Genomic DNA, 72,089 nt, shown 5'->3' on the forward strand with positions numbered 1-72,089 from the left:
TTCTGTCTCTGTCCACCAGAGGGTCGTTGATGACGTTCCTTTCTTTGCAAGGCACCAATTCCTCCCGCACAGGCCAGTCCTTCTTCGTGTAATGCTGAGCACGGTCCCTACTATCCCACATGCACAGAAAACATGGGTACTTGTTGAAGCCAGACTGTTGTCCCACCAAAAAGTTCACCATCTTCAGGTCTACACAAATAAACCACTTATGCTGACCATAACCAATTTTGTCCTTTGACAAGCTGAGGTCGCGAACTAGATCATTCAACTCCTTTTGGGAAAATGGATGTGGAGCATCATCTTCAAGAACCACATCTTCTTCATGTCCTTCAGCACTGGAGGCATCTTCGTCACTAATGTCAGGAAGTTCTCCGAAGACAGGCACTGGAATTTCATCACAATGGGGCAGGACTCTTGAGGAGGAGGAGAAAGGGGAGAGAACTGGAAGGGGAATATATGCTCTGCGCAAATGGCTGTGAACTCATGCTTGTTTTGTGAATCTATCACACTTGCTCCTTCTGCCACCCCGGATGGCAGAATAAAGCTTTTCTCTGAAACTATTCCTTGAGTGTCTGTTGACTCCCATTTCCCCGTCCCGGGCGCAAAGCTCTTCTCACCCGAGGCTAAAAAGGCTACAAGCAGAGTCTGTAACCTGAAGTGTATGTTAACCCAAGGTACCACTGTATCATTGAATTTGTCCATGGCAAGTCTGCGTTTATCTGCAGGTTGTTCAGATGTGGTGAGTTTGTAGAAGTCTTCAATCCAATCATAGAAGGGAGACGCATTTTTATTTTTCCAGCTCACCAGTATCAGTCTTTTTGCTGTGGTAAGGGCACAGAGAGTCCGCTTGTATTGCCCCTTTGTCAGGTTCCATGTGCTGGGTGTATAATTCGAAAGGATATTTTGCTCGGTAAATGTACATTTGGCCTCAGCGATGGGAGTCCAGCAAGGAATCATTTAGCCAGTGCAATGGAGGAGGAAGAGGTTGAAAATGTGAGACTTACTGGCACCTGTAGCAGCAGCAGCAGCAGCAGCTGGAGCATGGCCTGCAGTGCCACCTGGTGGCCCACCTCGGAACGTCCATGCCCATCCCAATTTTAAAGCTTTAGGCATGTGTTTTACACACACACACACACACACACACACACACACACAAAAATAATAATTCACAAGCAGGAAATATTCCAAACAGCTCTTCCCCTGAAATATACTCGGAGTCAAGAGTGGATTTCATGCTCTATATTCAGCTCATAGCAGTGAGGAATGAAAGTTCCCCCACAATATCTGCTTTATATACATTATTTACACAATGGGCTGCACGTGATTGGCTAATTCTGGGATTCTCCTGTAGGCCAATCAGGTTGTGGATTCACTTCCACCTGGAGCTGGATTGGGTGGCTCCTGCGGACCAATCAGACTGCTGCATGTTGGATCCTATTGTTCTAGGACCAATCAGACTGTAGCATTTTGTTTTTGTTTTTTTTAAAGATATTTATTAAAGTTTCACAAGTAAAACACACTTCACCATACAAAAGAAAGAAAGAAAGAAAGAAAGAAAGAAAGAAAGAAAGAAAGAAAGAAACCCATTCAGACTCAAAAGAAAAACACAGTGAAAAAACCCATCAATAACAACAAGAAAAAGTTACCTAAACAAGCAATAAAAAGAAAGAAGAAAGAACCAATTTCTCATATGTTGTTCTCATAACCCTCTCTCCTGACTCCCTCACATCTCCCTTTTCTGCGTTCCTTTTTACAAAATCTTATTCAGCAATACCTCACCTTCTTTTAGATCTTACTTCAAGATATACGTTTCCTATATTATGTCTCCAATTATTTCCCGTTATTTCCTTTTTTAAAAAAAACAACAACAACTTGACATAATATTGTTCTGGCTTCACATTTGTTCTATCAACCATTTTTACATACACCTTACAACTATACCACTAATACCATGTTATCTTCCTCTCCCGCATCATTCTAACATTCATACAATTTACAATGCTTTTGCAAATATTCTTTAAATTTCTTCCATTCCTCTTCCACCAGCTCTTCTCCCAGGTCTCGGATTCTGCCAGTCATTTCTGCCAATTCCATATAGTCTATCAGTTGCATTTGCCATTCTTCCAAGGTGGGTAAATCTTGAGTCTTCCAGTGCTTTGCGATAAGTATTCTTGCTGCTGTTGTTGCATACATAAAAAAAGTTCTATCCTTCTTTAACACCATTTGGCCAACAATGCCCAAAAGAAAGGCCTCTGGTTTCTTAGGGAAGGTATATTTAAATACCTTTTTCAGTTCCTTATAGATCATTTCCCAGAAAGCCTTAACCCTGGGACATGTCCACCAAAGGTGAAAAAAAGTTCCCTCAGTTTCTTTACATTTCCAACACTTATTATCTGGCAAATGGTATATTTTTGCAAGCTTGACTGGGGTCATGTACCACCTATATATCATTTTCATAATATTTTCTTTCAAGGCATTACATGCCGTGAACCTTACTCCAGTGGTCCATAACTTTTCCCAGTCAGCAAACATAATATTATAACCAATGTCTTGAGCCCACTTTATCATAGCTGATTTAACCGTTTCATCTCGAGTGTTCCATTTTAACAGCAAGTTATACATTCTTGACAATACCTTGACTTTCGGTTCTAACAATTCAGTTTCTAATTTCGATTTATCCACCTGGAACCCTATTTTTTTGTCCTCATTAAAGACCTCCCTAATGTGACGATAATGTAACCAATCTCGCACTTTGTCTTTTAACCTCTCAAAACTCTGCATTCTCCAAGAGTCTCCATCATTCTCTAGTATCTCCCAATATTTTGGCCATTCGGCCTCCATATTAAGTCTTTTCTGAGCCTTAGCTTCCATTGGTGACAACCACCTTGGGGTCTTATTTTCCAATAAATCTTTATATCTTGTCCAGACATTAAACACTGCTTTCGTAGCATTTTGGATCCTATTCAACTCAGTACATAACATCCCCACAAACCACCCCCAAATTCCCCAGCATAGGAATAGTGTGAGTGGAGGCTGGGTGCACCACATTGGAGACCCCAGGCGGAGTAGTAGGGGAATCTCATCCTTTACTTCCACACAAGGGTGACAGGCCAAATCATCTGTCAGGATAGATATGGTGGCCACGATTTCGCTGAAAACCCGATGTCTTAGGATTCACAACAAAGCAACAGCAAACACCTGCTAAAGACCCCCTGAAATGTTTGGCAGTGAAAACCCCACATTTCATGACACCCCAAAAAATGAGCCTTTGGCGCCCTAACTGACGGGATCCCAATTTCTCCAAAAGTCAGACGTTGTCCAATTCACTCCAAAGTGGCGCCAAACACCCAGACAATGCCCACTGCAAGGTTTGGGTGTGAAAACACTATGTTTCACATCGCCCCACAAAATGAGCCCTCGACGCCGTAACCCACATGGTTGTCAGGGGCTGGACTGAGGAGGAATGGTGGGAGCCCCCCCCCCACTCTCGAGGACCTGCTCCACAACTCCAATTTATAAAGATTATAATCCAAGTTAACGAGATCTTCTTGCAATTAGAGGTCAAGAGATATGTAAAAGTCAGTGCTTTATATGATTCAGCCACATGGTGGAGCAATACACAAAGATTAAAGAAGCCATGATAGCCAGCTCTGAAAAGCTGGGATGGTTTTTGTCTTCAAAGGCATGGCAGTGTGGCTTGAAGTTAATGACGTGTAACACCTCACAGTCATCGTCATAAATAATAATAATAATAATAATAATAATAATAATAATAATAATAATAATAATAATTTATTATTTATACCCAGCCACTCTGGGCGGCTTCCAACAAAATATTAAAATAAAATAGTCTGTCAAACATTCAAAGCTTCCCAGAACAGGGCTGCCTTCAGATGTCTTCTAAATGTCAGGTAGCTGTTTATCTCTTTGACATCTGGTGGGAGGGGGTTCCACAGGGCAGGCACCACTACCCGGTAACTTGGCTTCTCGTAGGGAGGGAACCGCCAAAAGGCCCTCAGCGCTGGACCTCAGTGTCCAGGCAGAATGATGGGGGTGGAGGCGCTCCTTCAGGTATACTGGGCCTTTGAGGCCGTTTAGGGCTTTAAAGGTCAGCACCAACACTTCCTGACCTGCGCCTCCATGGACACCATGAACTGAAAGGTCCCGGGGGCGTTACCCTGAGCCTCAGCCACAAGGAATGTGCAGCAGCAGAAAATGGTAACGCTGTTCTAGATTGCATCTATGGAAGTCCAGGGTCCTGATGAAACAAAGTCCAAGTCCTACTCTCTCCTACCTTGGTCAGGCCACACCTGGAGTCCTGTGTCCAGTTCTGGGCACCATCATTTAAGAAGGATGTTGAAAAGCTGGAATGTGTGCAGAGGAGGGCAACCAAGACAACCAAGGGTCTGGAAACTAAGATTGAAGAGAAACACTGGAAGGAGCTGGGTAGGTTTGGCCTGGAAAAGAGGAAACTGAGAGGAGATCTGACAGCCATCTTCCAATATCTTAAGGGCTGTAACATGGAAGAGGGAACAAGCTTCTTTTCTCCTGCTCTAGACGGTAGGACCCGAACCCATGGATTCAAGTTATAAGAAAGTAGATTCCAACTAAACATTCATAAAAACTTTTTGACAGTAAGGGCTGTTTGGCATTGGAACAGATTCCCATGAGAGGTGGTGGACTCTCCTTCCTTGGAGGTTACTAAGCAGAGGTTGGGTGGCCGTCTGCCATGGATGCTTTTGCTGAGATTCCTGCATCCCAGGGGGTTGGACTAGATGACCCTTGGTGTCCCTTCCAGCTATAAGTTTCTATGATTCTATGAAATTGATCTGGATTAATGACAGCCATCCACCAGTTCCATATGCAAAACTGCTTCCCACCCCACCCCCTTACTGATTAATATATATAAAAAATACATTAAAGTAGACAAATAATAACTTACAAAAAGGATCAATAAACGTGTCACCTTTATTATATAAACTGTTATCATAATCACATGTCAAAATTTCTTTTGTGAATGAAATAAAATGGTTTCAATCAGTTTTTAATAACCAACAATCAAATGTAGTGCTTGGGGTACAGCTTAGATCAATTCCCCCGATGTTCAGTGTCCAGGGGTTCAGTGCCTGGCACCCAGAAACTCATGGCAAAGGGGAGTCTGGCACCAAGTAACTCATAACATTTCACTTCCTTGCAAGCTAAGGAAAGCTGTTGATTGGCCGAAGACACTGGGCAGAAACAGAAAGAAACAGGGGGATGAGGGGGTCTAAGGGTGAAGTCCTGCTCCTGTCCATCCTAATACTGGACAGATTATTACAGGATGTTGAGAAGGGTCATTTTTTACTATTAATTGAGAAACAGCAGCCATAGTCTAGGCCAGGAGTGTTTTTCCTTGATGACACCGCCATGTTGAAAAGTGTTTGTTTGCAAGGTGTTTCCTGTCCTGTCCAGAAATGCACCGTGCTGGATGAAGCCAGCTCTAGATCCTTCCTAAATAAATAAAATAAAAACCCACTGGAAGATATATTTGAAAAATTAATGTTAAGGGGAACAATTCACATTGTTAAGCAAGGTAGCTAAAGCAACAGGGTCAGGGCCTCCATTGTGACACGTCCCCCTGCTGAGTGACTTGGCTGAGGACTTTGGGAAGAGCAACTATTTGAGGATAGTTCAGGAGAAAGGAGGTGGTTTGTGAGAAGTAATGATGTTTTCCGGCAAAATAAAGATTTCTTCTTCTTGAGTGTAAGTAGGATGTCTAATTCTTTCTGCATTCTGCTTCTTTTGCTCTCCCTCAAGATTTAGAAACATAGGGCAGTAAGGCAGATCTGGAAAAAACCTAAGTAAAGGTACAGGTACCCCTGACCGTTAGGTCCAGTCGCGGACGACTCTAGGGTTGCGCGCTCATCTCGCTCTATAGGCTGAGGGAGCCGGCGTACAGCTTCCGGGTCATGTGGCCAGGATGATGAAGCCGCTTCTGGCAAAAGCAGAGCAGTGCACGGAAAGGCTGTTTACCTTCCCGACAGAACGGCACCTACCGTATTTTTGGCTCTATAGGACGCACCGGACCATAAGACGCACCGGATCATAGGAGGGGGAGAACAGGGGAAAAAAAATTTCTCTCCCTCTCTACTCAGTGTCTCTTCAGCGAAGCGGCAGGAGAAACGGAGCCCCTTCCATTCACCTCCCGCTTCGCTGAAGGGGCGCTGCGCAGAGAGGGAAAACTGTGCAGCGCCTCTCCAGCGAAGCGTAGCCTGGAGAGCAAGAGGGATCGGTGTGCACCAACCCCTCTCGCTCTCCAGGCTTCAGGCGGCTATCCGCAAGGCTTCTGAGTGCAGCGGGAACTCCTGCTGCGCTTGGAAGGCTTGCGGATAGCTGCCTGAAGCCCCCAGAGCGCAGCCTTTGAAGCCTCCACAGAGCAGCGGGGTGAAGGCACCCCGCTGCCCTGCGGAGGCTTTGTGCAGCCATCCCCAAGCTAGAACAGTGAGACGGAGCGCCGCGCAGTGCTCCGCCTCACTGTTCTGGCTTCGGGGATGGCCTTTGAAGCCTCCGCAGGGCGGCAGGGTGCCTTCACCCCGCTACCCTGTGGAGGCTTTGTGCAGCTAACCCCAAGCTAGAACAGCGAGACGGAGCGCTGCGCAGCGCTCCTTCTCCCTGCTCTGGCTTTGGGCTTAGCTGCGCAGCCTGCATTCACTCCATAGGACGCACACACATTTCCCCTTAATTGATTTTTTAAAAAATAAAATAATTTTTATTAGCAAACCAATCAAATCGAATTTTAAATTTTGGTTGGGGGTACCCATGCTTCGAGCTCAGAAAGGGATCCAATCATCTCTTATTTCTGCTGCTTTGATCATTTCCCCTTAATTTTGGGAGGGGGAAATGCGTCCTATAGAGTGAAAAATACAGTATTTATCTACTTCCACTTTCGAACTGCTAGGTGACTTCAGGCGGCTATCCGCAAGCCTTCGAAGTACAGCGGGAACTCCTGCTGCGCTCCGAAAGCTTGCAGATAGCTGCCTGAAGCCAACGGAGTGCAGCCTTTGAAGTCTCTGCAGAGCAGCGGGGTGAAGGCACCCCGCTGTCCTGCGGAGGCTTTGCGCAGCCATCCCCAAGCTAGAACAGTGAGACGGAGCGCTGCGCAGCGCTCCGCCTCACTGTTCTGGCTTTGGGGATGGCCTTTGAAGCCTTCGCAGGGCGGCAGGGTGCCTTCACCCTGCTGCCCTGCGGAGGCTTTGTGCAGCTAACCCCAAGCTAGAACAGCGAGATGGAGCATGCGCAGCGCTCCTTCTCCCTGTTCTGGCTTTGGGCTTAGCTGCGCAGCCTGCATTCACTCCATAGGGCGCACACAAATTTTCCCTTAATTTTTGTTTTTTTTATAAAATATTTTTTATTAGCAAACCAATCAAATCACATTAGTTCCAAATTACAAAACCGAATTTTAAATTTTGGTTGGGGGTACCCATGCTTCGAGCTCAGAAAGGGATCCAATCATCTCTTATTTCTGCTGCTTTGATCATTTCCCCTTAATTTTTGAAGGGGGGAAATTGTGTCATATAGAGCGAAAAATACGGTATTTATCTACTTCCACTTTGTGCTTTCGAACTGCTAGGTTGGCAGGTGCTGGGACCGAGCAGCGGGAGCTCACCCCGTCGTGGGGATTCGAACTGCCGACCTTCTGATCAGCAAGCCCTAGGCTCTGTGGCCACCCGTGTCCCTACGGAAAAAGCCTATCGCAGACCAAATCCCCCTCCCAAACCTGGTATGTAAGGGCTTCCGGTTTTTCCGCCCTCCATTGTGGATGTGGTTCGCGGGTTCTCCGTGCCTAGCAGCTGTTAGAGGGTACTTTGGGGGGCAACGCGGAGGCTACACGACCCCCAAAAAGGCTCTGGGCATGGCCCAGGGCTGACATTGTCCGGCAGCGTCAAAAAAGGAACCCTTCGAAGCCCACGTCCTAACCAGGAGGTGAGTCGACAGAGAGTACCTAGACGCAAGGACACGAGCAATCCTCAGCAGCAAGCCTCAAAGTCCCAAACGGTAAGAACGGCAGCTAACAAGGAGAGCTTGAGGAGAAGAGGGTCTGTGAGACTTATTTATACAAACTGAACTGCTCAGAAACAAACCCGAAAGGCTAGCACATAAAGAGTAAAGAACGGGAGATTTTATCTTAAACATATTGGAAATCTTTCTCATTATACGTAACCATAAGCAAAGATTTCTCTAACAAGTACCAGTAAGAAAAGGAAGACAGATTCAAATTTCACTCTGCAGCAGCAGTAGTAGCCCATTAAAAGAAGCGGAATTCAAGGACTTAACTTGTTTTTTACTTTGAAGTGGCGTGCGCCCAGCGAAAGAGACTGAGTTAAAAGACTTGGATTGTCAGCGCTGTTTGTGGTAAAAGAGTGGAAGTTACTGGAAAACAAAGGTAAAAGAGAAGGCAACACTTTTAATATTGAACTTATATTAAACACTAACCTATAAAGATGGCAAAGATGGCGTAGCGTGGTCTAGGAGAAGGAGGAGGTGGTTTGTGAGAAAGGAAATACGTTTTCTGGTGTAATGAAGAGACTTTCTTCATCTAAAGTATAAGTAGGATTCCTAATTCCTTCTGCATTCTGTTTCTTTTACTATCCCTCAAGATTCAGAAACGTAGGGAACCATGTCATGGTGAAATTAGTTTATAAAGATTGGCTGCGTGAGCTGCTGGTCTCCTGCTGTCACGTGCCAAAGATCCATCCCCTGGTCTGTGAGGAGGAGGAGGAAGAGATATTGGAAGAGAAATGGGAGGATGAAGTGATGGTTATGAAGATCAGAAGGAATCTTTAGTGAAGGTGAAAATAATTTATGTAAGACCAAGCAACCAGGGGATGGATGCCACTGATACCAATTTAGATGGGGAGTGTTGATCTTTGTTCATCAGGAACAGGGAGGCCAGAGAAAATCCCGCTCGCTGGGGAGCGGGGAGGCAGCTCCCTCATTCAAGAAGAATTCAGGGATGGGATGAGGACTTTGGGATGAGAAACTATTTGAGGATAGTTCAGACGAGAGGAGGGAGATTTTGAGGAAGCAAACATGTTTTTTAGCTCAACGAATTGACTTTCTTCATCTAAAGCGTAAGTAGAATGCCTAAATCACTGTGCTACATGAAAAGGAAGAGGTATCGAACTTTTTAAAATAAACTAAACAAAACTGCTTAACCCACTAAAATATATATTTTTAAAAATGAATATTAAAGGGAGCCATGTCCCTTGTAAAGCCAGGTAGCTAACGTGACGGTGTTCTGGACTCCATTGTGACACGTTCTCCGGCTGACTGACTTGGCTGACAACTTTGGGAAGAGCAACTATTTGAGGATAGTTCAAAGAAAATAGGTTGTTGGTGTGAATTGTGTTTTCTGAAAAATGGAAATTTATTCATCTCGTGTATACGTAGGATCTCTTATTCTCCCTGCATTTTGCTTCATTTGCTATCCCTCAAGATTCAGATATATAAGGAACCATATCATGGTTAGATTAATTTTTAAAGATTGACCTCAGGACCCTCTTAGATCCTTTGAGGGAAATGGCTTGCCTTCTCCCTTGCGGGCATCACCACAAGAAAGGGATCTCCCAGTTCTGGAGGGTCTCTTGACAAGATGCCCTCCTCTCTGGTTTCAGCTGCTTGCTGCAATCGCCATGAGAGGTTTCTGAAAGTAGGTTTATCTGCCAGATAAAGAGTATCAAGGAAGCATCTAGAACCCATTTCCTGACTATTTTCCCTCTTCTTCCCTAGATTCTGCAGTCTGAGAAGGCTGGGTGAGCTGCTGGTCTCCTGCTGTCGTGCCACAAAAATCCATCCCCTGGTCTGTGAGGAGGAGGACACAGTGAGTGTAATGAAGGATGGAAAGGAAAGAAGGGTAAAGGTGAGAACGATCTACGTAAGGCCAAGGGACCAGAGGATGGATACCACAGATGCTACTACCAATGGTGAGTGTTGATCTTTGTTCAGGAGGAACAGGGAGGCCAGAGAGAATCTGGATCACTGAGGGTGGGGGGAGGCAGCTCCCTCATTCAAGAAGAGTTCAGGGATGGGATGAGGAAGGGAGGAAGGGAGAATAACGCAAGCCACCTGGAGATCCTTGCAGGAAAGATGGGTCATCAATGTAATAATTAATGAAAAAATTAAGAATCTTTTCTCTTCATTTCTCTTCAGGCAGTGATAGCAGTGAGGCCAGCAGCTCCAGTACAGCTCTACCCCGCTCCAAGACCCAGTTCTCCCTTCGCCCCAAACCCAAGTATCTAAATAAATAAATAATAGGGATGCGGGTGGCGCTGTGGGTTAAACCACAGAGCCTAGGACTTGCCTATCAGAAGGTCGGCGGTTCGAATCCCCACGACGGAGTGAACTCCCGTTGCTCGGTCCCTGCTCCTGCCAACCTAGCAGTTTGAAAGCACGTCAAAGGGCAAGTAGATAAATAGGTACCGCTACGGCGGGAAGGTAAAGGGCGTTTCCGTGCGCTGCTCTGGTTCAGAAGCAGCTTAGTCATGCTGGCCACATGACCCGGAAGCTGTTCATGACCGGTCCGCCAATAAAGCGAGATGAGCGCTGCAACCCCAGAGTCGGCCACGACTGGACCTAATGGTCAGGAGTCCCTTTACCTTGATATATTTCAAAAACACTGAGTCTCCAGTGTGGTCTCTTGTCACAAGGAAACAGACTTTATAAAGAGGCAACCTTTCAAACTTCTTATAAATGGAAACTGGGGAAAGCCCCCTCCAAAAGAATAGACTGTGCCCAGTGACTAGCTGATCCACATGCCTGTTCAGTTGACGCTCTAGATGCCTACTCAGTTGTTCTCCAAGGCTGTTGAAAGAGAGAATGGCCAGTGTGGCAGGCTGTGCGAGCTGCTGGCCTCCTGCTGTCGTGCCCCTAAAATCCACCCCCTGGTCTCCGAGGAGGAGGAGGAAGAGATATTGGAAGAGAAACGGAATGAGGAAGTAAATATAATTAAAGAAAGGTAGAATAGCGTAAGCCACCTGGAGATCCTTGAAGGAAAGATGGGTTGTCAACAGAATAATCAATGGAAAGATTAAAAATATTTTCTCTTCTTCTCTCTTCCGGGCAGCGACAGCAGTGAGGCCAGCAACTCCAGCACAGATCTCCCTCCCCACCAAGACCCAGTCCCCCCCTTCCCCACAAACCCAAATAGAAAAATAAAATAAAAATCATCATCATCATTATTATTCTAATCAAGTTCCTTTACAAACATGCTATTCTGTGATCATCCTTTTATCCTAGGCGGTGCTTTTTCCTACGTTTGTGAGCATGAGTGGAAATCCTGAGTCTCGCTGCAGGAGTCGACAGTTTGGCTCCTTCCCTTGTTGTTGCTCCTAGATGGAAGTGCGCATGTGCGAAGACAAGACAGAGCCTTCCAAACTGGATCAATAAACGTGTCACCCGTTGTCTGAAAACCACTGTCCTAATCACATGCCAGATTGTCTTTTGTGAATGAAATAAAATTCTTTCAAATAGTTTTCTAATGTTGGCATTTGTCTGTCTTGAGAAGCAATGGAGTGCGCCTCCGGGGGTGAGGTCAATAGTCAAGCAACGGTGTCAGCAGTCCCAAAGTGACCTCTCCAGGGAGCAAGACTGGGCAGTGTGTCTGGAGGTCCTGGGCTTCCCAGATGACAAGACTCCCTCTCTTGGCTTTGCAGATGTGTCTCCAAGGAAAGCAGAGTTAGGCACCAGTTGGGCTGCAGGAGTTGTCAGAAGGGGTTGTAAACGGCGCCATCCAACCGCCTGAGGGACTCCACTCCAGATTTTTGTAGGCTTTACTCCTTAGCCTTTTCAGCTCCCAAAGATATCCCACAAGGCAAATTAGGATCAGAGTTTTCCTTCTCTTCGATGGGCTATCTTTATAGGTGGATGAGCCCCATCTGCCCCTCACTTCCCTCCACAGCATTGCAGAAACCACCTTCTTGACCACTGGGCCCACGCTTGGTCTTGTCCGCTCAATCTGCTGGAGCCTGTCTTTGCACACAGGGGAAGTTCCTGAGCATTTGAGACTCCTTGGCTGCTCTCACCTGGTTTAGGTGGCCAGTCAAACCGTTCCCAGGATGTGGCCTCTGTCACATGCTGACCATTTCTAGGAGCAAGAGAACAAACTTTTTATTAAAGAACGGAAATGGTTTAATGAATAGTTACAAACTGTAAACAGATAAGAACATTGGCAGGATTATTGGAATAACCTGCAGTTGAATAAGATTATATATTTAAAGCAGATGCATAAATGAAGAAATTGAGGTAATTTGGATATGCATAAGATATGAAGAATCAATTTAAGGAACTGCAGAAAGAGGGGGAAGGAAGTCAAGTTTTGAAATGTTAAAATGACTGCAAAATTATTGAAATGTATAAACTTGAAAATCATAATTTTTTAAAAAAATATATTTCGCCAAAAATCAGACGTCGTCCGTCTCATTCCCAACTGGAGCCAAAGCACACAGGCCTGGCCAGGACAGCTTTCCAGTTATAGCTTTTGCGGTGATGAGGCATGTGAGCCTCAACTGTCCTGCATCTACTCCAGCTGAGGAATCACACACCTCCTCCCCAAGCTAGCGAGCCCCACCTGGGCTGTGGGTCCTTGCCTTCCGTCCCTCCCAACTGACAGTTGTTAGTTCTGGAATCCTGAGCTTGAGGGGGGGTACATCCCATTTCGCCCCGTGGGACACTCACCACCCCTTAGCCACCTGCCTTTGGCGCTGCAGCAGTGATGGCTTTGGTCCCTGAAAGAGCATGCAAGATCTCTCCCAAATCTCAATACATATTTTGCTCTCCTAGACATCTTGCAAGACTTCAATGAGATCTCACAAGATCTTGCAGAAAATCTCCAATCTGTTTACCTGCAAGCACACACCTTTATTTTTATTTTCTTATTTAGTACAAATTTCTCAATCTAACAGATTTGCACATAGGATTCTGTATCACATGAAACAGCACATTTGTTTTGTTCTATTGTTACATTATTTGTGGCCTTCTAACACTTTGGGAGAAGCCTTCTCTCCCTTTCCCCTTTAAAAATGAGGATCTATGCTTTACACTCAGCAGGAAGGTCCATTTAAAAGGAAACATGTAGTTGTTTTGCTGCTGCTTTTTTGTATTCTCAGGTGTCCAAGTTAGCCTCCTGGCCCTGCTCCTCCAATATACCACAGCAACATCCCCCACTAGGAATCCCTACTTGGGCTTTCATTGGCCATCAGCAATATCCGGTGGAGCCAGGTGGAGAGCAATGCCCCATCTTGCCCATCTTTGGGGTTTCAAGAGGTATAGCCTCTGTGCATGTACAGAATTCATGATTCCGCAAATCTATTAGACCACTGAAAGAGTTATTTCCTCTGATTAAATTACCAAAGGAAGAAAGCAGGATTGGCTTTTCTCCGCAGGGACACAAGGAAGGGGAAGGTGTATGTTTAAGAAATGAAATTTCCCAAGGGCTGAAACTCTGTTCAGCCAGTTAAAAAACCCAAATTCTCTCCGTACAGTGCTTCACATCTGGCGGGCAGGGCTTGTGTGCTTTGCTCATGATCCCTTGGATGTCCTGAGGCTGTTAGAGCAGCAGCCGTAAGTCTTGGGGCTCTGGGAGGGAGACATTGTCCTCAGAAGGCAAAGAGTAACTGAGGTTCCCTTTTCTCTCCCTTGGAGGCCCTGAACCAGGAGCTGGCCAGTTCAGGGCCTCCATGGGAGAGAAATGGGGGGCCAGCACTTGTGCTCAAATGAGCTTTCATACGCGGTCATCCTGTCCCACACTTACATTCCAAAATATCTGCATGCTCACCTATCCAAGAGGTGGTTGGTCTTGGGCTGGGGGGTCCCAGAAGGCAGAATAAGTTGAGAAGCAAAGCCCAAGAAGTTTGAGGCATCCTCTTCGCATCCACCCAAACCCAATCTAAACAGCTTTGCTCCAGAACCAGCCCCTCCCTTGTGTTCTGTTCAGTTCAGATTGTCAGTTAAGAGGGACCACTTGTATTTTCTTGATTCTTGCCTGAGGTCATAATGGGCATGCACACTGGTATCTGTTTACCTGTAAGCACACACCTTTAGTTTATCTTTTTAAAAATAAAAATAAAATACTAGTTTCTCAGTCTACCAGCTTTGCACAAAACAGCAGCCGTTTTGTGATCCATGGCAGTGAAAACCCCACCCAAAATGAGGCTTCAGTGCCCTAACCCACAGGGTCACGATTTCTCCAAAGGTCCAATGTCATCTGATTCACTCCAAAGCAGCACCAAAAACCCAGAGAATGCCCCCTACAACATTGGGGGGGGGGGGCTTTGAAAACACTACATTTCCCATTGTTAGAGTGGCATACGAAGGATGAACAAGTTAAATCTTTTTTTTTTTTAATAAATCATTTTTATTCAATTTTTCCAATACAAAATTATACAAATCATACATCTTTTTTTATAATATCCACTCCCTTTTTGGACTTCCCTCATCCTGCCTGATGCTCCTTCCACTTTAAGTTTCATACACATTTCTAAGGTCTTACTTCAATTATTCTTAAAACCAAAGCCTTGCTTTACTCCAATTCTAACATTTCTTTTTACAGAGCTTCATTTAAGATTACAAGCGTTATTTGATTGTCACTTAATTTATGCATATATTCTTTAAATTTTTCCCAATCTTCTATAAATCTTTGGTCTTGCCGGTCTCGGATCCTTTCCGTCAATCTATCAAGTTCTGCATAGTCCATCATCTTCATTCTCCATTCGTGTAGTGTAGGCAGCTCCTCTTGCTTCCATTTCTGAGCCGGATGAACAAGTTAAATCAGTGATGATAGATTGGGCAAGACATGTAGGACATAGCATAATGTTTGAGGATTGGGAAAGATTGTGGAAGAAAGGGGTCAAGTTCACTGCATGTACTGTACTAAAGGAGAACATAATGAAAATGGTGTATAGATGGTATCCGACCCCAGTTAAATTAGCAAAGATTTATCATAACTGTGATAACCATTGCTGGAAATGTAAAGAAAACGAAGGTACTTTCTATCATATGTGGTGGACCTGCCCCAAGGTGAAAGACTTCTGGGAAAAGATTTATAATGAATTGAAAAAAATGTTGAAATATACATTTATAAAGAAACCAGAGGCCTTTCTTCTTGGAATAACAGGTGTGGAATTGCCCCCAAAAGATGTTAAATTATACACTGGGCAACAATTTTTTACCTTTTGAATGTTGTCTAGATTTCTACAATTGATTTAGGGTCTTTTTGCACTGGTGAATCAGGAAATGGCATCCGTTTCTCTCCATCAGGTCAGGTTGTTGTGCTATGTTGATTTGTAAAAAATCAGATCTTGTGACAAAATCGATTACATTTTGTGGCATTATCAGCTGATTTTTGTCAACACATATCATCCTAAATATGTTTTTAAGAGAAAATAATGTTTTTCCAAGAACATATATTGATAACCTGATAGAAACATCGATTACTGTAAACTGAATGCTGGGCATTGATAAAGGTAAGTACACATAAATTGCACGTTGCTTCACCATTTTTCAAACTTCAGGGCTTGAACTTCCATTTCTTGGAACTCCTGGAATGCTCAGCGGCAGGGAGGTCTCTCTTCAGAGTCCAACAGTAGTCAGCCATCATGACTGCGTCCCAGCGACCCTGATACCTGGTCTCCATCTCTTTCATGTCCTGATGGAATCTCTCCCCCTGCTCGTCACTCATTGAACCCAGGTTCTCAGGAAACCGGTCCATATGTGAAAATAGGCAGTGCATCTTGACGCTCATGTTGCAGCCCAGGTTTCTGAAAGCAGTCAGCATGTTGTTGACAAGTTCTGCATAGTTTCTGACCTTATTGTTGCTTAGAAAGTTCTTCACTACCAGAACAAATGCCTTCCACGCTTCCAGTTCCATTTCCTTCATTGAGTTTCTGACCTCTGGATCTCTGATGAGCTGACGGATCCGAGGACCGTCAAAGATGCCAGCTTTCAACTTCTCCATGGTCAATCCTGGCACAAGTGAAGCAGTCACCATCCTTGTCCAGAGCCTTTGGTGAACTGCTTGATTAAGCCGAGCTTGATGTGCAGCAGTGGGAAGAGTATTCTGTCTCTGTCCACCAGAGGGTCGTTGATGACGTTCCTTTCTTTGCAAGGCACCAATTCCTCCCGCACAGGCCAGTCCTTCTTCGTGTAATGCTGAGCACGGTCCCTACTATCCCACATGCACAGAAAACATGGGTACTTGTTGAAGCCAGACTGTTGTCCCACCAAAAAGTTCACCATCTTCAGGTCTACACAAATAAACCACTTATGCTGACCATAACCAATTTTGTCCTTTGACAAGCTGAGGTCGCGAACTAGATCATTCAACTCCTTTTGGGAAAATGGATGAGGAGCATCATCTTCAAGAACCACTTCTTCTTCATGTCCTTCAGCACTGGAGGCATCTTCGTCACTAATGTCAGGAAGTTCTCCGAAGACAGGCACTGGAACTTCATCACAATGGGGCAGGACTCTTGAGGAGGAGGAGAAAGGGGAGGGAACTGGAAGGGGAATATATGCTCTGCGCAAATGGCCGTGAACTCATGCTTATTTTGTGAATCTATCACACTTGCTCCTTCTACCACCCCGGATGGCAGAATAAAGCTGTTCTCTGAAACTATTCCTTGAGTGTCTGTTGACTCCCATTTCCCCGTCCCGGGCGCAAAGCTCTTCTCACCCGGGGCTAAAAAGGCTACAAGCAGAGTCTGTAACCTGAAGCGTATGTTAACCCGAGGTACCACTGTATCATTGAATTTGTCCATGGCAAGTCTGCGTTTATCTGCAGGTTGTTCATATGTGGTAAGTTTGTAGAAGTCTTCAATCCAATCATAGAAGGGAGACGCATTTTTATTTTTCCAGCTCACCAGTATCAGTCTTTTTACTGTGGTAAGGGCACAGAGAGTCCGCTTGTATTGCCCCTTTGTCAGGTTCCATGTGCTGGGTGTATAATTCGAAAGGATATTTTGCTCGGTAAAGGTACATTTGGCCTCAGCGATGGGAGTCCAGCAAGGAATCATTTAGCCAGTGCAATGGAGGAGGAAGAGGTTGAAAATGCGAGACTTACTGGCACCTGTAGCAGCAGCAGCAGCAGCTGGAGCATGGCCTGCAGTGCCACCTGGTGGCCCACCTCGGAACTTCCATGCCCATCCCAGATTTAAACCTTTAGGCATGTGTTTTACACACACACACACACACACACACACAGACACAAAGACACAAATAATAATTCACAAGCAGGAAATATTCCAAACAGCTCTTCCCCTGAAATATACTCGGAGTCGAGAGTGGATTTCATGCTCTATATTCAGCTCATAGTAGCGAGGAATGAAAGTTTCCCCACAATATCTGCTTTATATACATTATTTACACAATGGGCTGCACGTGATTGGCTAATTCTGGGATTCTCCTGTAGCCCAATCAGGTTGTGGATTCACTTCCACCTGGAGCTGGATTGGGTGGCTCCTGCGGACCAATCAGACTGCTGCATGTTGGATCCTATTGTTCTAGGACCAATCAGACTGTAGCATTTTGGATCCTATTCAACTCAGTACATAACATCCCCACAAACCACCCCCAAATTCCCCAGCATAGGAATAGTGTGAGTGGAGGCTGGGTGCACCACATTGGAGACCCCAGGCGGAGTAGTAGGGGAATCTCATCCTTTACTTCCACACAAGGGTGACAGGCAAAATCATCTGTCAGGGTAAAAATTATAGCCACGATTTCGCTGAAAACCCGATGTCTTAGGATTCACAACAAAGCAACGGCAAACACCTGCTAAAGACCCCCTGAAATGTTTGGCAGTGAAAACCCCACATTTCATGGCAACCCCAAAAATGAGCCTTTGGCGCCCCAACTCACGGGATCCCAATTTCTCCAAAAGTCAGACGTTGTCCAATTCACTCCAAAGCGGCGCCAAACACCCAGACAATGCCCCCTGCAAGTTTTGGGGGTGAAAACACTACGTTTCACATCGCCCCACAAAATGAGCCCTCGACGCCGTAACCCACATGGTTGTCAGGGGCTGGACTGAGGAGGAATGGTGGGAGCCCCCCCCCCACTCTCGAGGACCTGCTCCACAACTCCAATTTATAAAGATTATAATCCAAGTTAACGAGATCTTCTTGCGATTAGAGGTCAAGAGATATGTAAAAGTCAGTGCTTTATATGATTCAGCCACATGGTGGAGCAATACACAAAGATTAAAGAAGCCATGATAGCCAGCTCTCAGTCATCATCACAGTCATCATCATGATATAATAATAATAATAATAATAATAATAATAATAATAATAATAATAATAATAATAATAATAATAATAATAATTTATTATTTATACCCAGCCACTCTGGGCGGCTTCCAACAAAATATTAAAAGAAAATAGTCTGTCAAACATTCAAAGCTTCCCAGAACAGGGCTGCCTTCAGATGTCTTCTGAAGAAGAAGAAAAAGATTTTTTTGAAAAAAAAACCTAAGCCCCGGGGTCACAATTTCATAAAAAATCTGACTTTCGGCAATTCACTCAAAAATGGTGCCAAACGGTTGCAAATGCTCCCGTGAAAGGTTTCGCGGTCGAAACAGAAGGATTTTAATCTCAGGAAAAGAAATCAGCCCTCGACAACTTAACCGGCAGAAAAAGATTTTTTTGAAAAAATCCTAAACCCCGGGGTCGCAATTTCATAAAAAATCTGACTTTCGGCAATTCACTCAAAAATGGTGCCAAACGGTTGCAAATGCTCCCCTGAGAGGTTTGGAAATCGAAACAGAAGGATTTTAATCACAGGAAAAGAAATCAGCCCCCGACAACTTAAGAGGCAGAAATAGATAGTCACAATTTCATAAAAAATCTGGCTTTCGGCAATTCACTCAAAAATGGTGCGAAACGGTTGCAAATGCTCCCCTGAGAGGTTTGGCGGTCGAAACAGAAGGATTTTAATCACAGGAAAAGAAATCAGCCCTCGACAACTTAACCGGCAGAAAAAGATTTCTTTGAAAAAATCCTAAGACCCGGGGTCACAATTTCATCAAAAATCTGACTTTCGGCAATTCACTCAAAAATGGTGCCAAACGGTTCCAAATGCTCCCCTGAAAGGTGTGGCGGTCGAAACAGATGGCTTTTTATCACAGGAAAAGAAATCAGCCCTCGACAACTTCAGAGACAGAAAAAGATTTTTTAAAAAAAATCCGTAAGCCCCGGGGTCACAATTTCATAAAAAATCTGACTTTCAGCAATTCACTCAAAAATGGTGCCAAACGGTTACAAATGCTCCCCTGAAAGTTTTGGGGGTCGAAACAGATGGCTTTTTATCACAGGAAAAGAAATCAGCCCTCGACAACTTAAGAGGCAGAAAAAGATTTTTTAAAAAAAATCCGTAAGCCCCGGGGTCACAATTTCATAAAAAATCTGACTTTCGGCAATTCACTCAAAAATGGTGCGAAACGGTTGCAAATGCTCCCCTGAGAGGTTTGGCGGTCGAAACAGAAGGATTTTAATCACAGGAAAAGAAATCAGCCCTCGACAACTGAACCGGAAGAAAAAGATTTTTTTGAAAAAATCCTAAGCCCCGGGGTCACAATTTCATAAAAAATCTGACTTTCGGCAATTCACTCAAAAATGGTGCTTAACGGTTGCAAATGCTCCCGTGAAAGGTTTCACGGTTGAAACAGAAGGATTTTAATCACAGGAAAAGAAATCAGCCCTCGACAACTGAACCGGCAGAAAAAGATTTTTTTAAAAAAATCCTAAGCCCCGGGGTCACAATTTCATCAAAAATCTGACTTTCGGCAATTCACTCAAAAATGGTGCCAAACGGTTGCAAATGCTCCCCTGAGAGGTTTGGCGGTCGAAACAGAAGGATTTTAATCACAGGAAAAGAAATCAGCCCTCGACAACTGAACCGGCCGAAAAATATTTTTTTGAAAAAATCCTAAGCCTAGGTCACAATTTCATAAAAAAATCTTTTTTTTTTTTAAATCATATTTATTGAAAATTTTCAGAAAACAGAAAGTAAAGATAAGACAAAAACAGAATGCATTTAAAACCTTATTTTCATTATCCACTTTCTGGGACTCCCCCCCTCCCCCATCCCTGCCATATTCCCCTTTCATATCGTTAGCTCATCAAGTTCTCCCTCCTAATTTAAACTTAATTTATTTAGCCCAATATTCGAATTTAAGCTTATACAGTCCTCATCATTACCCTTGATAAAAAACAAAAAATCTGTCCCCAAGGTCCCCCCCAATTTCCTTCCACGAATTCCCTTTTTTTTTAATAAAAACACCCAGCAAAATATAAAGAAAAACAATATAAAGATATAAAAAGATAAAAAGTATATAGAAAAAAGAATTCAAAAGTAGTTGCAAGCCTTTGGATTCTAGTTCTCCCCCCCCCCTTCCCCGGTTTGACTTCCCCCTGTCCACCAATCTATATTGTCTGCCTGGAATTCTTAAATCCATAATCAGATTTTTCCCCCAGTCCCTTGCCAGTCTTTTTTTTTTTAAGTTTAAAGTTATTTTTATAGTATTTAACTTCAAATCTCCAATCTTTAGTCTTTAAGGCTCCCCCCATTGTTCTTTCCATGTTGTAGTCCAGTTTCATCTTTTTCCGCTGCTAAAGCGTTCTAATTCAGAAATTTAGTAGCTCTACAGGGGATTTTGTTATTCAGGAACAAAAACTTGCGTTCAGTCCTTTCCTTTCTTCAATAGAGTATTCTATTGTCTCCTTTAATGTAAACACCCCTGTAGACATAATACTATTTCAGTTTTGCAGCTTTCCCAGAAGATAACCAGTCCTGTAAAATTCCGAAGGTATTTTTCCACTTACGACCATCTTTGTAATGTCCCGAAACTCCTCTAGGGGGATTGTTTTAACTTTGTATCCTCTAGTCCAAAAGTCTGGTTGTTGTTCAGTATTTTCGCCATTTTGTATCTGAATCTTAGCAATTTGTAACAAATTTAACCAGCAAAGTCCTCAAAACAGAGTCCTCTTTAAATTTTTCTGGCTTTGACAGCTACTTTGACAGCTGTCAAAGTCTCCGTCTCTTTTCACCAGGCTCTCTCTCCAATCGCCCCGGTTCCCAGGGGGGGGGGGTTCGCTTTCCTTCTCCCTCCACTCTTCTCCTCCAGCACAGTTTCTTGTAGTTTCCCATCGTGAAATTCTTGGTTTTTATCAAAAATACAGTTCTTTCGTGACCTTGGTTGCCCGGTCCTTGTTTTAGAATGTTTATAGTAGGGAGGGGGATTGACTTCCTTTTTGGATCCCCACCCCCCGCTCGTACCAAATCCGAAAAAAATTCCTTTTTTTCTCCTTTTAAACCCGGTTTTCCAAATTACTTACGGGTTGCTGTTAAAAGTCCGAATTCTCAATGGAAGAAGTCAGCGCTCTCCGCCGGATGGCATGCGGCTTCGCTCGGCAGGGCTAGCAGAGGACTCAAATCACCGCGCCTCTCCCCGGCACCCGATCCGTAGCCTTTAAAAAGGCTCCTTCACGAGTCGGGAGGGCGCTGGCGGTGCCAGCCGAGTCTCCATGTCCACGGCCTCCGTGGCCGTGGGTTTTAAGGGTCCCCGCGTTGCCGGCGCGGTAAGACCCAGCCCCTGCCGAGCAGGCTCCCTCCGGAGCTCGGAGGGAGTCCGCCATTCGGCGATGGCGCCAACCCGGAAGTCTCAATTTCATAAAAAAATCTGACTTTCGGCAATTCACTCAAAAATGGTGCCAAACGGTGGCAAATGCTCGCCTGAAAGGTTTGGCGGTCGAAACAGAAGGCTTTTTATCACAGGAAAAGAAATCAGCCCTCGACAACTGAACCGGCAGAAAAAGAATTTTTTGAAAAAATCCTAACCCCCGGGGTCACAATTTCATAAAAAATCTGACTTTCGGCAATTCACTCAAAAATGGTGCCAAACTTTTGCAAATGCTCCCCTGAGTGGTTTGGCGGTCGAAACAAAAGGCTTTTTATCACAGGAAAAGAAATGAGCCCTCGACAACTTAAGAAGAAGAAAAAGATTTTTTTGAAAAAAACCGTAAGCCCCGGGGTCACAATTTCATAAAAAATCTGACTTTCGGCAATTCACTCAAAAATGGTGCCAAACGGTTGCAAATGCTCCCGTGAAAGGTTTTGCGGTCGAAACAGAAGGATTTTAATCACAGGAAAAGAAATCAGCCCTCGACAACTTAAGAGGCAGAAATAGATAGTCACAATTTCATAAAAAATCTGACTTTCGGCAATTCACTCAGAAATGGTGCCAAACGGTTGCAAATGCTCCCGTGAAAGGTTTTGCGGTTGAAACAGAAGGATTTTAATCACAGGAAAAGAAATCAGCCCTCGACAACTTAACCGGCAGAAAAAGATTTTTTTTGAAAAAATCCTAAGCCCCGGGGTCACAATTTCATAAAAAATCTGACTTTCGGCAATTCACTCAAAAACGGTGCCAAACGGTTGCAAATGCTCGCCTGAGAGGTTTGGCAATTGAAACAGAAGGATTTTAATCACAGGAAAAGAAATCAGCCCTCGACAACTGAACCGGCAGAAAAAGATTTTTTTGAAAAAATCCTAACCCCCGGGGTCACAATTTCATAAAAAATCTGACTTTCGGCAATTCACACAAAAATGGTGCCAAACTTTTGGAAATGCTCCCCTGAGTGGTTTGGCGGTCGAAACAAAAGCCTTTTTATCACAGGAAAAGAAATGCGCCCTCGACAACTTAAGAAGAAGAAAAAGATTTTTTTGAAAAAAACCCTAAGCCCCGGGGTCACAATTTCATAAAAAATCTGACTTTCGGCAATTCACTCAAAAATGGTTCCAAACGGTTGCAAATGCTCCCCTGAGAGTTTTGGCAATCGAAACAGAAGGATTTTAATCACAGGAAAAGAAATCAGCCCCCGACAACTTAAGAGGCAGAAATAGATATTCACAATTTCATAAAAAACCTGGCTTTCGGCAATTCACTCAAAAATGGTGCGAAACGGTTGCAAATGCTCCCCTGAGAGGTTTGGCGGTCGAAACAGAAGGATTTTAATCACAGGAAAAGAAATCAGCCCTCGACAACTGAACCGGCAGAAAAATATTTTTTTGAAAAAATCCTAAAACCCGGGGTCACAATTTCATCAAAAACCGACTTTCGGCAATTCACTCAAAAATGGTGCCAAACGGTTCCAAATGCTCCCCTGAAAGGTGTGGCGGTCGAAACAGATGGCTTTTTATCACAGGAAAAGAAATCAGCCCTCGACAACTTCAGAGGCAGAAAAAGATTTTTTTAAAAAAATCCGTAAACCCCGGGGTCACAATTTCATAAAAAATCTGACTTTCGGCAATTCACTCAAAAATGGTGCCAAACGGTTGCAAATGCTCCCGTGAAAGGTTTTGCGGTCGAAACAGAAGGATTTTAATCACAGGAAAAGAAATCAGCCCTCGACAACTTAACCGGCAGAAATAGATTTTTTTGAAAAAATCCTAAGCCCCGGGGTCACAATTTCATCAAAACTCTGACTTTCGGCAATTCACTCAAAAACGGTGCCAAACGGTTGCAAATGCTCCCATGAAAGGTTTTGCGGTCGAAACAGAAGGATTTTAATCACAGGAAAAGAAATGAGCCCTCGACAACTTAAGAAGAAGAAAAAGATTTTTTTGAAAAAAAACCCTAAGCCCCGGGGTCACAATTTCATAAAAAATCTGACTTTCGGCAATTCACTCAAAAATGGTGCCAAACGGTTGCAAATGCTCCCGTGAAAGGTTTCGCGGTCGAAACAGAAGGATTTTAATCTCAGGAAAAGAAATCAGCCCTCGACAACTGAACCGGCAGAAAAAGATTTTTTTGAAAAAATCCTAAGCCCCGGGGTCACAATTTCATCAAAACTCTGACTTTCGGCAATTCACTCAAAAACGGTGCCAAACGGTTGCAAATGCTCCCATGAAAGGTTTCGCGGTCGAAAGAGAAGGATTTTAATCACAGGAAAAGAAATCAGCCCTCGACAACTTAACCGGCAGAAAAAGATTTTTTTGAAAAAATCCTAAGCCCCGGGGTCACAATTTCATAAAAAATCTGACTTTCGGCAATTCACTCAAAAACGGTGCCAAACGGTTGCAAATGCTCGCCTGAGAGGTTTGGCAATTGAAACAGAAGGATTTTAATCACAGGAAAAGAAATCAGCCCTCGACAACTGAACCGGCAGAAAAAGATTTTTTTGAAAAAATCCTAACCCCCGGGGTCACAATTTCATAAAAAATCTGACTTTCGGCAATTCACACAAAAATGGTGCCAAACTTTTGGAAATGCTCCCCTGAGTCGTTTGGCGGTCGAAACAAAAGCCTTTTTATCACAGGAAAAGAAATGAGCCCTCGACAACTTAAGAAGAAGAAAAAGATTTTTTTGAAAAAAACCCTAAGCCCCGGGGTCACAATTTCATAAAAAATCTGACTTTCGGCAATTCACTCAAAAATGGTTCCAAACGGTTGCAAATGCTCCCCTGAGAGGTTTGGCAATCGAAACAGAAGGATTTTAATCACAGGAAAAGAAATCAGGCCCCGACAACTTAAGAGGCAGAAATAGATAGTCACAATTTCATAAAAAATCTGGCTTTTGGCAATTCACTCAAAAATGGTGCGAAACGGTTGCAAATGCTCCCCTGAGAGGTTTGGCGGTCGAAACAGAAGGATTTTAATCACAGGAAAAGAAATCAGCCCTCGACAACTGAACCGGCAGAAAAATATTTTTTTGAAAAAATCCTAAAACCCGGGGTCACAATTTCATCAAAAACCGACTTTCGGCAATTCACTCAAAAATGGTGCCAAACGGTTCCAAATGCTCCCCTGAAAGGTGTGGCGGTCGAAACAGATTGCTTTTTATCACAGGAAAAGAAATCAGCCCTCGACAACTTCAGAGGCAGAAAAAGATCTTTTTAAAAAAATCCGTAAGCCCCGGGGTCACAATTTCATAAAAAATCTGACTTTCGGCAATTCACTCAAAAATGGTGCCAAACGGTTGCAAATGCTCCCGTGAAAGGTTTTGCGGTCGAAACAGAAGGATTTTAATCACAGGAAAAGAAATCAGCCCTCGACAACTTAACCGGCAGAAATAGATTTTTTTGAAAAAATCCTAAGCCCCGGGGTCACAATTTCATAAGAAATCTGACTTTTGGCAATTCACTCAAAAATGGTGCCAAATGGTTGCAAATGCTCCCCTGAGAGGTTTGGCGGTCTTAACAGAAGGATTTTAATCACAGGAAAAGAAATCAGCCCTCGACAACTGAACCGGCAGAAAAAGATTTTTTTGAAAAAACCCTAAGCCCCGGGGTCACAATTTCATAAAAAATCTGACTTTCGGCAATTCACTCAAAAATGGTTCCAACCGGTTGCAAATGCTACCCTGAGAGGTTTGGCAATCGAAACAGAAGGATTTTAATCACAGGAAGAGAAATCAGGCCCCGACAACTTAAGAGGCAGAAATAGATAGTCACAATTTCATAAAAAATCTGGCTATTGGCAATTCACTCAAAAATGGTGCGAAACGGTTGCAAATGCTCCCCTGAGAGGTTTGGCGGTCGAAACAGAAGGATTTTAATCACAGGAAAAGAAATCAGCCCTCGACAACTGAACCGGCAGAAAAATATTTTTTTGAAAAAATCCTAAAACCCGGGGTCACAATTTCATCCAAAATCTGACTTTCGGCAATTCACTCAAAAATGGTGCCAAACGGTTCCAAATGCTCCCCTGAAAGGTGTGGCGGTCGAAACAGATGGCTTTTTATCACAGGAAAAGAAATCAGCGCTCGACAACTTCAGAGGCAGAAAAAGATTTTTTTAAAAAAATCCGTAAGCCCCGGGGTCACAATTTCATAAAAAATCTGACTTTCGGCAATTCACTCAAAAATGGTGCCAAACGGTTGCAAATGCTCCCGTGAAAGGTTTTGCGGTCGAAACAGAAGGATTTTAATCACAGGAAAAGAAATCAGCCCTCGACAACTTAACCGGCAGAAATAGATTTTTTTGAAAAAATCCTAAGCCCCGGGGTCACAATTTCATAAAAAATCTGACTTTTGGCAATTCACTCAAAAATGGTGCCAAATGGTTGCAAATGCTCCCCTGAGAGGTTTGGCAGTCTTATCAGAAGGATTTTAATCACAGGAAAAGAAATCAGCCCTCGACAACTGAACCGGCAGAAAAAGATTTTTTTGAAAAAATCCTAAGCCCCGGGGTCACAATTTCATAAAAAATCTGACTTTCAGCAATTCACTCAAAAATGGTGCCAAACGGTTGCAAATGCTCCCGTGAAAGGTTTCGCGGTCGAAACAGAAGGATTTTAATCACAGGGAAAGAAATCAGCCCCCGACAACTTAAGAGGCAGAAATAGATAGTCACAATTTCATAAAAAATCTGGCTTTCGGCAATTCACTCAAAAATGGTGCCAAACGGTGGCAAATGCTCGCCTGAAAGGTTTGGCGGTCGAAACAGAAGGCTTTTTATCACAGGAAAAGAAATCAGCCCTCCACAACTGAACCGGCAGAAAAAGAATTTTTTGAAAAAATCCTAACCCCGGGGTCACAATTTCATAAAAAATCTGACTTTCGGCAATTCACTCAAAAATGGTGCCAAACTTTTGCAAATGCTCCCCTGAGTGGTTTGGCGGTTGAAACAAAAGGTTTTTTATCACAGGAAAAGAAATGAGCCCTCGACAACTTAAGAAGAAGAAAAAGATTTTTTTGAAAAAAAAACCCTAAGCCCCGGGGTCACAATTTCATAAGAAATCTGACTTTCAGCAATTCACTCAAAAATGGTGCCAAACGGTTGCAAATGCTCCCGTGAAAGGTTTCGCGGTTGAAACAGAAGGATTTTAATCACAGGAAAAGAAATCAGCCCTCGACAACTGAACCGGCAGAAAAAGATTTTTTTGAAAAAATCCTAACCCCCGGGGTCACAATTTCATAAAAAATCTGACTTTCGGCAATTCACACAAAAATGGTGCCAAACTTTTGGAAATGCTCCCCTGAGTGGTTTGGCGGTCGAAACAAAAGCCTTTTTATCACAGGAAAAGAAATGAGTCCTCGACAACTTAAGACGAAGAAAAAGATTTTTTTGAAAAAACCCCTAAGCCCCGGGGTCACAATTTCATAAAAAATCTGACTTTCGGCAATTCACTCAAAAATGGTGCCAAACGGTTGCAAATGCTCCCGTGAAAGGTTTCGCGGTTGAAACAGAAGGATTTTAATCACAGGAAAAGAAATCAGCCCTCGACAACTTAACCGGCAGAAATAGATTTTTTTGAAAAAATCCTAAGCCCCGGGGTCACAATTTCATAAAAAATCTGACTTTTGGCAATTCACTCAAAAATGGTGCCAAATGGTTGCAAATGCTCCCCTGAGAGGTTTGGCGGTCTTAACAGAAGGATTTTAATCAAAGGAAAAGAAATCAGCCCTCAACAACTAAACCGGCAGAAAAAGATTTTTTTGAAAAAATCCTAAGCCCCGGGGTCACAATTTCATAAAAAATCTGACTTTCAGCAATTCACTCAAAAATGGTGCCAAACGGTTGCAAATGCTCCCGTGAAAGGTTTCGCGGTCGAAACAGAAGGATTTTAATCACAGGGAAAGAAATCAGCCCCCGACAACTTAAGAGGCAGAAATAGATAGTCACAATTTCATTAAAAATCTGGCTTTCGGCAATTCACTCAAAAATGGTGCCAAACGGTTGCAAATGCTGCCGTGAAAGGTTTCGCGGTCGAAACAGAAGGATTTTAATCACAGGGAAAGAAATCAGCCCCCGACAACTTAAGAGGCAGAAATAGATAGTCACAATTTCATAAAAAATCTGGCTTTCGGCAATTCACTCAAAAATGGTGCCAAACTTTTGCAAATGCTCCCCTGAGTGGTTTGGCGGTCGAAACAAAAGGTTTTTTATCACAGGAAAAGAAATGAGCCCTCGACAACTTAAGAAGAAGAAAAAGATTTTTTTGAAAAAAAACCCCTAAGCCCCGGGGTCACAATTTCATAAGAAATCTGACTTTTGGCAATTCACTCAAAAATGGTGCCAAATGGTTGCAAATGCTCCCCTGAGAGGTTTGGCGGTCTTAACAGAAGGGTTTTAATCACAGGACAAGAAATCAGCCCTCGACTACTGAACCGGCAGAAAAAGATTTTTTTGAAAAAATCCTAAGCCCCGGGGTCACAATTTCATAAAAAATCTGACTTTCAGCAATTCACTCAAAAATGGTGCCAAACAGTTGCAAATGCTCCCGTGAAAGGTTTCGCGGTCGAAACAGATGGATTTTAATCACAGGGAAAGAAATCAGCCCCCGACAACTTAAGAGGCAGAAATAGATAGTCACAATTTCGTTAAAAATCTGGCTTTCGGCAATTCACTCAAAAATGGTGCGAAACGGGGGGACTTCCGGTCGGTGCCAGCGCTTAATGGCGGTCCTACCTCCGAGCTCCGGAGAAGGACTGCTCCGCAAATTCGGGTCTTACCCGCTACGGCGAGCGGGGGACCCCTAAAATCTCAGGCGCGGAAGCCTGAGAGCAAGGAGACTCGGTGGGCACCTTTGCGCCCCCCGGTACTGTGAAAGAGCCTTTTTAAAGGCTCCGGAGCGGCATCGGGAGTGAGCGCGGTGCTGAGAGTCGCTACCCAGCCTGCGGAGTGAAGCCGCGTCGCCATTAGCGGAGAGCGCCGATTCCTTCCTGAAAAGAAAATCTGGACTGGATTCCCGTGAGTAAGAAGGGAAAAAATTAGGAACCTTTAAAAATTGAAAATTTGGCTGAAAACGGGAGGGCAAAAAATAAGGAAGTCTGCCCCCCCCGGACTGCAGGAATTTAAAGCAACGAAAGACCTCGCTGCAGTTATTAGAGACTTAGTTGCGAACTGTCAAACCTGAGCTGTCAAAAGTATCTCTCCCCTCCAGATTGGCAGGAGAAGGGGAAAAAAAGACAGTCTTGCGAAGATACTTTTAATTTAAAGGGAAACAAAGTTTTTCACTGCTCTGATCCCCGGGACGACCTGCCAGGACTTAACACCGGGAAAACTGTTCTTTAAAACAACTTTGAAGTGGATATAGACTATACCTTAAATGGTGGAAAAATTTTAAGACATTTAAGATTTAAATGGGACTTTGTTACTGATATTGGACTAACCAAATTTAAATTGGAGAAAAAGTTTTACAACTTTAATGGCGGACTTGAGAATTTCTACATCCGGCTTTCTGTCTCTTTGTTGTTTCTAACGTGGAAACTTTTAACTGCTCCCTCTTGAGGGCTAAGAGGGAAAAATTGTAAAGTAACTGACTAATACTGGGATTTTCCATTGCAAGTTTTTCCTGTGAGAACGGCCTTGGGATATGAGTGGCACGGCAGAGGAGATAAGAACCAGATCTAAAGCTAAACTAACACAAAAGAAAAGAGGCTCAATCTCTGGCAACACAGTGCCTGTATCAGACACTGGGACAGCAGCATCAATGGAACCTATGACACAGGCACTGCTTAAAATAAATCAATCCCTTGAGGCCTTAACAAAGCAATCAGCAGAAAATTCAAAGAAATTGACAGAACTTACAGCAAGATTGGATTTGAATACCACATCAGTGGCAACAAATACAGAATCTATAAATAGACTGATTCAGGAATCTTCAGAAACAAGGAAAATTGCAGAGAGTGCAAAATCTGTCGCAGGTGAGACACAGGAAAGACTTGTGCCGATTGAGAAAAAGGTGAATGAGCATGAAGCGGCCCTCTCCTTACTGGAATTACAACGGAAAGAACGAAATCTGAAATTTAGACAGGTTCCAGAGAAAGAAGAGGACAATCTGGCGGAATTTCTCACAGAGGCAATTCTGGAAAATTGGCAAGAAGATCTGGAGGAAGATGAAGTGGGGATAACAACTGCTTTCAGACTTGGTAGAAAGCAAAGCAAGAAGTCAAGGGATTGTCTGATCACCTTTAGAACCAAAGAGGAAAGAGACAAGATACTGAACCTTCATTATCAAAAAGCTTTGGTGATTGGAAACATTCAAGTCCAAATCTTTAAGGACATCCCTAAATACATCTTGGAAGTGAGGACCTTTTATAGAGATCTTGCCAATTTGCTGAGGAAGAACTTCATACCTTTCAGGTGGGAATTCCCACAGGGGTTGTCCTTCAACTACAAAGGGAAGAAAGTAAGAATAAGAACAGTACAGGAGAAAGAGTACTTCTTGGAGAGAAACCTAGAGGACCTACAGAAAGGTACGGTGGATCCGGCAAGAGAAGGGCAAGGATTAACACCAGAAGGAGGAGGGCTAACAGACATTGCAAATCTATCATTTGGACTACCACAACTGCCAACTGAAGAGGAAGAAAAACTTGGAGCAGTCGGAGGATCAAACATCTAACAAACAAAATGTCTCTGCAACTTCTAAGCTGGAATTGCAACGGTTTGAACCATCCCAGAAAAAAACGACAGGTTTTCCACATTTTGAAAAGGGAACAACTGGATCTGATATGTCTACAGGAAACTCACATAACTAGAGCACACAGGAAATTGTTGGTGAACAAAAGACTGGGACAAGAATTTATATCTTCCGATAAAGTAAAAAAGAGAGGAGTAGTGATTTATGCAAAGGAAAAATTGGACCCAAAGTTAAAATTTAAGGATGAAGAAGGAAGATATCTGGCAATTGAAGTACAGATCCAGGGGGAAAAATATTTGATAATTGGAGTATATGCACCAAATGATGGGAAGGCAGAATTTTTTAAGAAGTTGCATGAGACCTTACTAGATTATCTCGACTGCAAAATAATAATGATGGGGGACATGAATGGAGTGGTTTCTACAAACATGGACAAGGCACAAAGACAGACAATATCTAAAGAAGGAAGATTACCAAAGACTTTCTTCGAGATGACGGAAAATATGGACTTGATTGATATTTGGAGAACAAAGAATCCTCTCGAGAGAGAGGGAACTTTTTTCTCGGAATCTAAAATGACATGGACGAGAATCGACCAAATCTGGGTATCTAGTGTGATGGCTACAAAGATTAAAAAAGTAGAAATCTGCCCAAAAACCTGCTCCGACCATAATGCCGTAAAGATGGAAATGAAAATGACAACAACTGGATCCTTTAGATGGAGAATGAATGACTCCCTATTTAGAGATGAACAATTCTGTATAAAGGCCCTAAAGACATTGAAAGATTACTTCGAGATAAATTTGAGAACAGATGTGGAAAAAAGAACAATTTGGGACGCAAGTAAAGCCGTGATGAGAGGCTTCCTGATACAACAGAATTCAATCAAGAGGAAAAAGCAAAATGAAAGGAAAGAAAGAATTTTAGAAAAAATGAAGGAAGGAGAAAAGAAACTGAGGTCAAAACCAAAGTCTCAAGAAATTTTGAGAGAAATAAAATATTATCAGACGCAATATATGGAACTGACAAATCAAGAGATAGAATGGAAAATTAAACAAATGAGACAAAGGACTTTTGAGTCTGCAGATAAGTGTGGGAAGCTCCTTGCATGGCAATTGAAAAAGAGACAAAAATTGAACACAGTTACTTGTTTGGAGATAGAGGGAAAGAATGTTCATAAGCCAAATGAGATAAGTAACTGTTTCCAAAGTTTTTTTAGGAAATTATACACACAAGGGCCAGTAAATGAACAAGAAATAGAAGAATTTCTTAAAAATTATGGACTACCGAAAATTCCAGAACAGGGCAAGTTGATTTTGAATGAGAAAATAACAGAACAGGAAATAGAGGAGGCCATACAAAAGGCACAACTGGGAAAGTCTCCAGGACCAGACGGACTGACGGCTAGATATTATAAAGCTTTGAGAGAAGGTCTAGTGCAACCACTAAAAGAAGTTTGCAATGAAATATTGGAGGGGAAAAAGGCACCTGAAACGTGGAAAGAGGCTTTTATCTCACTTATACCAAAGACCGAGACTGAAAAGAACCAGGTTAAGAACTACCGCCCGATATCATTATTAAATGTGGATTACAAAATTTTTGCAGACATTTTAGCAAAAAGACTGAAGAAAGTATTGACAGGTGAGATTCATAAGGATCAATCTGGCTTTCTCCCGGGTAGACACATGTCTGACAATGTGAGGAACATAATAGACATTGTGGAACTGTTGGAAATGAACATTAACAGAAAAGCGGTTTTGATTTTTGTGGACGCGGAGAAAGCCTTTGACAATATTTGTTGGAGTTTTATGAAAAAGAATCTCCAAGGGATGGGGGTAGGCCAAGGTTTTGAAAATGGTATAGGTGCAATTTATTCTGAGCAGAAGGCAAAGCTAATTGTGAACAATGTGGTAACGGAAGAGATAGCCATAGAGAAAGGAACACGACAGGGATGTCCTATTTCCCCCCTACTTTTTATACTAGTTCTGGAGGTTTTGTTAAATATGATTAGAAAGGACCAGTTGGTTAAAGGAATTCAGGTCGGAGTGAAAGAGTATAAATTAAGGGCATTTGCAGATGACCTAGTTTTGACTTTGCAACAGCCAATCACTAGTACAAAAAGAGTTTTAGAACTGATCGAGATATTTGGTCAAGTTGCAGGATTTAAGCTGAACAAACAAAAAACTAAAGTATTGGAAAAAAACCTAACAAATGAAGAAAAAGAGACATTTCAGAATGAAACAGGTTTGGAGATAGCCAAAAAAGTGAAGTACCTGGGGGTGAATTTGACATCGAAAAATGTGAATCTTTTTAAAGACAATTATGATAAATGTTGGACAGAAGTTAAGAAAGATTTAGACATATGGTTAAGGCTGAAACTTTCCTTGTTAGGCAGAATTGCTGTTATCAAAATGAATGTATTGCCTAGAATGTTATTTTTGTTTCAGACATTACAAATAATAGACAAGATGGACTGTTTCAAGAGGTGGCAGAAAGACATATCGAAATTTGTTTGGCAGGGCAAAAAGCCAAGAATAAAATTTAAGACATTAACAGATGCGAAAGATAGAGGGGGTTTTGCCCTGCCGGACTTAAGACTCTACTATGAATCAGCAGCGTTTTGCTGGTTGAAAGATTGGCTGCTCCTCGAGAATACAGACATTTTGGACCTTGAAGGATTTGACAACAGATTTGGTTGGCATGCATATATATGGTATGACAAGGTAAAATTGCATAAAGGTTTTAAGAACCATATGGTGAGGAAAGCTCTGTATAATGTTTGGATTAAGTATAAAGACCTGTTTGAAAGTAAAACCCCCAGGTGGTTGTCACCAATGGAAGCAAAAGAGGTGAAAAAATTGAATATGGGTTCTAATTGGCCTAAATATTGTGAAATTATAGAACAAGATGGTGAAAATGTAAAATTGCAGAGTTTTGAGAAACTGAAATTTAAGGTGAGAGATTGGTTACATTATCGACAGATAAATGAAGTATTTAAACAGGACAGAAAGAAAGGCTTCCAGGTGGAGAAGTCAAAATTAGAAACAGAACTGTTAGAACCCAATACTAAAAATTTGTCAAGAATGTACAACTTGCTGTTGAAATGGAATACTCAAGATGAAATGGTGAAATCTAATATGATTAAATGGGCACAGGACATTGGGCATGACATTGAATTTGCAGACTGGGAGCAGTTATGGACCACCGGTGTTAAATTTACGGCATGCAATGCCTTAAAAGAAAACATTATGAAAATGATCTACAGGTGGTACATGACTCCTGCTAAGTTAGCAAAGATCTATCATTTGCCCAATAACAAGTGTTGGAAGTGCAATGAAACGGAGGGAACCTTCTATCACCTTTGGTGGACCTGCCCGAAGATTAAGGCTTTCTGGGAAATGATCTATAATGAAATAAAAAAAGTTCTGAAGAGAACGTTTGTTAAAAAACCAGAGGCCTTTCTCTTGGGTATGGTGGGCCAAATGGTGCCAAAGAAGGATAGGACATTTTTTATGTACGCCACCACAGCAGCAAGAATTCTTTTAGCAAAGTATTGGAAGACGCAAGATTTACCCACGTTGGAAGAATGGCAGACGAAGGTGATCAACTATATGGGACTGGCAGAGATGACTGGCAGAATTCGAGACCGGGGGAAAGAGGCGGTGGATGAAGATTGGAACAAATTTAAAGTTTATCTTAAAAACTGTTGTAATTTGGAAAATTAGGGGCTCAGAGTTATAAGAGATAAAGAACTACAGTTGAATTAATAACTAACTGAAGTTAAATACATGAAATATATTTAAGTTATGATCAGAGGGTTGCTGAAAAATCTTGAAACAAGAATGCAGAAAAGGGGTGGTATGGGGAAGTCATGTTTTTGTTTGTTTATGTCTATGTTTTTGTTTTGTTTATTCTTTATTTATGGAAAACTAATAAAAATTTATTATAAAAAAAATAAAAAAAAAACAAAAATGGTGCGAAACGATTGCAAATGCTCCCCTGAGAGGTTTGGCGGTCGAAACAGAAGGATTTTAATCACAGGAAAAGAAATCAGCCCTCGAAAACTGAACCAGCCGAAAAATATTTTTTTGAAAAAATCCTAAGCCACGGGGTCACAATTTCATAAAAAAAATGGTGCCAAACGGTTCCAAATGCTCCCCTGAAAGGTGTGGCGGTCGAAACAGATGGCTTTTTATCACAGGAAAAGAAATCAGCGCTCGACAACTTCAGAGGCAGAAAAAGATTTTTTTAAAAAAATCCGTAAGCCCCGGGGTCACAATTTCATAAAAAATCTGACTTTCGGCAATTCACTCAAAAATGGTGCCAAACGGTTGCAAATGCTCCCGTGAAAGGTTTTGCGGTCGAAACAGAAGGATTTTAATCACAGGAAAAGAAATCAGCCCTCGACAACTTAACCGGCAGAAATAGATTTTTTTGAAAAAATCCTAAGCCCCGGGGTCACAATTTCATAAAAAATCTGACTTTTGGCAATTCACTCAAAAATGGTGCCAAATGGTTGCAAATGCTCCCCTGAGAGGTTTGGCAGTCTTATCAGAAGGATTTTAATCACAGGAAAAGAAATCAGCCCTCGACAACTGAACCGGCAGAAAAAGATTTTTTTGAAAAAATCCTAAGCCCCGGGGTCACAATTTCATAAAAAATCTGACTTTCAGCAATTCACTCAAAAATGGTGCCAAACGGTTGCAAATGCTCCCGTGAAAGGTTTCGCGGTCGAAACAGAAGGATTTTAATCACAGGGAAAGAAATCAGCCCCCGACAACTTAAGAGGCAGAAATAGATAGTCACAATTTCATAAAAAATCTGGCTTTCGGCAATTCACTCAAAAATGGTGCCAAACTTTTGCAAATGCTCCCATGAGTGGTTTGGCGGTCGAAACAGAAGGATTTTAATCACAGGAAAAGAAATCAGCCCTCGACAACTGAACCGGCAGAAAAAGATTTTTTTGAAAAAACCCTAAGCCCCGGGGTCACAATTTCATAAAAAATCTGACTTTCGGCAATTCACTCAAAAATGGTTCCAACCGGTTGCAAATGCTCCCCTGAGAGGTTTGGCAATCGAAACAGAAGGATTTTAATCACAGGAAGAGAAATCAGGCCCCGACAACTTAAGAGGCAGAAATAGATAGTCACAATTTCATAAAAAATCTGGCTATTGGCAATTCACTCAAAAATGGTGCGAAACGGTTGCAAATGCTCCCCTGAGAGGTTTGGCGGTCGAAACAGAAGGATTTTAATCACAGGAAAAGAAATCAGCCCTCGACAACTGAACCGGCAGAAAAATATTTTTTTGAAAAAATCCTAAAACCCGGGGTCACAATTTCATCCAAAATCTGACTTTCGGCAATTCACTCAAAAATGGTGCCAAACGGTTCCAAATGCTCCCCTGAAAGGTGTGGCGGTCGAAACAGATGGCTTTTTATCACAGGAAAAGAAATCAGCGCTCGACAACTTCAGAGGCAGAAAAAGATTTTTTTAAAAAAATCCGTAAGCCCCGGGGTCACAATTTCATAAAAAATCTGACTTTCGGCAATTCACTCAAAAATGGTGCCAAACGGTTGCAAATGCTCCCGTGAAAGGTTTTGCGGTCGAAACAGAAGGATTTTAATCACAGGAAAAGAAATCAGCCCTCGACAACTTAACCGGCAGAAATAGATTTTTTTGAAAAAATCCTAAGCCCCGGGGTCACAATTTCATAAAAAATCTGACTTTTGGCAATTCACTCAAAAATGGTGCCAAATGGTTGCAAATGCTCCCCTGAGAGGTTTGGCAGTCTTATCAGAAGGATTTTAATCACAGGAAAAGAAATCAGCCCTCGACAACTGAACCGGCAGAAAAAGATTTTTTTGAAAAAATCCTAAGCCCCGGGGTCACAATTTCATAAAAAATCTGACTTTCAGCAATTCACTCAAAAATGGTGCCAAACGGTTGCAAATGCTCCCGTGAAAGGTTTCGCGGTCGAAACAGAAGGATTTTAATCACAGGGAAAGAAATCAGCCCCCGACAACTTAAGAGGCAGAAATAGATAGTCACAATTTCATAAAAAATCTGGCTTTCGGCAATTCACTCAAAAATGGTGCCAAACTTTTGCAAATGCTCCCATGAGTGGTTTGGCGGTCGAAACAGAAGGATTTTAATCACAGGAAAAGAAATCAGCCCTCGAAAACTGAACCGGCCGAAAAATATTTTTTTGAAAAAATCCTAACCCACGGGGTCACAATTTCAAAAAAAAATCTGACTTTCGGCAATTCACTCAAAAATGGTGCCAAACGGTGGCAAATGCTCGCCTGAAAGGTTTGGCGGTCGAAACAGAAGGCTTTTTATCACAGGAAAAGAAATCAGCCCTCCACAACTGAACCGGCAGAAAAAGAATTTTTTGAAAAAATCCTAACCCCGGGGTCACAATTTCATAAAAAATCTGACTTTCGGCAATTCACTCAAAAATGGTGCCAAACTTTTGCAAATGCTCCCCTGAGTGGTTTGGCGGTTGAAACAAAAGGTTTTTTATCACAGGAAAAGAAATGAGCCCTCGACAACTTAAGAAGAAGAAAAAGATTTTTTTGAAAAAAAAACCCTAAGCCCCGGGGTCACAATTTCATAAGAAATCTGACTTTCGGCAATTCACTCAAAAATGGTGCCAAACGGTTGCAAATGCTCCCGTGAAAGGTTTCGCGGTTGAAACAGAAGGATTTTAATCACAGGAAAAGAAATCAGCCCTCGACAACTGAACCGGCAGAAAAAGATTTTTTTGAAAAAATCCTAACCCCCGGGGTCACAATTTCATAAAAAATCTGACTTTCGGCAATTCACACAAAAATGGTGCCAAACTTTTGGAAATGCTCCCCTGAGTGGTTTGGCGGTCGAAACAAAAGCCTTTTTATCACAGGAAAAGAAATGAGTCCTCGACAACTTAAGAAGAAGAAAAAGATTTTTTTGAAAAAACCCCTAAGCCCCGGGGTCACAATTTCATAAAAAATCTGACTTTCGGCAATTCACTCAAAAATGGTGCCAAACGGTTGCAAATGCTCCCGTGAAAGGTTTCGCGGTTGAAACAGAAGGATTTTAATCACAGGAAAAGAAATCAGCCCTCGACAACTTAACCGGCAGAAATAGATTTTTTTGAAAAAATCCTAAGCCCCGGGGTCACAATTTCATAAAAAATCTGACTTTTGGCAATTCACTCAAAAATGGTGCCAAATGGTTGCAAATGCTCCCCTGAGAGGTTTGGCGGTCTTAACAGAAGGATTTTAATCAAAGGAAAAGAAATCAGCCCTCAACAACTAAACCGGCAGAAAAAGATTTTTTTGAAAAAATCCTAAGCCCCGGGGTCACAATTTCATAAAAAATCTGACTTTCAGCAATTCACTCAAAAATGGTGCCAAACGGTTGCAAATGCTCCCGTGAAAGGTTTCGCGGTCGAAACAGAAGGATTTTAATCACAGGGAAAGAAATCAGCCCCCGACAACTTAAGAGGCAGAAATAGATAGTCACAATTTCATTAAAAATCTGGCTTTCGGCAATTCACTCAAAAATGGTGCCAAACGGTTGCAAATGCTGCCGTGAAAGGTTTCGCGGTCGAAACAGAAGGATTTTAATCACAGGGAAAGAAATCAGCCCCCGACAACTTAAGAGGCAGAAATAGATAGTCACAATTTCATAAAAAATCTGGCTTTCGGCAATTCACTCAAAAATGGTGCCAAACTTTTGCAAATGCTCCCCTGAGTGGTTTGGCGGTCGAAACAAAAGGTTTTTTATCACAGGAAAAGAAATGAGCCCTCGACAACTTAAGAAGAAGAAAAAGATTTTTTTGAAAAAAAACCCCTAAGCCCCGGGGTCACAATTTCATAAGAAATCTGACTTTTGGCAATTCACTCAAAAATGGTGCCAAATGGTTGCAAATGCTCCCCTGAGAGGTTTGGCGGTCTTAACAGAAGGGTTTTAATCACAGGACAAGAAATCAGCCCTCGACTACTGAACCGGCAGAAAAAGATTTTTTTGAAAAAATCCTAAGCCCCGGGGTCACAATTTCATAAAAAATCTGACTTTCAGCAATTCACTCAAAAATGGTGCCAAACAGTTGCAAATGCTCCCGTGAAAGGTTTCGCGGTCGAAACAGATGGATTTTAATCACAGGGAAAGAAATCAGCCCCCGACAACTTAAGAGGCAGAAATAGATAGTCACAATTTCGTTAAAAATCTGGCTTTCGGCAATTCACTCAAAAATGGTGCGAAACGATTGCAAATGCTCCCCTGAGAGGTTTGGCGGTCGAAACAGAAGGATTTTAATCACAGGAAAAGAAATCAGCCCTCGAAAACTGAACCAGCCGAAAAATATTTTTTTGAAAAAATCCTAAGCCACGGGGTCACAATTTCATAAAAAAATCTGACTTTCGGCAATTTACTCAAAAATGGTGCCAAACGGTGGCAAATGCTCGCCTGAAAGGTTTGGCGGTCGAAACAGAAGGCTTTTTATCACAGGAAAAGAAATCAGCCCTCGACAACTGAACCGGCAGAAAAAGAATTTTTTGAAAAAATCCTAACCCCCGGGGTCACAATTTCATAAAAAATCTGACTTTCGGCAATTCACTCAAAAATGGTGCCAAACTTTTGCAAATGCTCCCCTGAGTGGTTTGGCGGTCCAAACAAAAGGTTTTTTATCACAGGAAAAGAAATGAGCCATCGACAACTTAAGAAGAAGAAAAAGATTTTTTTGAAAAAAAAACCCTAAGCCCCGGGGTCACAATTTCATAAGAAATCTGACTTTCGGCAATTCACTCAAAAACGGTGCCAAACAGTTGCAAATGCTCCCCTGAGAGGTTTGGAAATCGAAACAGAAGGATTTTAATCACAGGAAAAGAAATCAGCCCCCGACAACTTAAGAGGCAGAAATAGATAGTCACAATTTCATTAAAAATCTGGCTTTCGGCAATTCACTCAAAAATGGTGCGAAACGGTTGCAAATGCTCCCCTGAGAGGTTTGGCGGTCGAAACAGAAGGATTTTAATCACAGGAAAAGAAATCAGCCCTCGACAACTGAACCGGCAGAAAAAGATTTTTTTGAAAAAATCCTAAGCCCCGGGGTCACAATTTCATCAAAAATCTGACTTTCGGCAATTCACTCAAAAATCGTGCGAAACGATTCCAAATGCTCCGCTGAAAGTTTTGGCGGTCGAAACAGATGGCTTTTTATCACAGGAAAAGAAATCAGCCCTCGACATCTTAAGAGGCACAAAAAGATTTTTTTAAAAAAATGCGTAAGCCCCGGGGTCACAATTTCATAAAAAATCTGGCTTTTGGCAATTCACTCAAAAATGGTGCGAAACGGTTGCAAATGCTCCCCTGAGAGGTTTGGCGGTCGAAACAGAAGGATTTTAATCACAGGAAAAGAAATCAGCCCTCGACAACTGAACTGGCAGAAAAAGATTTTTTTGAAAAAATCCTAAGCCCCGGGGTCACAATTTCATCAAAAACCTGACTTTCGGCAATTCACTCAAAAATCGTGCGAAACGGTTCCAAATGCTCCGCTGAAAGTTTTGGCGGTCGAAACAGATGGCTTTTTATCACAGGAAAAGAAATCAGCCCTCGACAACTTAAGAGGCACAAAAAGATTTTTTTAAAAAAATGCGTAAGCCCCGGGGTCACAATTTCATAAAAAATCTGACTTTCGGCAATTCACTCAAAAATGGTGCCAAACGGTTGCAAATGCTCCCGTGAAAGGTTTCGCGGTCGAAACAGAAGGATTTTAATCTCAGGAAAAGAAATCAGCCCCCGACAAATTAAGAGGCAGAAATAGATAGTCACAATTTCATAAAAAATCTGGCTTTTGGCAATTCACGCAAAAATGGTGTGAAACGGTTGCAAATGCTCCCCTGAGAGGTTTGGCGGTCGAAACAGAAGGATTTTAATCACAGGAAAAGAAATCAGCCCTCGACAACTGAACCGGCAGAAAAATATTTTTTTGAAAAAATCCTAAGACCCGGGGTCACAATTTCATCAAAAATCTGACTTTCGGCAATTCACTCAAAAAAGGTGCCATACGGTTCCAAATGCTCCCCTGAAAGGTTTCGCGCTTGAAACAGACGGATTTTAATCACAGGAAAAGAAATTAGCTCTCGACAAGTTAACCGGCAGAAAAAGATATTTTTGAAAAAATCCTAAGCCCCGGGGTCACAATTTCATCAAAAATCTGACTTTCGGCAATTCACTCAAAAAAGGTGCCAAACGGTTCCAAATGCTCCCCTGAAAGGTTTGGCGGTCGAAACAGATGGCTTTTTATCACAGGAAAATTAATCAGCCCTCGACAACTTAAGAGGCAGAAAAAGATTTTTTTAAAAAAATCCTAAGACCCGGGGTCACAATTTCATCAAAAATCTGACTTTCGGCAATTCACTCAAAAAAGGTGCCATACGGTTGCAAATGCTCCCCTGAAAGGTTTCGCGCTTGAAACAGGTGGATTTTAATCACAGGAAAAGAAATTAGCCCTCGACAAGTTAACCGGCAGAAAAAGATATTTTTGAAAAAATCCTAAGCCCCGGGGTCACAATTTCATAAAAAATCTGACTTTTGGCAATTCACTCAAAAATGGTGCCAAAGGGTTGCCAATGCTCCCCTGAGAGGTTTGGTGGTCTTAACAGAAGGATTTTAATCACTGGAAAAGAAATCAGCCCTCGACAACTGAACCGGCAGAAAAAGATTTTTTTGAAAAAATCCAAAGCCCCGGGGTCACAATTTCATCAAAAATCTGACTTTTGGCAATTCAGTCAAAAATGGTGCCAAACGGTTGCAAATGCTGCCGTGAAAGGTTTCGCGGTCGAAACAGAAGGATTTTAATCACAGGAAAAGAAATCAGCCCCCGACAACTTAAGAGGCAGTAATAGATAGTCACAATTTCATTAAAAATCTGGCTTTCGGCAATTCACTCAAAAATGGTGCGAAACGGTTGCAAATGCTCCCCTGAGAGGTTTGGCGGTCGAAACAGAAGGATTTTAATCACAGGAAAAGAAATCAGCCCTCGACAAGTTAACCGACAAAAAAACATTTTTTTGAAAAAATCCAAAGCCCCGGGGTCACAATTTCATCAAAAATCTGACTTTCGGGAAATTCACTCAAAAATGGTGCCAAACTTTTACAAATGCTCCCCTCAAAGGTTTCGAGGTCGAAACAGAAGGCTTTTTATCACAGGACAAGAAATCAGCCCTCGACAACTTAAGAGGCCGAAAAACATTTTTTTGAAAAAATCCGTAAGCCCCGGGGTCACAATTTCATAAAAAATCTGACTTTCGGCAATTCACTCAAAAATGGTGCCAAACGGTTGCAAATGCTCCCGTGAAAGGTTTCGAAGTCAAAACAGAAGTATTTTAATCACAGGAAAAGAAATCAGCCCTCGACAACTTAACCGGCAGAAATTTTTTTTTTGAAAAAATCCTAAACCCCGGGGTCACAATTTCATAAAAAATCTGACTTTCGGCAATTCACTCAAAAATGGAGCCAAACGGTAGCAAATGCTCCCCTGAAAGGTTTGGCGGTCGAAACAGAAGGCTTTTTATTACAGGAAAAGAAATCAGCCCTCAACAACTTAACCGGCAGAAAAGAATTTTTTTAAAAAAATCCGTAAGCCCCGGGGTCAAAAGTTCATCAAAAATCTGACTTTCGGCAATTCACTCAAAAATGGTGCCAAACGGTTGCAAATGCTCCCCTGAGAGGTTTGGCGGTTGAAAACGGAGGATTTTAATCACAGGAAAAGAAATCAGACCTCGACAACTTAACCGGTAGAAAAAGATTTTTTTGAAAAAATCCGAAGCCCCGGGGTCACAATTTCATAAAAAATCTGACTTTCGACAATTCACTCAAAAATGGTGCCAAACGGTTGCAAATGCTCCCCTGAAAGGTTTGGTAGTCGAAACAGAAGGCTTTTTATCACAGGAAAAGAAATCAGCCCCGGACAACTTAAGAGGCACAAAAAGATTTTTTTAAAAAATCCGTAATCCCCGGGGTCACAATTTCATCAAAAATCTGACTTTCGGCAATTCACTCAAAAATGGTGCGAAACGGTTGCAAATGCTCCCCTGAGAGGTTTGGCGGTCGAAACAGAAGGATTTTAATCACAGGAAAAGAAATCAGCCCTCGACAACTTAACCGACAAATAAACATTTTTTTGAAAAAATCCGTAAGCCCCGGGGTCACAATTTCATAAAAAATCTGACTTTCGGCAATTCACTCAAAAATGGTGCCAAACGGTTGCAAATGCTCCCGTGAAAGGTTTCGAAGTCAAAACAGAAGTATTTTAATCACAGGAAAAGAAATCAGCCCTCGACAACTTAACCGGCAGAAATTTTTTTTTAAAAAAAATCCTAAACCCCGGGGTCACAATTTCATAAAAAATCTGACTTTCGGCAATTAACTCAAAAATGGAGCCAAACGGTAGCAAATGCTCCCCTGAAAGGTTTGGCGGTCGAAACAGAAGGCTTTTTATTACAGGAAAAGAAATCAGCCCTCGACAACTTAACCGGCGGAAAAGAATTTTTTTTAAAAAAATCCGTAACCCCCGGGGTCAAAACTTCATCAAAAATCTGACTTTCGGCAATTCACTCAAAAATGGTGCCAAACGGTTGCAAATGCTCCCCTGAGAGGTTTGCCGGTTGAAAACGAAGGATTTTAATCACAGGAAAAGAAATCAGACCTCGACAACTGAACCGGCAGAAAAAGATTTTTTTGAAAAAATCCGAAGCCCCAGGGTCACAATTTCATAAAAAATCTGACTTTCGACAATTCACTCAAAAATGGTGCCAAACGGTTGCAAATGCTCCACTGAAAGTTTTGGTAGTCGAAACAGAAGGCTTTTTATCACAGGAAAAGAAATCAGCCCCGGACAACTTAAGAGGCACAAAAAGATTTTTTGAAAAAATCCTAAGCCCCGGGGTCACAATTTCATAAAAAATCTGACTTTCGGCAATTCACTCAAAAATGGTACCAAACGGTTGCAAATGCTCCCCTGAGAGGTTTGGCGGACGAAACAGAAGGATTTTAATCACAGGAAAAGAAATCAGACCTCGACAACTTAACCGGTAGAAAAAGATTTTTTTGAAAAAATCCGAAGCCCCGGGGTCACAATTTCATAAAAAATCTGACTTTCGACAATTCACTCAAAAATGGTGCCAAACGGTTGCAAATGCTCCCCTGAAAGGTTTGGTAGTCGAAACAGAAGGCTTTTTATCACAGGAAAAGAAATCAGCCCCGGACAACTTAAGAGGCAGAAAAAGATTTTTTGAAAAAATCCTAAGCCCCGGGGTCACAATTTCATAAAAAATCTGACTTTCGGCAATTCAGTCAAAAATGGTGCCAAACGGTTGCAAATGCTCCCCTGAGAGGTTTGGCGGACGAAACAGAAGGATTTTAATCACAGGAAAAGAAATCAGCCCTCGACAACTGAACCGGCAGAAAAAGATTTTTTTGAAAAAATCCTAAGCCCCGGGGTCACAATTTCATAAAAAATCTGACTTTTGGTAATTCACTCAAAAATGGTGCCAAACGGTTGCAAATGCTCCCCTGAGAGGTTTGGCAACCGAAACAGAAGGATTTTAATCACAGGAAAAGAAATCAGCCCCCGACAAATTAAGAGGCAGAAATAGATAGTCACAATTTCATAAAAAATCTGGCTTTTGGCAATTCACTCAAAAATGGTGCGAAACGGTTGCAAATGCTCCCCTGAGAGGTTTGGCGGTCGAAACAGAAGGATTTTAATCACAGGAAAAGAAACCAGCCCTCGACAACTGAACTGGCAGAAAAAGATTTTTTTGAAAAAATCCTAAGCCCCGGGGTCACAATTTCATCAAAAACCTGACTTTCGGCAATTCACTCAAAAATCGTGCGAAACGGTTCCAAATGCTCCGCTGAAAGTTTTGGCGGTCGAAACAGATGGCTTTTTATCACAGGAAAAGAAATCAGCCCTCGACAACTTAAGAGGCACAAAAAGATTTTTTTAAAAAAATGCGTAAGCCCCGGGGTCACAATTTCATAAAAAATCTGACTTTCGGCAATTCACTCAAAAATGGTGCCAAACGGTTGCAACTGCTCCCGTGAAAGGTTTCGCGGTCGAAACAGAAGGATTTTAATCTCAGGAAAAGAAATCAGCCCCCGACAAATTAAGAGGCAGAAATAGATAGTCACAATTTCATAAAAAATCTGGCTTTTGGCAATTCACGCAAAAATGGTGTGAAACGGATGCAAATGCTCCCCTGAGAGGTTTGGCGGTCGAAACAGAAGGATTTTAATCACAGGAAAAGAAATCAGCCCTCGACAACTGAACCGGCAGAAAAATATTTTTTTGAAAAAATCCTAAGACCCGGGGTCACAATTTCATCAAAAATCTGACTTTCGGCAATTCACTCAAAAAAGGTGCCATACGGTTCCAAATGCTCCCCTGAAAGGTTTCGCGCTTGAAACAGACGGATTTTAATCACAGGAAAAGAAATTAGCTCTCGACAAGTTAACCGGCAGAAAAAGATATTTTTGAAAAAATCCTAAGCCTCGGGGTCACAATTTCATCAAAAATCTGACTTTCGGCAATTCACTCAAAAAAGGTGCCAAACGGTTCCAAATGCTCCCCTGAAAGGTTTGGCGGTCGAAACAGATGGCTTTTTATCACAGGAAAATTAATCAGCCCTCGACAACTTAAGAGGCAGAAAAAGATTTTTTTAAAAAAATCCGTAAGCCCCGGGGTCACAATTTCATAAAAAATCTGACTTTCGGCAATTCACTCAAAAATGGTGCCAAACGGTTGCAAATGCTCCTGTGAAAAGTTTGGCGGTCTTAACAAAAGGATTTTAATCACGGGAAAAGAAATCAGCCCTCGACAACTGAACCGGCAGAAAAAGAATTTTTTGAAAAAATCCTAAGCCCCAGGGTCACAATTTCATAAAAAATCTGACTTTCGGCAATTCACTCAAAAACGGTGCCAAACGGTTGCAAATGCTCCCCTGAGAGGTTTGGAAATCGAAACAGAAGGATTTTAATCACAGGAAAATTAATCAGCCCTCGACAACTTAAGAGGCAGAAAAAGATTTTTTTAAAAAAATCCATAAGCCCCGGGGTCACAATTTCATAAAAAATCTGACTTTCGGCAATTCACTCAAAAATGGTGCTTAACGGTTGCAAATGCTCCCGTGAAAGGTTTCGCGCTTGAAACAGGTGGATTTTAATCACAGGAAAAGAAATTAGCCCTCGACAAGTTAACCGGCAGAAAAAGATATTTTTGAAAAAATCCTAAGCCCCGGGGTCACAATTTCATAAAAAATCTGACTTTTGGCAATTCACTCAAAAATGGTGCCAAACGGTTGCAAATGCTCCCCTGAGAGGTTTGGTGGTCTTAACAGAAGGATTTTAATCACTGGAAAAGAAATCAGCCCTCGACAACTGAACCAGCAGAAAAAGATTTTTTTGAAAAAATCCTAAGCCCCGGGGTCACAATTTCATCAAAAATCTGACTTTTGGCAATTCAGTCAAACATGGTGCCAAACGGTTGCAAATGCTGCCGTGAAAGGTTTCGCGGTCGAAACAGAAGGATTTTAATCACAGGAAAAGAAATCAGCCCCCGACAACTTAAGAGGCAGAAATAGATAGTCACAATTTCATTAAAAATCTGGCTTTCGGCAATTCACTCAAAAATGGTGCGAAACGGTTGCAAATGCTCCCCTGAGAGGTTTGGCGGTCGAAACAGAAGGATTTTATTCACAGGAAAAGAAATCAGCCCTCGACAACTTAACCGACAAAAAAACATTTTTTTGAAAAAATCCAAAGCCCCGGGGTCACAATTTCATCAAAAATCTGACTTTCGGGAAATTCACTCCAAAATGGTGCCAAACTTTTACAAATGCTCCCCTCAAAGGTTTCGAGGTCGAAACAGAAGGCTTTTTATCACAGGACAAGAAATCAGCCCTCGACAACTTAACCGGCAGAAATTTTTTTTTTGAAAAAATCCTAAACCCCGGGGTCACAATTTCATAAAAAATCTGACTTTCGGCAATTCACTCAAAAATGGAGCCAAACGGTAGCAAATGCTCCCCTGAAAGGTTTGGCGGTCGAAACAGAAGGCTTTTTATTACAGGAAAAGAAATCAGCCCTCAACAACTTAACCGGCAGAAAAGAATTTTTTGAAAAAATCCTAAGCCCCGGGGTCACAATTTCATAAAAAATCTGACTTTCGGCAATTCACTCAAAAATGGTACCAAACGGTTGCAAATGCTCCCCTGAGAGGTTTGGCGGTTGAAAACGGAGGATTTTAATCACAGGAAAAGAAATCAGACCTCGACAACTTAACCGGTAGAAAAAGATTTTTTTGAAAAAATCCGAAGCCCCGGGGTCACAATTTCATAAAAAATCTGACTTTCGACAATTCACTCAAAAATGGTGCCAAACGGTTGCAAATGCTCCCCTGAAAGGTTTGGTAGTCGAAACAGAAGGCTTTTTATCACAGGAAAAGAAATCAGCCCCGGACAACTTAAGAGGCACAAAAAGATTTTTTGAAAAAATCCTAAGCCCCGGGGTCACAATTTCATAAAAAATCTGACTTTCGGCAATTCACTCAAAAATGGTACCAAACGGTTGCAAATGCTCCCCTGAGAGGTTTGGCGGACGAAACAGAAGGATTTTAATCACAGGAAAAGAAATCAGACCTCGACAACTTAACCGGTAGAAAAAGATTTTTTTGAAAAAATCCGAAGCCCCGGGGTCACAATTTCATAAAAAATCTGACTTTCGACAATTCACTCAAAAATGGTGCCAAACGGTTGCAAATGCTCCCCTGAAAGGTTTCGCGCTTGAAACAGACGGATTTTAATCACAGGAAAAGAAATTAGCTCTCGACAAGTTAACCGGCAGAAAAAGATATTTTTGAAAAAATCCTAAGCCTCGGGGTCACAATTTCATCAAAAATCTGACTTTCGGCAATTCACTCAAAAAAGGTGCCAAACGGTTCCAAATGCTCCCCTGAAAGGTTTGGCGGTCGAAACAGATGGCTTTTTATCACAGGAAAATTAATCAGCCCTCGACAACTTAAGAGGCAGAAAAAGATTTTTTTAAAAAAATCCGTAAGCCCCGGGGTCACAATTTCATAAAAAATCTGACTTTCGGCAATTCACTCAAAAATGGTGCCAAACGGTTGCAAATGCTCCTGTGAAAAGTTTGGCGGTCTTAACAAAAGGATTTTAATCACGGGAAAAGAAATCAGCCCTCGACAACTGAACCGGCAGAAAAAGAATGTTTTGAAAAAATCCTAAGCCCCAGGGTCACAATTTCATAAAAAATCTGACTTTCGGCAATTCACTCAAAAACGGTGCCAAACGGTTGCAAATGCTCCCCTGAGAGGTTTGGAAATCGAAACAGAAGGATTTTAATCACAGGAAAATTAATCAGCCCTCGACAACTTAAGAGGCAGAAAAAGATTTTTTTAAAAAAATCCATAAGCCCCGGGGTCACAATTTCATAAAAAATCTGACTTTCGGCAATTCACTCAAAAATGGTGCTTAACGGTTGCAAATGCTCCCGTGAAAGGTTTCGCGCTTGAAACAGGTGGATTTTAATCACAGGAAAAGAAATTAGCCCTCGACAAGTTAACCGGCAGAAAAAGATATTTTTGAAAAAATCCTAAGCCCCGGGGTCACAATTTCATAAAAAATCTGACTTATGGCAATTCACTCAAAAATGGTGCCAAACGGTTGCAAATGCTCCCCTGAGAGGTTTGGTGGTCTTAACAGAAGGATTTTAATCACTGGAAAAGAAATCAGCCCTCGACAACTGAACCGGCAGAAAAAGATTTTTTTGAAAAAATCCTAAGCCCCGGGGTCACAATTTCATCAAAAATCTGACTTTCGGCAATTCAGTCAAAAATGGTGCCAAACGGTTGCAAATGCTCCCCTGAGAGGTTTGGCGGACGAAACAGAAGGATTTTAATCACAGGAAAAGAAATCAGCCCTCGACAACTGAACAGGCAGAAAAAGATTTTTTTGAAAAAATCCTAAGCCCCGGGGTCACAATTTCATAAAAAATCTGACTTTTGGTAATTCACTCAAAAATGGTGCCAAACGGTTGCAAATGCTCCCCTGAGAGGTTTGGCAACCGAAACAGAAGGATTTTAATCACAGGAAAAGAAATCAGCCCCCGACAAATTAAGAGGCAGAAATAGATAGTCACAATTTCATAAAAAATCTGGCTTTTGGCAATTCACTCAAAAATGGTGCGAAACGGTTGCAAATGCTCCCCTGAGAGGTTTGGCGGTCGAAACAGAAGGATTTTAATCACAGGAAAAGAAACCAGCCCTCGACAACTGAACTGGCAGAAAAAGATTTTTTTGAAAAAATCCTAAGCCCCGGGGTCACAATTTCATCAAAAACCTGACTTTCGGCAATTCACTCAAAAATCGTGCGAAACGGTTCCAAATGCTCCGCTGAAAGTTTTGGCGGTCGAAACAGATGGCTTTTTATCACAGGAAAAGAAATCAGCCCTCGACAACTTAAGAGGCACAAAAAGATTTTTTTAAAAAAATGCGTAAGCCCCGGGGTCACAATTTCATAAAAAATCTGACTTTCGGCAATTCACTCAAAAATGGTGCCAAACGGTTGCAACTGCTCCCGTGAAAGGTTTCGCGGTCGAAACAGAAGGATTTTAATCTCAGGAAAAGAAATCAGCCCCCGACAAATTAAGAGGCAGAAATAGATAGTCACAATTTCATAAAAAATCTGGCTTTTGGCAATTCACGCAAAAATGGTGTGAAACGGATGCAAATGCTCCCCTGAGAGGTTTGGCGGTCGAAACAGAAGGATTTTAATCACAGGAAAAGAAATCAGCCCTCGACAACTGAACCGGCAGAAAAATATTTTTTTGAAAAAATCCTAAGACCCGGGGTCACAATTTCATCAAAAATCTGACTTTCGGCAATTCACTCAAAAAAGGTGCCATACGGTTCCAAATGCTCCCCTGAAAGGTTTCGCGCTTGAAACAGACGGATTTTAATCACAGGAAAAGAAATTAGCTCTCGACAAGTTAACCGGCAGAAAAAGATATTTTTGAAAAAATCCTAAGCCTCGGGGTCACAATTTCATCAAAAATCTGACTTTCGGCAATTCACTCAAAAAAGGTGCCAAACGGTTCCAAATGCTCCCCTGAAAGGTTTGGCGGTCGAAACAGATGGCTTTTTATCACAGGAAAATTAATCAGCCCTCGACAACTTAAGAGGCAGAAAAAGATTTTTTTAAAAAAATCCGTAAGCCCCGGGGTCACAATTTCATAAAAAATCTGACTTTCGGCAATTCACTCAAAAATGGTGCCAAACGGTTGCAAATGCTCCTGTGAAAAGTTTGGCGGTCTTAACAAAAGGATTTTAATCACGGGAAAAGAAATCAGCCCTCGACAACTGAACCGGCAGAAAAAGAATTTTTTGAAAAAATCCTAAGCCCCAGGGTCACAATTTCATAAAAAATCTGACTTTCGGCAATTCACTCAAAAACGGTGCCAAACGGTTGCAAATGCTCCCCTGAGAGGTTTGGAAATCGAAACAGAAGGATTTTAATCACAGGAAAATTAATCAGCCCTCGACAACTTAAGAGGCAGAAAAAGATTTTTTTAAAAAAATCCATAAGCCCCGGGGTCACAATTTCATAAAAAATCTGACTTTCGGCAATTCACTCAAAAATGGTGCTTAACGGTTGCAAATGCTCCCGTGAAAGGTTTCGCGCTTGAAACAGGTGGATTTTAATCACAGGAAAAGAAATTAGCCCTCGACAAGTTAACCGGCAGAAAAAGATATTTTTGAAAAAATCCTAAGCCCCGGGGTCACAATTTCATAAAAAATCTGACTTTTGGCAATTCACTCAAAAATGGTGCCAAACGGTTGCAAATGCTCCCCTGAGAGGTTTGGTGGTCTTAACAGAAGGATTTTAATCACTGGAAAAGAAATCAGCCCTCGACAACTGAACCAGCAGAAAAAGATTTTTTTGAAAAAATCCTAAGCCCCGGGGTCACAATTTCATCAAAAATCTGACTTTTGGCAATTCAGTCAAACATGGTGCCAAACGGTTGCAAATGCTGCCGTGAAAGGTTTCGCGGTCGAAACAGAAGGATTTTAATCACAGGAAAAGAAATCAGCCCCCGACAACTTAAGAGGCAGAAATAGATAGTCACAATTTCATTAAAAATCTGGCTTTCGGCAATTCACTCAAAAATGGTGCGAAACGGTTGCAAATGCTCCCCTGAGAGGTTTGGCGGTCGAAACAGAAGGATTTTATTCACAGGAAAAGAAATCAGCCCTCGACAACTTAACCGACAAAAAAACATTTTTTTGAAAAAATCCAAAGCCCCGGGGTCACAATTTCATCAAAAATCTGACTTTCGGGAAATTCACTCCAAAATGGTGCCAAACTTTTACAAATGCTCCCCTCAAAGGTTTCGAGGTCGAAACAGAAGGCTTTTTATCACAGGACAAGAAATCAGCCCTCGACAACTTAACCGGCAGAAATTTTTTTTTTGAAAAAATCCTAAACCCCGGGGTCACAATTTCATAAAAAATCTGACTTTCGGCAATTCACTCAAAAATGGAGCCAAACGGTAGCAAATGCTCCCCTGAAAGGTTTGGCGGTCGAAACAGAAGGCTTTTTATTACAGGAAAAGAAATCAGCCCTCAACAACTTAACCGGCAGAAAAGAATTTTTTGAAAAAATCCTAAGCCCCGGGGTCACAATTTCATAAAAAATCTGACTTTCGGCAATTCACTCAAAAATGGTACCAAACGGTTGCAAATGCTCCCCTGAGAGGTTTGGCGGTTGAAAACGGAGGATTTTAATCACAGGAAAAGAAATCAGACCTCGACAACTTAACCGGTAGAAAAAGATTTTTTTGAAAAAATCCGAAGCCCCGGGGTCACAATTTCATAAAAAATCTGACTTTCGACAATTCACTCAAAAATGGTGCCAAACGGTTGCAAATGCTCCCCTGAAAGGTTTGGTAGTCGAAACAGAAGGCTTTTTATCACAGGAAAAGAAATCAGCCCCGGACAACTTAAGAGGCACAAAAAGATTTTTTGAAAAAATCCTAAGCCCCGGGGTCACAATTTCATAAAAAATCTGACTTTCGGCAATTCACTCAAAAATGGTACCAAACGGTTGCAAATGCTCCCCTGAGAGGTTTGGCGGACGAAACAGAAGGATTTTAATCACAGGAAAAGAAATCAGACCTCGACAACTTAACCGGTAGAAAAAGATTTTTTTGAAAAAATCCGAAGCCCCGGGGTCACAATTTCATAAAAAATCTGACTTTCGACAATTCACTCAAAAATGGTGCCAAACGGTTGCAAATGCTCCCCTGAAAGGTTTCGCGCTTGAAACAGACGGATTTTAATCACAGGAAAAGAAATTAGCTCTCGACAAGTTAACCGGCAGAAAAAGATATTTTTGAAAAAATCCTAAGCCTCGGGGTCACAATTTCATCAAAAATCTGACTTTCGGCAATTCACTCAAAAAAGGTGCCAAACGGTTCCAAATGCTCCCCTGAAAGGTTTGGCGGTCGAAACAGAAGGCTTTTTATCACAGGAAAAGAAATCAGCCCTCGACAACTGAACCGGCAGAAAAAGATTTTTAAAAAAAAATCCTAAGCCCCGGGGTCACAATTTCATAAAAAATCTGACTTTCGGCAATTCACTCAAAAATGGTGCCAAACGGTTGCAAATGCTCCTGTGAAAAGTTTGGCGGTCTTAACAAAAGGATTTTAATCACGGGAAAAGAAATCAGCCCTCGACAACTGAACCGGCAGAAAAAGAATGTTTTGAAAAAATCCTAAGCCCCAGGGTCACAATTTCATAAAAAATCTGACTTTCGGCAATTCACTCAAAAACGGTGCCAAACGGTTGCAAATGCTCCCCTGAGAGGTTTGGAAATCGAAACAGAAGGATTTTAATCACAGGAAAATTAATCAGCCCTCGACAACTTAAGAGGCAGAAAAAGATTTTTTTAAAAAAATCCATAAGCCCCGGGGTCACAATTTCATAAAAAATCTGACTTTCGGCAATTCACTCAAAAATGGTGCTTAACGGTTGCAAATGCTCCCGTGAAAGGTTTCGCGCTTGAAACAGGTGGATTTTAATCACAGGAAAAGAAATTAGCCCTCGACAAGTTAACCGGCAGAAAAAGATATTTTTGAAAAAATCCTAAGCCCCGGGGTCACAATTTCATAAAAAATCTGACTTATGGCAATTCACTCAAAAATGGTGCCAAACGGTTGCAAATGCTCCCCTGAGAGGTTTGGTGGTCTTAACAGAAGGATTTTAATCACTGGAAAAGAAATCAGCCCTCGACAACTGAACCGGCAGAAAAAGATTTTTTTGAAAAAATCCTAAGCCCCGGGGTCACAATTTCATCAACAATCTGACTTTTGGCAATTCAGTCAAAAATGGTGCCAAACGGTTGCAAATGCTGCCGTGAAAGGTTTCGCGGTCGAAACAGAAGGATTTTAATCACAGGAAAAGAAATCAGCCCCCGACAACTTAAGAGGAAGAAATAGATAGTCACAATTTCATTAAAAATCTGGCTTTCGGCAATTCACTCAAAAATGGTGCGAAACGGTTGCAAATGCTCCCCTGAGAGGTTTGGCGGTCGAAACAGAAGGATTTTATTCACAGGAAAAGAAATCAGCCCTCGACAACTTAACCGACAAAAAAACATTTTTTTGAAAAAATCCAAAGCCCCGGGGTCACAATTTCATCAAAAATCTGACTTTCGGGAAATTCACTCCAAAATGGTGCCAAACTTTTACAAATGCTCCCCTCAAAGGTTTCGAGGTCGAAACAGAAGGCTTTTTATCACAGGACAAGAAATCAGCCCTCGACAACTTAACCGGCAGAAATTTTTTTTTTGAAAAAATCCTAAACCCCGGGGTCACAATTTCATAAAAAATCTGACTTTCGGCAATTCACTCAAAAATGGAGCCAAACGGTAGCAAATGCTCCCCTGAAAGGTTTGGCGGTCGAAACAGAAGGCTTTTTATTACAGGAAAAGAAATCAGCCCTCAACAACTTAACCGGCAGAAAAGAATTTTTTGAAAAAATCCTAAGCCCCGGGGTCACAATTTCATAAAAAATCTGACTTTCGGCAATTCACTCAAAAATGGTACCAAACGGTTGCAAATGCTCCCCTGAGAGGTTTGGCGGTTGAAAACGGAGGATTTTAATCACAGGAAAAGAAATCAGACCTCGACAACTTAACCGGTAGAAAAAGATTTTTTTGAAAAAATCCGAAGCCCCGGGGTCACAATTTCATAAAAAATCTGACTTTCGACAATTCACTCAAAAATGGTGCCAAACGGTTGCAAATGCTCCCCTGAAAGGTTTGGTAGTCGAAACAGAAGGCTTTTTATCACAGGAAAAGAAATCAGCCCCGGACAACTTAAGAGGCACAAAAAGATTTTTTGAAAAAATCCTAAGCCCCGGGGACACAATTTCATAAAAAATCTGACTTTCGGCAATTCACTCAAAAATGGTACCAAACGGTTGCAAATGCTCCCCTGAGAGGTTTGGCGGATGAAACAGAAGGATTTTAATCACAGGAAAAGAAATCAGACCTCGACAACTTAACCGGTAGAAAAAGATTTTTTTGAAAAAATCCGAAGCCCCGGGGTCACAATTTCATAAAAAATCTGACTTTCGACAATTCACTCAAAAATGGTGCCAAACGGTTGCAAATGCTCCCCTGAAAGGTTTGGTAGTCGAAACAGAAGGCTTTTTATCACAGGAAAAGAAATCAGCCCCGGACAACTTAAGAGGCACAAAAAGATTTTTTGAAAAAATCCTAAGCCCCGGGGTCACAATTTCATAAAAAATCTGACTTTCGGCAATTCACTCAAAAATGGTGCCAAACGGTTCCAAATGCTCCCCTGAAAGGTGTGGCGGTCGAAACAGATGGCTTTTTATCACAGGAAAAGAAATCAGCCCTCGACAACTTCAGAGGCAGAAAAAGATTTTTTTAAAAAAATCCGTAAGCCCCGGGGTCACAATTTCATAAAAAATCTGACTTTCGGCAATTCACTCAAAAATGGTGCCAAACGGTTGCAAATGCTCCCGTGAAAGGTTTTGCGGTCGAAACAGAAGGATTTTAATCACAGGAAAAGAAATCAGCCCTCGACAACTTAACCGGCAGAAATAGATTTTTTTGAAAAAATCCTAAGCCCCGGGGTCACAATTTCATAAGAAATCTGACTTTTGGCAATTCACTCAAAAATGGTGCCAAATGGTTGCAAATGCTCCCCTGAGAGGTTTGGCGGTCTTAACAGAAGGATTTTAATCACAGGAAAAGAAAACAGCCCTCGACAACTGAACCGGCAGAAAAAGATTTTTTTGAAAAAATCCTAAGCCCCGGGGTCACAATTTCATAAAAAATCTGACTTTCAGCAATTCACTCAAAAATGGTGCCAAACGGTTGCAAATGCTCCCGTGAAAGGTTTCACGGTCGAAACAGAAGGATTTTAATCACAGGGAAAGAAATCAGCCCCCGACAACTTAAGAGGCAGAAATAGATAGTCACAATTTCATAAAAAATCTGGCTTTCGGCAATTCACTCAAAAATGGTGCGAAACGGTTGCAAATGCTCCCCTGAGAGGTTTGGCGGTCGAAACAGAAGGATTTTAATCACAGGAAAAGAAATCAGCCCTCGAAAACTGAACCGGCCGAAAAATATTTTTTTGAAAAAATCCTAAGCCACGGGGTCACAATTTCATAAAAAAATCTGACTTTCGGCAATTCACTCCAAAATGGTGCCAAACGGTGGCAAATGCTCGCCTGAAAGGTTTGGCGGTCGAAACAGAAGGCTTTTTATCACAGGAAAAGAAATCAGCTCTCCACAACTTAACCGGTAGAAAAAGTTTTTTTTCAAAAAATCTTAAGCCCCGGGGTCACAATTTCATAAAAAATCTGACTTTCGGCAATTCACTCAAAAATGGTGCCAAACGGTTGCAAATGCTCCCGTGAAAGGTTTCGCGGTGAAAACAGGAGGATTTTAATCACAGGAAAAGAAATCAGCCCTCGACAACTGAACTGGCAGAAAAAGATTTTTTTGAAAAAAAAAAACCCTAAGCCCCGGGGTCACAATTTCATAAGAAATCTGACTTTCGGCAATTCACTCAAAAATGGTGCCAAACGGTTGCAAATGCTCCCGTGAAAGGTTTCGCGGTTGAAACAGAAGGATTTTAATCACAGGAAAAGAAATCAGCCCTCGACAACTGAACCGGCAGAAAAAGATTTTTTTGAAAAAATCCTAAGCCCCGGGGTCACAATTTCATCAAAACTCTGACTTTCGGCAATTCACTCAAAAACGGTGCCAAACGGTTGCAAATGCTCCCGTGAAAGGTTTTGCGGTCGAAACAGAAGGATTTTAATCACAGGAAAAGAAATGAGCCCTCGACAACTTAAGAAGAAGAAAAAGATTTTTTTGGAAAAAAAAAACCCTAAGCCCCGGGGTCACAATTTCATAAGAAATCTGACTTTCGGCAATTCACTCAAAAATGGTGCCAAACGGTTGCAAATGCTCCCGTGAAAGGTTTCGCGGTTGAAACAGAAGGATTTTAATCACAGGAAAAGAAATCAGCCCTCGACAACTGAACCGGCAGAAAAAGATTTTTTTGAAAAAATCCTAACCCCCGGGGTCACAATTTCATAAAAAATCTGACTTTCGGCAATTCACACAAAAATGGTGCCAAACTTTTGGAAATGCTCCCCTGAGTGGTTTGGCGGTCGAAACAAAAGCCTTTTTATCACAGGAAAAGAAATGAGTCCTCGACAACTTAAGAAGAAGAAAAAGATTTTTTTGAAAAAAACCCTAAACCCCGGGGTCACAATTTCATAAAAAATCTGACTTTCGGCAATTCACTCAAAAATGGTTCCAACCGGTTGCAAATGCTCCCCTGAGAGGTTTGGCAATCGAAACAGAAGGATTTTAATCACAGGAAGAGAAATCAGGCCCCGACAACTTAAGAGGCAGAAATAGATAGTCACAATTTCATAAAAAATCTGGCTATTGGCAATTCACTCAAAAATGGTGCGAAACGGTTGCAAATGCTCCCCTGAGAGGTTTGGCGGTCGAAACAGAAGGATTTTAATCACAGGAAAAGAAATCAGCCCTCGACAAGTGAACCGGCAGAAAAATATTTTTTTGAAAAAATCCTAAAACCCGGGGTCACAATTTCATCCAAAATCTGACTTTCGGCAATTCACTCAAAAATGGTGCCAAACGGTTCCAAATGCTCCCCTGAAAGGTGTGGCGGTCGAAACAGATGGCTTTTTATCACAGGAAAAGAAATCAGCCCTCGACAACTTCAGAGGCAGAAAAAGATTTTTTTTAAAAAATCCGTAAGCCCCGGGGTCACAATTTCATAAAAAATCTGACTTTCGGCAATTCACTCAAAAATGGTGCCAAACGGTTGCAAATGCTCCCGTGAAAGGTTTTGCGGTCGAAACAGAAGGATTTTAATCACAGGAAAAGAAATCAGCCCTCGACAACTTAACCGGCAGAAATAGATTTTTTTGAAAAAATCCTAAGCCCCGGGGTCACAATTTCATAAAAAATCTGACTTTTGGCAATTCACTCAAAAATGGTGCCAAATGGTTGCAAATGCTCCCCTGAGAGGTTTGGCGGTCTTAACAGAAGGATTTTAATCACAGGAAAAGAAATCAGCCCTCGACAACTGAACCGGCAGAAAAAGATTTTTTTGAAAAAATCCTAAGCCCCGGGGTCACAATTTCATAAAAAATCTGACTTTCAGCAATTCACTCAAAAATGGTGCCAAACGGTTGCAAATGCTCCCGTGAAAGGTTTCGCGGTCGAAACAGAAGGATTTTAATCACAGGGAAAGAAATCAGCCCCCGACAACTTAAGAGGCAGAAATAGATAGTCACAATTTCATTAAAAATCTGGCTTTTGGCAATTCACTCAAAAATGGTGCGAAACGGTTGCAAATGCTCCCCTGAGAGGTTTGGCGGTCGAAACAGAAGGATTTTAATCACAGGAAAAGAAATCAGCCCTCGACAACTGAACCGGCAGAAAAATATTTTTTTGAAAAAATCCTAAAACCCGGGGTCACAATTTCATCAAAAACCGACTTTCGGCAATTCACTCAAAAATGGTGCCAAACGGTTCCAAATGCTCCCCTGAAAGGTGTGGCGGTCGAAACAGATGGCTTTTTATCACAGGAAAAGAAATCAGCCCTCGACAACTTCAGAGGCAGAAAAAGATTTTTTTAAAAAAATCCGTAAGCCCCGGGGTCACAATTTCATAAAAAATCTGACTTTCGGCAATTCACTCAAAAATGGTGCCAAACGGTTGCAAATGCTCCCGTGAAAGGTTTTGCGGTCGAAACAGAAGGATTTTAATCACAGAAAAAGAAATCAGCCCTCGACAACTTAACCGGCAGAAATAGATTTTTTTGAAAAAATCCTAAGCCCCGGGGTCACAATTTCATCAAAACTCTGACTTTCGGCAATTCACTCAAAAACGGTGCCAAACGGTTGCAAATGCTCCCGTGAAAGGTTTTGCGGTCGAAACAGAAGGATTTTAATCACAGGAAAAGAAATGAGCCCTCGACAACTTAAGAAGAAGAAAAAGATTTTTTTGAAAAAAAAAAACCCTAAGCCCCGGGGTCACAATTTCATAAGAAATCTGACTTTCGGCAATTCACTCAAAAATGGTGCCAAACGGTTGCAAATGCTCCCGTGAAAGGTTTCGCGGTTGAAACAGAAGGATTTTAATCACAGGAAAAGAAATCAGCCCTCGACAACTGAACCGGCAGAAAAAGATTTTTTTGAAAAAATCCTAACCCCCGGGGTCACAATTTCATAAAAAATCTGACTTTCGGCAATTCACACAAAAATGGTGCCAAACTTTTGGAAATGCTCCCCTGAGTGGTTTGGCGGTCGAAACAAAAGCCTTTTTATCACAGGAAAAGAAATGAGTCCTCGACAACTTAAGAAGAAGAAAAAGATTTTTTTGAAAAAAACCCTAAACCCCGGGGTCACAATTTCATAAAAAATCTGACTTTCGGCAATTCACTCAAAAATGGTTCCAACCGGTTGCAAATGCTCCCCTGAGAGGTTTGGCAATCGAAACAGAAGGATTTTAATCACAGGAAGAGAAATCAGGCCCCGACAACTTAAGAGGCAGAAATAGATAGTCACAATTTCATAAAAAATCTGGCTATTGGCAATTCACTCAAAAATGGTGCGAAACGGTTGCAAATGCTCCCCTGAGAGGTTTGGCGGTCGAAACAGAAGGATTTTAATCACAGGAAAAGAAATCAGCCCTCGACAACTGAACCGGCAGAAAAATATTTTTTTGAAAAAATCCTAAAACCCGGGGTCACAATTTCATCCAAAATCTGACTTTCGGCAATTCACTCAAAAATGGTGCCAAACGGTTCCAAATGCTCCCCTGAAAGGTGTGGCGGTCGAAACAGATGGCTTTTTATCACAGGAAAAGAAATCAGCCCTCGACAACTTCAGAGGCAGAAAAAGATTTTTTTTAAAAAATCCGTAAGCCCCGGGGTCACAATTTCATAAAAAATCTGACTTTCGGCAATTCACTCAAAAATGGTGCCAAACGGTTGCAAATGCTCCCGTGAAAGGTTTTGCGGTCGAAACAGAAGGATTTTAATCACAGGAAAAGAAATCAGCCCTCGACAACTTAACCGGCAGAAATAGATTTTTTTGAAAAAATCCTAAGCCCCGGGGTCACAATTTCATAAAAAATCTGACTTTTGGCAATTCACTCAAAAATGGTGCCAAATGGTTGCAAATGCTCCCCTGAGAGGTTTGGCGGTCGAAACAGAAGGATTTTAATCACAGGAAAAGAAATCAGCCCTCGACAACTGAACCGGCAGAAAAATATTTTTTTGAAAAAATCCTAAAACCCGGGGTCACAATTTCATCCAAAATCTGACTTTCGGCAATTCACTCAAAAATGGTGCCAAACGGTTCCAAATGCTCCCCTGAAAGGTGTGGCGGTCGAAACAGATGGCTTTTTATCACAGGAAAAGAAATCAGCCCTCGACAACTTCAGAGGCAGAAAAAGATTTTTTTGAAAAAATCCTAAGCCCCGGGGTCACAATTTCATAAAAAATCTGACTTTCAGCAATTCACTCAAAAATGGTGCCAAACGGTTGCAAATGCTCCCGTGAAAGGTTTCGCGGTCGAAACAGAAGGATTTTAATCACAGGGAAAGAAATCAGCCCCCGACAACTTAAGAGGCAGAAATAGATAGTCACAATTTCATTAAAAATCTGGCTTTTGGCAATTCACTCAAAAATGGTGCGAAACGGTTGCAAATGCTCCCCTGAGAGGTTTGGCGGTCGAAACAGAAGGATTTTAATCACAGGAAAAGAAATCAGCCCTCGACAACTGAACCGGCAGAAAAATATTTTTTTGAAAAAATCCTAAAACCCGGGGTCACAATTTCATCAAAAACCGACTTTCGGCAATTCACTCAAAAATGGTGCCAAACGGTTCCAAATGCTCCCCTGAAAGGTGTGGCGGTCGAAACAGATGGCTTTTTATCATAGGAAAAGAAATCAGCCCTCGACAACTTCAGAGGCAGAAAAAGATTTTTTTTAAAAAATCCGTAAGCCCCGGGGTCACAATTTCATAAAAAAATCTGACTTTCGGCAATTCACTCAAAAATGGTGCCAAACGGTTGCAAATGCTCCCGTGAAAGGTTTTGCGGTCGAAACAGAAGGATTTTAATCACAGAAAAAGAAATCAGCCCTCGACAACTTAACCGGCAGAAATAGATTTTTTTGAAAAAATCCTAAGCCCCGGGGTCACAATTTCATCAAAACTCTGACTTTCGGCAATTCACTCAAAAACGGTGCCAAACGGTTGCAAATGCTCCCGTGAAAGGTTTTGCGGTCGAAACAGAAGGATTTTAATCACAGGAAAAGAAATGAGCCCTCGACAACTTAAGAAGAAGAAAAAGATTTTTTTGAAAAAAAACCCTAAGCCCCGGGGTCACAATTTCATAAAAAATCTGACTTTCGGCAATTCACTCAAAAATGGTGCCAAACGGTTGCAAATGCTCCCGTGAAAGGTTTCGCGGTCGAAACAGAAGGATTTTAATCTCAGGAAAAGAAATCAGCCCTCGACAACTGAACCGGCAGAAAAAGATTTTTTTGAAAAAATCCTAAGCCCCGGGGTCACAATTTCATCAAAACTCTGACTTTCGGCAATTCACTCAAAAACGGTGCCAAACGGTTGCAAATGCTCCCATGAAATGTTTCGCGGTCGAAACAGAAGGCTTTTTATTACAGGAAAAGAAATCAGCCCTCGACAACTTAACCGGCAGAAAAAGATTTTTTTGAAAAAATCCTAAGCCCCGGGGTCACAATTTCATAAAAAATCTGACTTTCGGCAATTCACTCAAAAATGGTGCCAAACGGTTGCAAATGCTCCCGTGAAAGGTTTCGAAGTCAAAACAGAAGTATTTTAATCACAGGAAAAGAAATCAGCCCTCGACAACTTAACCGGCAGAAAATTTTTTTTAAAAAAAATCCTAAACCCCGGGGTCACAATTTCATAAAAAATCTGACTTTCGGCAATTCACTCAAAAATGGAGCCAAACGGTAGCAAATGCTCCCCTGAAAGGTTTGGCGGTCGAAACAGAAGGCTTTTTATTACAGGAAAAGAAATCAGCCCTCGACAACTTAACCGGCGGAAAAGAATTTTTTTTAAAAAAATCCGTAAGCCCCGGGGTCAAAACTTCATCAAAAATCTGACTTTCGGCAATTCACTCAAAAATGGTGCCAAACGGTTGCAAATGCTCCCCTGAGAGGTTTGGCGGTTGAAAACGAAGGATTTTAATCACAGGAAAAGAAATCAGACCTCGACAACTGAACCGGCAGAAAAAGATTTTTTTGAAAAAATCCGAAGCCCCAGGGTCACAATTTCATAAAAAATCTGACTTTCGACAATTCACTCAAAAATGGTGCCAAACGGTTGCAAATGCTCCCCTGAAAGTTTTGGTAGTCGAAACAGAAGGCTTTTTATCACAGGAAAAGAAATCAGCCCCGGACAACTTAAGAGGCACAAAAAGATTTTTTGAAAAAATCCTAAGCCCCGGGGTCACAATTTCATAAAAAATCTGACTTTCGGCAATTCACTCAAAAATGGTACCAAACGGTTGCAAATGCTCCCCTGAGAGGTTTGGCGGACGAAACAGAAGGATTTTAATCACAGGAAAAGAAATCAGACCTCGACAACTTAACCGGTAGAAAAAGATTTTTTTGAAAAAATCCGAAGCCCCGGGGTCACAATTTCATAAAAAATCTGACTTTCGACAATTCACTCAAAAATGGTGCCAAACGGTTGCAAATGCTCCCCTGAAAGGTTTGGTAGTCGAAACAGAAGGCTTTTTATCACAGGAAAAGAAATCAGCCCCGGACAACTTAAGAGGCACAAAAAGATTTTTTGAAAAAATCCTAAGCCCCGGGGTCACAATTTCATAAAAAATCTGACTTTCGGCAATTCAGTCAAAAATGGTGCCAAACGGTTGCAAATGCTCCCCTGAGAGGTTTGGCGGACGAAACAGAAGGATTTTAATCACAGGAAAAGAAATCAGCCCTCGACAACTGAACAGGCAGAAAAAGATTTTTTTGAAAAAATCCTAAGCCCCGGGGTCACAATTTCATAAAAAATCTGACTTTTGGTAATTCACTCAAAAATGGTGCCAAACGGTTGCAAATGCTCCCCTGAGAGGTTTGGCAACCGAAACAGAAGGATTTTAATCACAGGAAAAGAAATCAGCCCCCGACAAATTAAGAGGCAGAAATAGATAGTCACAATTTCATAAAAAATCTGGCTTTTGGCAATTCACTCAAAAATGGTGCGAAACGGTTGCAAATGCTCCCCTGAGAGGTTTGGCGGTCGAAACAGAAGGATTTTAATCACAGGAAAAGAAACCAGCCCTCGACAACTGAACTGGCAGAAAAAGATTTTTTTGAAAAAATCCTAAGCCCCGGGGTCACAATTTCATCAAAAACCTGACTTTCGGCAATTCACTCAAAAATCGTGCGAAACGGTTCCAAATGCTCCGCTGAAAGTTTTGGCGGTCGAAACAGATGGCTTTTTATCACAGGAAAAGAAATCAGCCCTCGACAACTTAAGAGGCACAAAAAGCTTTTTTTTTAAAAATGCGTAAGCCCCGGGGTCACAATTTCATAAAAAATCTGACTTTCGGCAATTCACTCAAAAATGGTGCCAAACGGTTGCAACTGCTCCCGTGAAAGGTTTCGCGGTCGAAACAGAAGGATTTTAATCTCAGGAAAAGAAATCAGCCCCCGACAAATTAAGAGGCAGAAATAGATAGTCACAATTTCATAAAAAATCTGGCTTTTGGCAATTCACGCAAAAATGGTGTGAAACGGTTGCAAATGCTCCCCTGAGAGGTTTGGCGGTCGAAACAGAAGGATTTTAATCACAGGAAAAGAAATCAGCCCTCGACAACTGAACCGGCAGAAAAATATTTTTTTGAAAAAATCCTAAGACCCGGGGTCACAATTTCATAAAAAATCTGACTTTCGGCAATTCACTCAAAAATGGTGCCAAACGGTTGCAAATGCTCCTGTGAAAAGTTTGGCGGTCTTAACAAAAGGATTTTAATCACGGGAAAAGAAATCAGCCCTCGACAACTGAACCGGCAGAAAAAGATTTTTTTGAAAAAATCCTAAGCCCCAGGGTCACAATTTCATAAAAAATCTGACTTTCGGCAATTCACTCAAAAACGGTGCCAAACGGTTGCAAATGCTCCCCTGAGAGGTTTGGAAATCGAAACAGAAGGATTTTAATCACAGGAAAATTAATCAGCCCTCGACAACTTAAGAGGCAGAAAAAGATTTTTTTAAAAAAATCCATAAGCCCCGGGGTCACAATTTCATAAAAAATCTGACTTTCGGCAATTCACTCAAAAATGGTGCTTAACGGTTGCAAATGCTCCCGTGAAAGGTTTCGCGCTTGAAACAGGTGGATTTTAATCACAGGAAAAGAAATTAGCCCTCGACAAGTTAACCGGCAGAAAAAGATATTTTTGAAAAAATCCTAAGCCCCGGGGTCACAATTTCATAAAAAATCTGACTTTTGGCAATTCACTCAAAAATGGTGCCAAACGGTTGCAAATGCTCCCCTGAGAGGTTTGGTGGTCTTAACAGAAGGATTTTAATCACTGGAAAAGAAATCAGCCCTCGACAACTGAACCGGCAGAAAAAGATTTTTTTGAAAAAATCCTAAGCCCCGGGGTCACAATTTCATCAAAAATCTGACTTTTGGCAATTCAGTCAAAAATGGTGCCAAACGGTTGCAAATGCTGCCGTGAAAGGTTTCGCGGTCGGAACAGAAGGATTTTAATCACAGGAAAAGAAATCAGCCCACGACAACTTAAGAGGCAGAAATAGATAGTCACAATTTCATTAAAAATCTGGCTTTCGGCAATTCACTCAAAAATGGTGCGAAACGGTTGCAAATGCTCCCCTGAGAGGTTTGGTTGTCGAAACAGAAGGATTTTATTCACAGGAAAAGAAATCAGCCCTCGACAACTTAACCGACAAAAAAACATTTTTTTGAAAAAATCCAAAGCCCCGGGGTCACAATTTCATCAAAAATCTGACTTTCGGGAAATTCACTCCAAAATGGTGCCAAACTTTTACAAATGCTCCCCTCAAAGGTTTCGAGGTCGAAACAGAAGGCTTTTTATCACAGGACAAGAAATCAGCCCTCGACAACTTAACCGGCAGAAATTTTTTTTTTGAAAAAATCCTAAACCCCGGGGTCACAATTTCATAAAAAATCTGACTTTCGGCAATTCACTCAAAAATGGAGCCAAACGGTAGCAAATGCTCCCCTGAAAGGTTTGGCGGTCGAAACAGAAGGCTTTTTATTACAGGAAAAGAAATCAGCCCTCAACAACTTAACCGGCAGAAAAGAATTTTTTTAAAAAAATCTGTAAGCCCCGGGGTCAAAAGTTCATCAAAAATCTGACTTTCGGCAATTCACTCAAAAATGGTGCCAAACGGTTGCAAATGCTCCCCTGAGAGGTTTGGCGGTTGAAAACGGAGGATTTTAATCACAGGAAAAGAAATCAGACCTCGACAACTTAACCGGTAGAAAAAGATTTTTTTGAAAAAATCCGAAGCCCCGGGGTCACAATTTCATAAAAAATCTGACTTTCGACAATTCACTCAAAAATGGTGCCAAACGGTTGCAAATGCTCCCCTGAAAGGTTTGGTAGTCGAAACAGAAGGCTTTTTATCACAGGAAAAGAAATCAGCCCCGGACAACTTAAGAGGCACAAAAAGATTTTTTGAAAAAATCCTAAGCCCCGGGGTCACAATTTCATAAAAAATCTGACTTTCGGCAATTCAGTCAAAAATGGTACCAAACGGTTGCAAATGCTCCCCTGAGAGGTTTGGCGGACGAAACAGAAGGATTTTAATCACAGGAAAAGAAATCAGCCCTCGACAACTGAACCGGCAGAAAAAGATTTTTTTGAAAAAATCCTAAGCCCCGGGGTCACAATTTCATCAAAAATCTGACTTTCAGCAATTCACTCAAAAAAGGTGCCAAACGGTTCCAAATGCTCCACTGAAAGGTTTGGCGGTCGAAACAGATGGCTTTTTATCACAGGAAAATTAATCAGCCCTCGACAACTTAAGAGGCAGAAAAAGATTTTTTTAAAAAAATCCGTAAGCCCCGGGGTCACAATTTCATCAAAAATCTGACTTTCGGCAATTCACTCAAAAATGGTGCGAAACGGTTGCAAATGCTCCCCTGAGAGGTTTGGCGGTCGAAACAGAAGGATTTTAATCACAGGAAAAGAAATCAGCCCTCGACAGCTGAACCGGCAGAAAAAGATTTTTTTGAAAAAATCCTAAGGCCCAGGGTCAAAATTTCATAAAAAATCTGACTTTCGGCAATTCACTCAAAAATGGTGCCAAACTTTTACAAATGCTCCCCTCAAAGGTTTCGAGGTCGAAACAGAAGGCTTTTTATCACAGGACAAGAAATCAACCCTCGACAACTTAAGAGGCCGAAAAAGATTTTTTTGAAAAAATCCTAAGCCCCGGGGTCACAATTTCATAAAAAATCTGACTTTCGGCAATTCACTCAAAAATGGTACCAAACGGTTGCAAATGCTCCCCTGAGAGGTTTGGCGGACGAAACAGAAGGATTTTAATCACAGGAAAAGAAATTGGACCTCGACAACTGAACCGGCAGAAAAAGATTTTTTTGAAAAAATCCTAAGCCCCGGGGTCACAATTTCATCAAAAATCTGACTTTCGGCAATTCACTCAAAAATGGTGCGAAACGGTTGCAAATGCTCCCCTGAGAGGTTTGGCGGTCGAAACAGAAGGATTTTAATCACAGGAAAAGAAATCAGCCCTCGACAACTGAACCGGCAGAAAAATATTTTTTTTGAAAAAATCCTAAGCCCCGGGGTCAAAATTTCATAAAAAATCTGACTTTCGGCAATTCACTCAAAAATGTTGCCAAACGGTTGCAAATGCTCCGCTCAAAGGTTTCGAGGTCGAAACAGAAGTATTTTAATCACAGGAAAAGAAATCAGCCCTCGACAACTTAACCGGCAGAAAAAATTTTTTTAAAAAAATCCTAAACCCCGGGGTCACAATTTCATAAAAAATCTGACTTTCGGCAATTCACTCAAAAATGGAGCCAAACGGTAGCAAATGCTCCCCTGAAAGGTTTGGCGGTCGAAACAGAAGGCTTTTTATTACAGGAAAAGAAATCAGCCCTCAACAACTTAACCGGCAGAAAAGAATTTTTTTTAAAAAATCTGTAAGCCCCGGGGTCAAAAGTTCATCAAAAATCTGACTTTCGGCAATTCACTCAAAAATGGTGCCAAACGGTTGCAAATGCTACTACTGGACTATCTGGACTACTCGAACATCATTATGATGGGAGATATGAATGGGGTGGTCTCCACTTTGATGGATAAGTCACAAAATCAAATAACTAAGGACGGCAGACTACCGAAAACCTTTTTTGAACTGACTGACAATATGGATTTGATTGACATTTGGCGGACAAGGAACCCCCTAGGTAGAGAGGGAACTTTCTTTTCTGAGGCCCACTCATCATGGACGAGAATCGACCAAATTTGGACAACTAGAGGGCTGGCACCGAAGACTACAAGAGTGGAAATCTGCCCAAAGACTTGCTCCGACCACAACGCCCTGAAAATGGAATTAAGACTTACTCCAGCCGGTTCCTTCAGATGGAAAATGAATGACACCCTCTTTAGAGATCAAGAGATCGTAAAGAAGGCCCAAAAAACTTTAAAGGATTATTTTGAAATCAACTTGAATACCTCAGTGGAGAAAAGAACAATCTGGGACGCCAGTAAAGCTGTAATGAGGGGGTTTCTGATACAACAAAACTCAATTAAGAAAAAACTCTGGAATGGGAAAAAGGATAAAATATTGGAGAAGATAAGAGATGGAGAGAAAAGGTTGAGATCTAAACCAAAATCCAAAGAGATCTTGCGTGAAATTAAATTCCATCAGGCACAATATTTGAAGTTGATAAATCAAGAAGTGGAATGGAAAATTAAACAAATGAGACAAAGATCCTTTGAGTCAGCAAACAAATGTGGGAAACTGCTGGCATGGCAGTTGAAAAAAAGACAGAAACTTAATTACGTTACCAATCTAGAGGTGGAAGGGAAAAATATCCAGAAACCAGGTGAAATTAGAAAGTGTTTCCAGAAATACTTCAAAAAGTTGTATACACAAGGGCCTGAGGAAGTGTCTGAGATGGAACGATTTTTGAAACTCAATGGCTTACCAGAACTGTCTCAGGAGAAGAGATCAATCTTGGATTGTAAAATAACACAACAGGAAATGGAGGATGCCATTCAGAATATGCAGTTGGGCAAATCTCCAGGCCCAGATGGGCTTACCTCCAAATACTATAAGACATTAAAAGACTATTTGATTCTACCACTAATGGAGGTTTGCAATCAGATTATGGGGGGAAGAAGGGCACCGGAAACGTGGAAAGAAGCTTTCATCACATTGATACCCAAAGTGGAAACTGAAAAGACTCAACTTAGGAATTACCGTCCCATCTCACTCCTAAATGTGGATTACAAAATATTTGCAGACATTTTGGCAAGTAGACTGAAAAAGGTGTTAAATGAAGTAATTTATAAGGACCAAGCAGGCTTTCTTCCTGGCAGGCATCTGTTTGACAATACTCGGAATATTATCGATATTCTGGAACTTTTACAAACAAATATTAACACTAAAGCAGTGTTAATCTTTATTGATGCCGAGAAGGCCTTTGACAATATTTCTTGGAAATTTATGAAGAAAAACTTGGAAGGGATGGGAGTGGGACGAGGGTTTGAAAATGGTATAGAAGCAATTTATTCAGAACAAAAAGCTAAGTTGATAGTGAACAATGTGGTGACAGAGGAGTTTTATATTGAAAAAGGAACACGCCAGGGGTGCCCCTTATCCCCCCTATTATTTATATCAGTCCTGGAGGTTTTGCTGAACATGATCAGGAGGGACCGGCAAATACAGGGGATTACGGTCGGAGTGAAACAATATAAACTGAAAGCATTTGCAGATGACTTAGTAATAACATTACAGGAGCCAGAATCTAGTACAAAAAGAGTTCTGGAACTGATACAAGAATTTGGTCGGGTGGCAGGATTTAAGTTGAACAAACAAAAAACTAAAGTTTTGGGGAAAAACTTGACGCCTTTAGAAATAGAGGGGTTTCAGAAGGAAACAGAGTTAACTGTGGTTAAGAAAGTGAAATACCTGGGGGTAAACTTGACGCCTAGAAATTTGAATTTGTTTAAGGACAATTATGAGAAATGCTGGTCAGAAGTTAAGAAAGATTTGGAAACTTGGTCGAGACTGAAGCTTTCCTTGCTGGGCCGAATTGCTGCTGTCAAGATGAATGTTTTGCCAAAAATGTTGTTTTTATTTCAAACCTTGCAGGTCGTGGACAGAGTGGAATGTTTTGGAAAGTGGCAGAGGGATATCTCAAAGTTTGTCTGGCAGGGCAAAAAGCCCCGAATAAAGTTCAAAATACTAACTGATGCAAAAGAAAGAGGGGGGTTTGCCCTGCCAGACTTAAGGTTATACTATGAGGCGGCAGCCTTCTGCTGGTTGAAAGATTGGATTCTGTTAGAGAATACAGATGTCCTAGACCTGGAAGGTTTTAATAACTCGTTAGGATGGCATGCTTATCTGTGGTACGGCAAGGCAAAAACACATGGAATGTTCAAAAACCATATTGTCAGGAAAGCAATTTTTATGGTCTGGCTGAAATACAAAGACTTACTTGAAAGTAAGACTCCGAGGTGGTTATCACCAGTGGAGGCTAAGGCGTGGAAAAAACCCAATATGGAGACCGGCTGGCCGAAATATTGGGAACTAATAGAAAAAGTAGGTGACAATTGGAGGTTGCGGAGCTTTGAAAATTTAAAAGATAAGGTGCGAGATTGGTTTCATTATGCCCAAATTAACGAGGTGGTTAAGTTGGACAAAAAAACAGGATTCCAGGTGGAAAAATCGAAACTTGAGACAGAATTGTTAGAACCAAAGACCAAGGTTTTATCGAGAATGTATAACTTGCTGCTTAAGTGGAATACGCAGGATGAGACAGTTAAATCAGCCATGATAAAGTGGGCTCAGGACATTGGTTACAATATCATGTTTGAAGACTGGGAAAGGTTATGGACCACCGGTATGAAATTTACGGCATGTAATGCCTTGAAAGAAAACATTATGAAAATGGTATACAGGTGGTACATGACCCCAGTCAAGCTTGCTAAGATATACCATTTGTCTGATAACAAATGTTGGAAGTGCAAAGAGGCTGAAGGAACATTCTTTCACCTTTGGTGGACTTGCCCAAGAGTGAAGGCCTTCTGGGAAATGATCTACAACGAGTTAAAAAAGGTGTTTAAGTACACCTTCCCTAAAAAACCGGAGGCCTTCCTCTTGGGTATTGTCGGCCAAAAGGTTTTAAAGAAGGATAGAACGTTTTTTATGTATGCTACCACTGCAGCAAGAATTTTGATCGCCAAACACTGGAAGACTCAAGATTTACCCACGCTGGAAGAGTGGCAAACGCAACTGATTGACTACATGGAATTGGCCGAAATGACTGCCAGAATCCGAGACCTGGGAGAAGAAGCAATGGAGGAGGACTGGAAAAAATTCAAGAATTACTTGCAAAAATTTTATAAGTTATATGAACTATAAAATGATGCATAATTTGAAATGCTAGCCCCAGCAATGAGAATGCAACATTTACGGAATTGGATAACATTATTGAAAGAATCAATGTTTAAATGTTAAAAATGATAATATATTCTGTTTTTAGAGTAAATGGACAACAAGGGATTTAAACTTAAACTGCAATTGAAAGTATAAAAGAAACACACGAAACAAGGTTATAATTTGCTGATAAATTTATTGTTAAGAATGCATTGTGCGGGAGATGTGGGGAAGCTCGATAGAAATAAGTTGTTGAAAGGTTATGATTCTTTGTATCTGCTTTTTGTTTTTTTTTCTTTCCTTTTTTTTCCCTCTTTTTTTCTGTCTATGTCCGAAAAAATGCAATAAAAATTATTTAAAAAAAAACAAAAGTTCATCAAAAATCTGACATTCGGCAATTCACTCAAAAATGGTGCCAAACGGTTGCAAATGCTCCCCTGAGAGGTTTGGCGGTTGAAAACGGAGGATTTTAATCACAGGAAAAGAAATCAGACCTCGACAACTTAACCGGTAGAAAAAGATTTTTTTGAAAAAATCCGAAGCCCCGGGGTCACAATTTCATAAAAAATCTGACTTTCGACAATTCACTCAAAAATGGTGCCAAACGGTTGCAAATGCTCCCCTGAAAGGTTTGGTAGTCGAAACAGAAGGCTTTTTATCACAGGAAAAGAAATCAGCCCCGGACAACTTAAGAGGCACAAAAAGATTTTTTAAAAAAATCCGTAAGCCCCGGGGTCACAATTTCATCAAAAATCTGACTTTCGGCAATTCACTCAAAAATGGTGCGAAACGGTTGCAAATGCTCCCCTGAGAGGTTTGGCGGTCGAAACAGAAGGATTTTAATCACAGGAAAAGAAATCAGCCCTCGACAGCTGAACCGGCAGAAAAAGATTTTTTTGAAAAAATCCTAAGGCCCCGGGGTCAAAATTTCATAAAAAATCTGACTTTCGGCAATTCACTCAAAAATGTTGCCAAACTTTTACAAATGCTCCCCTCAAAGGTTTCAAGGTCGAAACAGAAGGCTTTTTATCACAGGACAAGAAATCAGCCCTCGACAACTTAAGAGGCCGAAAAATATTTTTTTGAAAAAATCCTAAGCCCCGGGGTCACAATTTCATAAAAAATCTGACTTTCGGCAATTCACTCAAAAATGGTGCCAAACGGTTGCAAATGCTTCCCTGAAAGGTTTGGTGGTCGAAACAGAAGGCTTTTTATCACAGGAAAAGAAATCAGCCCCGGACAACTTAAGAGGCACAAAAAGATTTTTTTGAAAAAATCCTACGCCCCGGGGTCACAATTTTATAAAAAATCTGATTTTCGGCAATTCACTCAAAAATGGTGCCAAACCTTTGCAAATGCTTCCCTGAAAAGTTTGGCGGTCGAAACAGAAGGCTTTTTATCACAGGAAAAGAAATCAGCCCTCGACAACTTAAGAGGAAGAAAAAGATTTTTTTGAAAAAATCCCTAAGCCCCGGGGTCACAATTTCATAAAAAATCTGACCTTCGGCAATTCACTCAAAAATGGTGCCCAACGGTTGCACATGCTCCCCTGAAAGGTTTCGCGGTCAAAACAGGTGGCTTTTTATCACAGGACAACAAATCAGCACTCGACAACTGAACCGGCAGAAAAAGATTTTTCTAAAAAAATCCTAACCCCCGGTCACAATTTCACAAAAAATCTGACTTTCGGCAATTCACTCAAAAATGGTGCCAAACTTTTGCAAATGTTTCCCTGAAAGGTTTGGCGGTCGAAACAGAAGGCTTTTTATCACAGGAAAAGAAATCAGCCCTCGACAACTGAACAGGCATAAAAAGATTTTTTTGAAAAAATCCTAAGGCCAGGGGTCACAATTTCATAAAAAATCTGACTTTTGGCAATTCACTCAAAAATGTTGCCAAACGGTTGCAAATGCTCCCCTGAGAGGTTTGGTGGTCTTAACAGAAGGATTTTAATCACAGGAAAAGAAATCAGCCCTCGACAACTGAACCGGCAGAAAAAGATTTTTTTGAAAAAATCCTAAGCCCCGGGGTCACAATGTCATAAAAAATCTGACTTTCGGCAATTCACTCAAAAATGGTGCCAAACGCTTGCAAATGCTCCCCTGAGAGGTTTGGCGCTCGAAACAGAAGGATTTTAATCACAGGAAAAGAAATCAGCCCTCGACAACTGAACCGGCAGAAAAAGATTTTTTTGAAAAAATCCTAAGCCCCGGAGGTCACAATTTCATCAAAAATCTGACTTTCGGCAATTCCCTCAAAAATAGTGCAAAACGGTTCCAAATGCTCCGCTGAAAGTTTTGGCGGTCAAAACAGATGGCTTTTTATCACAGGGAAAGAAATCAGCCCTCGACAACTGAACAG

Source organism: Podarcis muralis, chromosome 5, assembly GCF_964188315.1.
Source record: "Podarcis muralis chromosome 5, rPodMur119.hap1.1, whole genome shotgun sequence".
Taxonomy (NCBI): domain Eukaryota; kingdom Metazoa; phylum Chordata; class Lepidosauria; order Squamata; family Lacertidae; genus Podarcis; species Podarcis muralis.